Here is a 72,089-nt window from a genome sequence, read left to right as displayed (position 1 = left end):
AGTGAATTATTTTACCTTTTTTAACTAATAATGTAATGTTCATGTTAACGATTACTTAAATTTTTACTTCCCTGTGAAATAATGTTGGGTTTCAAGCAACTTTTGTATCACAGCTGAGTAAATCGATTTAAGTAACAATTAACCATAACTACTATCAATATGGAATACTTAATCATTAACGTCTTTCAATTTAGAGGTTTATCTTTCAAGAGAGGACAACTCCAGTGTTAGATAAAGTGACAACCGTTTTAGTCCTATTCGATGAATTTAAAATCATTTTTTTAGGTAGTTCACAGACATAACTCTAAAATACATATTGCTTTATCTGTGGATACCAAAAAGTGCTCACTTTCACAGTTAAATTTATTTATTCATTTTCTTTGGTCAATTTCTTTTGTGATGTTAAAGACGGTTCTTAATTGAATGAAAAGATTTGCTGAACAATATATTTCTAAAATCCATAAGGCTCCTTCTGCGAAGTTATTTAAAAAAAATCATCGCAAAAGTCTGTCGGGTTCCTTTATCGAGGAGATTGTTATCTGACTGCTTTCGCAAAGAACTCCAGCACAGATTATTCATTTTTTTAATCTGACTACCATCACAGAGGTCTGTCTGTCAGGCTCTAACACAGAGAAGACTTTTTTCTGACTACCATCGCAGAAGTCTGTCAGGATCCAACACAGAGGAGACTTTTTTTCTGACTACCATCGCAGAAGTCTGTCAGGCTCCAACACAGAGGAGACTTTTTTTTCTGACTACCATCGCAGAGGTCTGTCAGGCTCCAACACAGAGGAGACTTTTTTTCTGACTACCATCGCAGAGGTCTGTCAGGCTCCAACACAGAGGAGACTTTTTTTCTGACAACCATCGCAGAGGTCTGTCAGGCTCCAACACGGTGGAGACAATATCCTAACCATAAATTCCTTCAAAACGTATCTTGCTTACCTAAAAACAGCTGAAAGATTTTTTTTAATGTTTTATTTTTAAATATTTGGTTTTATTTTTCTCGTAATGTAAAATGGGTTCCAAGCAACTTTGATATATTACTTGAGTAGATTGTTCACAGAAACTTATTTTTTATAATCACGATCTTTACGATCCCTGTCAATGGTTTCTTTTCTTATTTAAAATTTTAACTTTTTCTTTGCTGATAAACTCCTGTTATGTAATTTGAAAAAGTTTGGTTTCAAATTAAGTACAATCGATTAAAGAACCCCAAAGTGTCTTTAATTTATTTTAAAATAATGTTTCTTTTAATTTAATTTTGATATATTTACTTTACTAAAATTCTGAAAGTGTTTTTTTAACTCAATAAAATGATACATTGTTAAAATATAATTTCTATCGAAATTATTGAATGATTTTGAACTATTTTGATACAAATCACAGATATTGCATTGAAAAATAAAAATTAATATAATAAATATAAATGTTTCCTAGTTTTTTTTTAATTATGTTTTTTTTTCGTTGCTCAAATTGTCACTCATACTTCTCAATTCTAGATTAAATTTTCAAAACAACCTATCCCTCATAGGTTTCCTATGCAGATAGGGCCTTTTGAAAATTTAATCGAGAATTCAAAATTAATATTTAAATATTTGTATTATTTTCTCTTGTGACGCAACGCTCTCACACTTTAAATTATATTTTAAGAATTTCTGATGATTGATCATTCCTTTATTTATTATTTAAAAATGCATCAAATTAATTATTAAGTGAATTATTTTACCTTTTTTAACTAATAATGTAATGTTCATGTTAACGATTACTTAAATTTTTACTTCCCTGTGAAATAATGTTGGGTTTCAAGCAACTTTTGTATCACAGCTGAGTAAATCGATTTAAGTAACAATTAACCATAACTACTATCAATATGGAATACTTAATCATTAACGTCTTTCAATTTAGAGGTTTATCTTTCAAGAGAGGACAACTCCAGTGTTAGATAAAGTGACAACCGTTTTAGTCCTATTCGATGAATTTAAAATCATTTTTTTAGGTAGTTCACAGACATAACTCTAAAATACATATTGCTTTATCTGTGGATACCAAAAAGTGCTCACTTTCACAGTTAAATTTATTTATTCATTTTCTTTGGTCAATTTCTTTTGTGATGTTAAAGACGGTTCTTAATTGAATGAAAAGATTTGCTGAACAATATATTTCTAAAATCCATAAGGCTCCTTCTGCGAAGTTATTTAAAAAAAATCATCGCAAAAGTCTGTCGGGTTCCTTTATCGAGGAGATTGTTATCTGACTGCTTTCGCAAAGAACTCCAGCACAGATTATTCATTTTTTTAATCTGACTACCATCACAGAGGTCTGTCTGTCAGGCTCTAACACAGAGAAGACTTTTTTCTGACTACCATCGCAGAAGTCTGTCAGGATCCAACACAGAGGGGACTTTTTTTTCTGACTACCATCGCAGAAGTCTGTCAGGCTCCAACACAGAGGAGACTTTTTTTTCTGACTACCATCGCTGAGGTCTGTCAGGCTCCAACACAGAGGAGACTTTTTTTCTGACAACCATCGCAGAGGTCTGTCAGGCTCCAACACAGAGGAGACTTTTTTTCTGACAACCATCGCAGAGGTCTGTCAGGCTCCAACACAGAGGAGACTTTTTTTTCTGACTACCATCGCTGAGGTCTGTCAGGCTCCAACACAGAGGAGACTTTTTTTCTGACAACCATCGCAGAGGTCTGTCAGGCTCCAACACAGAGGAGACTTTTTTTCTGACAACCATCGCAGAGGTCTGTCAGGCTCCAACACAGAGGAGACTTTTTTCTGACTACCATCGCAGAGGTCTGTCAGGCTCCAACACAGAGGAGACTTTTTTTTCTGACTACCATCGCAGAGGTCTGTCAGGCTCCAACACAGAGGAGACTTTTTTTTCTGACTACCATCGCAGAGGTCTGTCAGGCTCCAACACAGAGGAGACTTTTTTCTGACTACCATCGCAGAGGTCTGTCAGGCTCCAACACAGAGGAGACTTTTTTTTCTGACTACCATCGCAGAGGTCTGTCAGGCTCCAACACAGAGGAGACTTTTTTTTCTGACTACCATCGCAGAGGTCTGTCAGGCTCCAACACAGAGGAGACTTTTTTTTTCTGACTACCATCGCAGAGGTCTGTCAGGCTCCAACACAGAGGAGACTTTTTTTCTGACTACCATCGCAGAGGTCTGTCAGGCTCCAACACAGAGGAGACTTTTTTTTCTGACTACCATCGCAGAGGTCTGTCAGGCTCCAACACAGAGGAGACTTTTTTCTGACTACCATCGCAGAGGTCTGTCAGGCTCCAACACAGAGGAGACTTTTTTTTCTGACTACCATCGCAGAGGTCTGTCAGGCTCCAACACAGAGGAGACTTTTTTTTCTGACTACCATCGCAGAGGTCTGTCAGGCTCCAACACAGAGGAGACTTTTTTTTTCTGACTACCATCGCAGAGGTCTGTCAGGCTCCAACACAGAGGAGACTTTTTTTCTGACTACCATCGCAGAGGTCTGTCAGGCTCCAACACAGAGGAGACTTTTTTCTGACTACCATCGCAGAGGTCTGTCAGGCTCCAACACAGAGGAGACTTTTTTTTTCTGACTACCATCGCAGAGGTCTGTCAGGCTCCAACACAGAGGAGACTTTTTTTTCTGACTACCATCGCAGAGGTCTGTCAGGCTCCAACACAGAGGAGACTTTTTTTCTGACAACCATCGCAGAGGTCTGTCAGGCTCCAACACAGAGGAGACTTTTTTCTGACTACCATCGCAGAGGTCTGTCAGGCTCCAACACAGAGGAGACTTTTTTTTCTGACTACCATCGCAGAGGTCTGTCAGGCTCCAACACAGAGGAGACTTTTTTTTCTGACTACCATCGCAGAGGTCTGTCAGGCTCCAACACAGAGGAGACTTTTTTTTCTGACTACCATCGCAGAGGTCTGTCAGGCTCCAACACAGAGGAGACTTTTTTTCTGACTACCATCGCAGAGGTCTGTCAGGCTCCAACACAGAGGAGACTTTTTTTTCTGACTACCATCGCAGAGGTCTGTCAGGCTCCAACACAGAAGAGACTTCAAAATTAACTATGACTAATCAATTATAACGGCAAAAAACGTTGCTCAAATCAAATTTCAAAGCAAAACATTGATTGTCAATTTCTGCATAAATCTATAAAATTTTCATTAGATTTCTAAAACGATAGTTTTCAATTTCCACAGCATCAAGCAACAATCTAATATTGCATCAAATTCACATCAAAAAATTTATCGTCAATAATAACAACAATCAAATCTTCATTCAAATGAGAACTATACATTTTTTCATTAACCATAAAATTAATAATCAAATTTAGCATCAACTTCAAAACAAAACATTGGTCATCAATTACCATATGAACAATCAAATATTGCGTCAAATTTAAAACTCAAAATTGCCCATCATAAAACCACAATCAAATATTGCATGAAATTTAAAACCGAAAAAAATACCTTTCTATAATAACAAAACTCAAATTCTGAAAACAAATCTTGGCCTTCGATTGCCACAACAAAAAGCAAATCTATCATCATATTCAAAATAATAACTGGTTTTCGATTACCACAATATCAATCAAACCTCGTATCTTAATCGAAACAAAATATTGGTTTTCATTTATCGCAAAAATAAGCAAATTTGTCATCTTATCATAACAAAACATTGGTCTTTAATTCCCTCATCAACAATCAACTCTTTCAATCAAAATTAAACCTGTAAATTTTGTAATTTGTGATTTTATTGGACTTTGCATCAAGTTATTGCCACAACAAGCATATCTTTCATTAAATTTAAAACAAAACTAACAAGAAGCAAATATTTATCTTATTCAAAAATAAACATTGGTCTTCAATTACCAAAATAACCAGCATCCAATCCAAAATAAAAATAATGATCATCAATAATAACAACAATCCATAACAATCAAATTTTGCATCAAATTCAAAACAAAACATTGGTCGTCAATTATAATAACAACTATAAAATTCAAACAACAAATTTGATTTCAATTACCAAAACAACAACTAAATTAAAAACAAATTATCTACCTTCAATCGCAAACTAATCCTCCATCAAATTCAAAAAGAAATATTGATTTTCAATTTCCACAATCTTGTCAAATCTTTTGTCAAATTATAAACAAAATATTGATTTTCATCAATCACAAAAATAAGAAAAAAAATTGAAGTTTAATTCGTAACAAAACATTGGAGTTCAATTTCCACAACAACAATTAAACATTGCATCAAATTAAAACAAAACATTGGTCGTCAATCAAAACAACAACAATCAAATCTAAAGCAAAAATGTGATTGAACAAAAACAATCAAATTTCGAGCAAATTATTTGCCTTCAAATTCCACCATTAACTTAGAATAAAACATTGGTTTTCAATTATCACAACGAAAAGCCAAACTTACTACTTCAAAACAAAACATTCATTCCCAATATCACAACAACAAGCAAATCATTCATTAAATTCAAGACCGTCAATTATCGCAGATAGTTTTATGCCTTTTATCAATTTCAAATAACAAGTTCAAGCAAACATCTACCTGTTTCAAAACACAGGCAAAACAACAAAGCGAAACTTTGGACCTGCATCCTGGCAGGTAAACAAAACTGTTGGATTTCACAACACAACAATTCAAGCAAAACAAATGATCTTTCATGAATCAAATGGTTCGACTTACCGGACTGTGCCATTGTCGTGATCGGGGACTTTCTTTTATAATAAAAACACAGATATTTTGCAATTAACAAACAACACGTCTTATTCCACAGAAATTAACCACAAAACTGATTTGACAATCTTCATTCTCTCTTTCGCCAGCCGCGCGCATCTCGTTGTTTTCTCGCTTGTTGTTCTCTCTCGCAGCTCGCTAGCGCGCTCTCGCACTCCATCCGCAATCAGCTAACAAGGCAATATTCATGAAGGTGCGCACTTTTTGTTGCGCTCTTAACTATTATTTATGATTTATATCAATGTTATAATAAATACTCATTTAATAATTTATTACATATTCAATCCTGCAACCCATAATCCCTACACCTCGCACCTCAACAAGAAGCTAAGAGGTTCTGCTGGTGGTCGTCGGCCATAAGCCATAAAAATCCGTCCAATTTCGTGACACCAGATGCCACCGACGACCGTTGTTGTAAACAAATAACCTGACGGCGCGCAGACAACAGGTCTGGAGGGTAGACTTTTTTTTTTACTGCGGACTGAAAGGTGAGAGGGCACGTGGGTGTGGACACCTTTGAAGCAAAGAGGATGCTCGAAGATGTTTCAAGTCGAAGTTGTACGTGCCAAAAAGAATCATGTTAAACATCAGAGTTTTTCAAAACATGCGTAATTTTCTGTTTAAGTTTTTTTTTTTGATATTTTTTTGAATATTCATTCAAAGAAATTTAATAAGCTTGATCCAAACATAATTTTTATTAAATGTTGAGAATCGGCTTCAAAAAATGTGTTTCTACCACTATAGAGCTTAGATAGCGTTCAGCTCTTCCAAACAAATTTCGGATAACCAACATAAACAAAAAGAAGTTCATATTTTTTTTTCACTTTCAAAGTCAAGTTTGAGTTCTGTGACCCCATTTTAGTCAAATACTTTTTGTTGATTGCCTGTTACCTCACCGATTGCAATTTGTTAATATTTTTGCCACAATCAAGTACTTAAAATTTTCAAAACACTTTTGAGCGATACTGGAATCATATTTGAACTCAACGACCCAAATAAGGACAAGAATTATCTGACGTGAGCGATCTGTTGATTTAAGCCATATTTGTTTTTTGTAACTTCTGACTTGGCTCAAATTTTGTGGGAGCCTTCTCTATGACCAAATAAGCTATTTTGTGTCATTGGTTCACCCATACAAGCCTCCATACAATTTTGGCAGCTCTCCATACCAAAATGGTACGTTAATAGGTATTGAAAAATCTGTAACTTTTGAAGGAATATTCTGATCAATTCTCTTTGGCAAAGTTGTAAGTATTAAGTATTGAGGACTGTTAAAAAAAAAGTACACTTTTTTTTTGGAAAATGTGGGAATGTTGGGATGAGACTTGAAATACTTAAAAATTCTTGTTTCTTTTTTTCTTTTTCGCCTTATTTTAGCAACCGGAGGTCCAATCTTCTGTGTATCTTAGGTAATGTTATTGAAAATGTTCTGAACTTTTTGGAAAACATATTTTTAGGAATGGACAATTTTGAACACTACTTAAAAAAATTGAAAACGGGAATTTGTCAGTAAAAAATTGAACTGGTTAACGTTGCACTTAATAAAAAAATCAATGGGGCATTTTTCGATTGCAAATTTGATTTTACATTGAAAACTGTAGTAAATTTTTCAAAACTTATTTTGAGACCTGCTCATGAGAATTTTTTCCGAAGACTTCGAATATTTAATATGTTTTATTATTTTTTTATAGGGAATAAGGCCGATGCAAATATTTAAAAAAGTTTTTGTCCCTCGGCCCTGGCCGAGGTCAAGGGGGGGGGGCAAAATAAAAAAACATATAAAAATTTAAATAACAAGCCATAGTCTTCACATTTAAATGAAATAAGTGTTTTAAAATGCATTTTACACTAGTTCAGTTGTTTTGCAATCATTAGTTTTCAAAAAATCTAAGATCTGACAAAAACAAAAATTGTATCGAAAAAAAAAGATTTTGCATCGAAAATTTTCAAAAAATCTTAATATTTTTTAATAAACCCAAACATGCTAAAAATGATTTTAAACGCAGGAGAATGTATTTTAATTTGATTTCAGCTGGTTGCACTTAAATTTTCATTGAAATTTTGAAGTTTATTGTAAAAATATTTTTTTTTGCCCCCTGATTTTTCGGGCCAATTTTGAAGGGGGGGGTGACAAAAACTTTTAAAAATATTTGTACCAGCCTAAATCAATTAAATAAAAAAAGTTTTCGTTTCAAATATGACAAACAAACAATACCTTCCTTTAAACTTAAATATTGAGAAAATCTTAACACCTCTTTGTAGTTTGTAGTTTGTACGTCAAAACCTGATTTGATTATTTTTACCTTTTTTGAACGCATAAATTATTTTCTAAATTGATTTTAAATCTTAAATTGAAATTAAGAAAAAAAAACTTACAGGGGGAGTTTTTGACTGTAAAAACTACTTTTTTGCATGAAAAACTGTTATCGATTTTTTTCTAATGAGTGGAATTTTTCATTTTAAAATATTATGTTTTTTCAAAATTTTAAGATATAAAGTGTCTCTAATATTTAATTAAAACTTTGAAAAACCGAAAACGAACTGTTTTGAAATCGGAAAAGAAAACATGAAAAATCGTTGAGTTTTTCCCAAAAATCTTACTCTTAAGAGGATCATTTCAATAAAAAAAAACGTTACTTAATCCACCCTTAGGTGGAAGGTGCCTTCCTCACATTTAGAGGGTAATGCTATCCAAAATAGATACAAAAGGGTTCTATCAACTTGATTCATTATTCATACCATCAGATTGGGTAGTCATATCTCCATAATTCAGGGCTCTTATGTGCTTATAACTTTTTATAGGGTTGCCAGATCTGCAATCTATTGAACTCGTTGGAAAGGTCTTTCAATTATTTATCCAACGACCAGTCGCATGATAGATCCGGACAAAGTTTTCATCAATATATATGAGATCCGGCCTGAAAAAAGTTCATAAATAACACTTAAGTGCGTATAACTTTTGATAGGGTTGTCAGATCTGCAAACTTTTGAACTCGTTACAAAGGGCTTTTAATTACCTATCCAACGACCGGTCGCATGAGAGATCCGGACAACGTTTTCATCGAAATATATTAGATCCAGCCTCCAAAAAGTGCATAAATGACACTTGAGTGCTTATAACTTTTGAAAGGGTTGTTAGATCTTAAATGCTTTTAACGCGTTGGAAAGGTCTAACCTTTCTAAAAATGTATAGCATAACGGGTTTTCTTACAAAAACCACCCTTTTTACGATCTTCCGGACTTTTGTTAAAATTGTTTTTTAGCATAACTTTTGAAGTACTTAACTAAACTTTATAATTTTCAATAGCGACTTATGGGACCCCAAGACGGATCGAATGAGGTCAAAATGGACAAAATCCGTTAAGCCAGTCTCGAGATAATCGAGTGACGATTTTTTGATCAACATCCCACCACACACACAGACATTTGCTCAGAATTTGATTCTGAGTCGATTTGTATACATGAAGGTGGGTCTAGGAGGTAAAACTAAGAAGTTCGTTTTCTGAGTGATTTTATAGCCTTTCCTCAGTAAGGTGAGGAAGGCAAAACTCTTGAATTTCTACGGATTATTTTCAAATTATTTAATTTAAATTTATGGAGAAACTAATGTTTATAGATTACTAGTTATTTTGTCAATAATCTCCAAAAACTAGAAACTAATAAAAATGGCGCTAGCTGATTGCATTATTGTTATAGAGTGGTGTTAAAAGGACTTTTATGTAAAATTGGGTATCCATTTACATTTTTTTTCGAAAATAAAGAAAAAAACCAGATACTGCGCCTCATCATAAAAACCTTTTTTAAATATCCTTTTTTCTAGCAATTCACAGGCCACAACAAACTTCCAAAGGGTCACTCGTATGCAAAAATTGCTGAACTTTCCGAAAAATAAATTTCAAGCGCACACGATTGAGTTTTACGGGTAAAAAAAGGGCTAAAATAGCTAAACTCGTGAAGAATACATGCAAACTAATTACGTTTATACATCCAAATTTTTGTTTTTGATTGTTCTACAACTTTGTAGAACATTGATATACTCTTAAAAGTAACTCTTCAAAGTTACAAAAACCCAGTAATTTTAAAATGAAAAAAAAAAAATAGCAAGAAATGAAAAGTTACCTTTTGGTTATTGCAGATTCGAAAAGTCAATTAAATTTTCCAAAAAATGACATGTCTCTCGAAACCAACCGCTCCACCGTCACGAAATATCGAAAAATTGACCTCAGATTCGTGATCAGAAACCAAAATTACCAAATGTGGAATGAGGGAGATGTTTCCCGTTCCTTCTTCAAAACAAGTCAAGGTAAGCTGATTCCTTGGGGTCAACTCAATAATAGCCTACATCACCACATCAGCCAGTGTCGAGCCCTATTTTAAACCCAGGTCATTGACTATCCCGTGTCCGACCAGAAACCACCATAGTAATAGCTTAGGGATTGTTCAAATATTACGTCCAGAGATTTTCAGGATTTCAGACCCCCCCCCCTCCCCCCTGTCACGCACTTTTCGTATACCCTTAACATAGGCTGTCACAAACCTCAGACCCCCCCCCTCCCCCTATTCATGGACGTAATTTTTGAACGAACCCTTACCATCAAGTTTAGTAGTGGCCACAAAGCTTCTGCATAAGAAACTACGCCTCTTCATTTCCATACAGGAGGCCTGCTTCTGTTGCTGCCAGCTAGACTAATTGCGTTTCAAAACAGACCCCCTCCAGCTCCACCTCCTCCCATTCGTTGTCATGTGAGAAGGACTCGAAGAACTTTGCGCAACCAAAGGACTGACGATGACGTTGGGCGGCCACTGCCACCAGTACTCTTCCCACCAGCGACACGTGTGTGTGCACTACAGTGACGTCCAGCAACGGGGTGTCATCATGATGTTACTCACTATTGTTCACGACACTCACTTTGATCACGACTGTTCCAGATTCCTTCGTAGCAAGCTTTGCCTCCTGGATGTATGCAAAGCAGAGGGATGAGCACAAATCGATTTCCCATTAAACGGAGGGCATATGCGACGTAAGAGCCTCATCTTTAATGCACAACGGCGCGAGTGCACCGGAAGTGGGCACATCATCGAAGCATTCTGCTGCACAATTTTCCGAGTATTGATTACCGGCTCTGGATGAGTTGGATGAGCTGAAGACGACATGGATTATGCAAGGGAATTCTCGGATTCTTTTTTTTAAAGGTATGCATTTCTCGAAGAATCAAACGGCCTTTGAAGTAGAGTGACATTGTGTTACGCAACCTAGCACTTCAGGAAGATGGATTGTATCCATTGGATACATTTGTGACTGCTCCTCTGCCTATCGAGCTCTGTAATTGATAACGTCAGAAGCAGCTCTACGAAGCTTTTTTTCTACAAAGGAGCACTGACTGACAAACTACGACTTTCCAATCACGTAGCAACCACACCGGCATATCGCTGGAAATCGAACAGGTCAGCTTTCAATGCTTTTGAAAAGTAGAACAGTTTACAGCTTGGTGTTGTTTCTCTTGCTGTTGGCAACGAAGTCACGTTTTAGTGATCTCCTGTGATGGATGGAACGAATGTAATTTGCAAATAACTGCTATTGTTCATTGAGCGACTGTACTTTCAAGATTTTTTGTGGGAACAGGATGCCGTTTTGTGCAGTTTTCAAATTATAATATTTTAGACTTTAGGGAAAAAATGTTGGCGGCATCTCTATGACCAAAGAAGCCACTCTGCATCATTGGTTCGTTCGTACATTTAGTCATCCAATTCAATGCAAACATTTCTCTATCTTGGGATGAGCTTTCAAGGAATCCTTATTTTTAGAAATATATTATTGAATATATTCATACCTTGAAATGGATATTTCGTTGGATTCTGAGAAGAATTCAAAAAAAAATAGGGAGAGTAATCTGTGGAAAAATAGTTTTGACATTTGCAAAATATGTCATTAAATTCATTACATTTATCCAAATCATCCAAACCCTGCCAAAGAGGATTGTTTTTTTCTGAATTCTGAATCTGAAAGATTAGAAAATTATTATTTTTTTTTACCTTCTGTCATATTTCCTCAAAAAATCTGCTGGCAGAAAACACTTTTGCCGAAACATAAAATTTCATTCAACTTATAACGTTTATAACTCGGATTAGTTTTCAAAAGGACCCTCGAGCCACCCTAAACTTCGACACTTATTTGCATTTATTTAAGATAAAACAAAAATTATTTTGATTTCCTGAACGTGGTCCTTCAAACATGTTGATAAACTATCTCAAGAATTTTTCAACTTGGTTTTTCGTAAATGCACAGAAAAAAAAATCTAGGAATATTGATCAGGGAGTAGTGACAGATTATGTATCAAAAAATGTGTTATATTACATAACAAACTGGTGAATTTTCATCAGTTTCTGGTGAATTTATTGCAGGGCCACATTTTTACATATTGTTTAGGTAACATTTCCGAAAAAGGTAATTTTCAACCAACCAAATTTTCTATCTTCCAAAACTTATTTTCTGTGAATACCGATCAAACATGGCTTTGAGCACAAATGGCTCATACGTCATTTGAGAACTAATCTGAGATTAATACATTTTAATCAAATATAGAGTTTTATTTGAAAAGGTCTTAAAAACATAGGGAATCTCATAACTTATATGTAGGACCTTTTCAATAGCAACTCTAAAAATATGACCTTTAAAATAAACACAAAAACAGCATGGATTTTTCAAAGGGCGCTCAACAGCAACTAATCTTCTCTCGTTCGTAAACTACACATTGAATGAATTGGATAACAAAAACTCTGTACCAATGCTTGAAAAGGGATCAATCACTGAACGGGACTGCTCGACATTCGATACAACTTTCTGTCAGCGATCATTTCCCAAAACGATATTTGATCGCTGACACACAACGCCTATCATGATCGTCATTGCTTGGCGACGGTCAGTGAACGTAAACACGAAGACGAAACGAACGAAAAATGAGCACCACTCAAGCAGCCGCCCGAACGAGACAACGTGCTCTTTCTCTTTCTCTCGTTTTTGTCTCTCTCTTCCTAGTGTATGCTGCGTGGTGACAGAAATCATATGATTGCTATCATTGGAGAGATGATCGGAATCTCGGTAGAATGTCAAACGATCGCTCTCTAAGCGATTTTTCTCCTGGAGGGAAGTCAATGATTGTGTGAGTGACTTTGCGTAGCACTCATCCCTTTGTGTGTGAAACGAACGAAAGTAGAATGTAAAAATCAGGTTGTCGTGGTGAAGACGATTGGAGTGTTCTGTCAGCTATCATAAACAAAGTCGAAATTTCGCAAGCCCTGCTCTGTACAGACACTCTATACTGACTTCAGCAAAGCCTTCGACAGAGTGGACATTCCAATGCTTCTTTTCAAATTGGATAAAATCGGAATTGATTCTAATCTACTTTCATGGCTTAAATCTTGCTTAACACTGGAACGGAGTTGCTTTGGAGAATTTGAACGTTGCGCGTCGCGGTCAACACGCCGGATTTTCGTTGCCGTTTCCGTCTTTGTTTCCCCCCGATTGTGTGTGTATTTCGACCCGGACGATTTCGCGATGTTGACAGTTGCTTTGGAGAATTTGAACGTTGCGCGTCGCGGTCAACACGCCGGATTTTCGTTGCCGTTTCCGTCTTTGTTTCCCCCCGATTGTGTGTGTATTTCGACCCGGACGATTTCGCGATGTTGACAGTTGCTTTGGAGAATTTGAACGTTGCGCGTCGCGGGCAACACGCCGGATTTTCGTTGCCGTTTCCGTCTTTGTTTCCCCCCGATTGTGTGTGTATTTCGACCCGGACGATTTCGCGATGTTGACAGTTGCTTTGGAGAATTTGAACGTTGCGCGTCGCGGTCAACACGCCGGATTTTCGTTGCCGTTTCCGTCTTTGTTTCCCCCCGATTGTGTGTGTATTTCGGTCCGGACGATTTCGCGATGTTGACAGTTGCTTTGGAGAATTTGAACGTTGCGCGTCGCGGTCAACACGCCGGATTTTCGTTGCCGTTTCCGTCTTTGTTTCCCCCCGATTGTGTGTGTATTTCGGTCCGGACGATTTCGCGATGTTGACAGTTGCTTTGGAGAATTTGAACGTTGCGCGTCGCGGTCAACACGCCGGATTTTCGTTGCCGTTTCCGTCTTTGTTTCCCCCCGATTGTGTGTGTATTTCGACCCGGACGATTCCGCGATGTTGACAGTTGCTTTGGAGAATTTGAACGTTGCGCGTCGCGGGCAACACGCCGGATTTTCGTTGCCGTTTCCGTCTTTGTTTCCCCCCGATTGTGTGTGTATTTCGACCCGGACGATTCCGCGATGTTGACAGTTGCTTTGGAGAATTTGAACGTTGCGCGTCGCGGGCAACACGCCGGATTTTCGTTGCCGTTTCCGTCTTTGTTTTCCCCCCGATTGTGTGTGTATTTCGACCCGGACGATTCCGCGATGTTGACAGTTGCTTTGGAGAATTTGAACGTTGTGCGTCGCGGTCAACACGCCGGATTTTCGTTGCCGTTTCCGTCTTTGTTTTCCCCCCGATTGTGTGTGTATTTCGACCCGGACGATTCCGCGATGTTGACAGTTGCTTTGGAGAATTTGAACGTTGCGCGTCGCGGGCAACACGCCGGATTTTCGTTGCCGTTTCCGTCTTTGTTTTCCCCCCGATTGTGTGTGTATTTCGACCCGGACGATTCCGCGATGTTGACAGTTGCTTTGGAGAATTTGAACGTTGCGCGTCGCGGGCAACACGCCGGATTTTCGTTGCCGTTTCCGTCTTTGTTTTCCCCCCGATTGTGTGTGTATTTCGACCCGGACGATTTCGCGATGTTGACAGTTGCTTTGGAGAATTTGAACGTTGCGCGTCGCGGGCAACACGCCGGATTTTCGTTGCCGTTTCCGTCTTTGTTTCCCCCCGATTGTGTGTGTATTTCGACCCGGACGATTTCGCGATGTTGACAGTTGCTTTGGAGAATTTGAACGTTGCGCGTCGCGGTCAACACGCCGGATTTTCGTTGCCGTTTCCGTCTTTGTTTTCCCCCCGATTGTGTGTGTATTTCGACCCGGACGATTCCGCGATGTTGACAGTTGCTTTGGAGAATTTGAACGTTGCGCGTCGCGGGCAACACGCCGGATTTTCGTTGCCGTTTCCGTCTTTGTTTTCCCCCCGATTGTGTGTGTATTTCGACCCGGACGATTTCGCGATGTTGACAGTTGCTTTGGAGAATTTGAACGGTGCGCGTCGCGGTCATCTCGCAGGATTTTCGATGCCGTTGCCGTCTTTGTTGTCCCCCCGATTGTGTGTGTATTTCGGTCCGGGCGGTTTCGCGTTTTCGCATTTTAGTTGGTTTTATCTTTCCACAGCCGGCTGTCTAAGATTGAATCATTTATGCTAAACTCAACACCAAATAACCGGGAATAGTCTCATCCGCATACTCCGACTGTTTGCCTTGAGAATGCATAATACATCACACCATTAAACAAAATTTATTGATTATTGGGTCGCATCATCATCCTCTATGTTGAATCCTGGCCATTACCCTTACCCACTAACAAAATCCCAAGTAGAAGTAGTTTTCCGGCACACGTGGGGGTGTGGATATCGTATAGAACCCACCCTTTGTAGCAACCTGTGCTAACTAACATTCCCGTCCCAATCCCCCGAGATCTACAAACTGACATGGCGGGCGCCGTTGGTGGCCAACGACTGTTACCTATTTGCTCCAGATCTAGTTTTAATGATCTTGATGTTTTATCTTTTCAGCGCATTCATACATGCTGTTGATAAGGGAAACACCATTAGATCGTTCAAGCGTATGGTCGGTTGTATTGATAGGATATTACGGTCCTGTTCAGCAACGGAGAAGGACAACCATGGGTGGTCTCTCATGCTCATGCTCATGCTTAAATCTTGCTTAACACTGGAACGCCCAACGCATGTCCAAGTTATACGGACGCCCAAGCCTCCCAAAAAAGGTGGAACGGTAACTTCAACTCGCTGGTTCTCGGGCATTACTCAACCAATCGGGACGATTCTTGTTTCCAGTGATTTGTAAGAATGTCTAGATGATCCTTAAATTTTGCAGAACTTGATTTGAACAAATCTGTAATTTCTGCGACCGAAAATATCGTTCCACCTTTTTTAAAAAGACTTCCTCCGCGGAATTTTTAACGAATTTTTTTTTACACGCGAAAAAAAAAGTTGGAACGATGTTTTTTAACGCAAAAATTACAGATTTGATCAAATTAAGTTCTGCAAAGTTCTAGAATCATCTAGACATCCTAACAAATCACTGGAAAGAAGAATTATCTTGATTGGTTGAGTTTTGCCTGAGAACCATTGAGTTGAATTTGCCGTTCCAACTTTTTTGGAGCCTTGGGCGTTTGAATGTTAACAAAACGCACGCAATAAGTTAAATTTAGTGGCCTCTTATCTAGGCTCATCAATGTTACTTCCGGAGGTATCAAGGCTCTCATTTAGGCCTATTACTTTTTATTCTTTACGTAAATGATGTAAAGCATATCAACGTTTCAATTTACGCAGATGACATGAAATCTATATATACCGTAAAACGGGGTGACTTTGATAGCCGGGGTGACTTTGATAGGTTTGAGATTTTTCCGCAAAATGAAGAGTACAAATTAAATACGTACGGAATGGTTTGGAACCATACTGACCATGGTAGAGAAGTACTCAAAGTACCTCAAGAAGAACTTTTCATGACATTTTGAAAGGTTTAAAAAGTTAGTTTACTATTATTAAGAAAATGTTGTTGAAAGGCATTATTTCAATCTTCTCAAAGTGTTATGATTTTCTCAATGAACATGATTTTGAATCGGAAAATGGAATACATTTTCGGATTCTTTGCACAATTTTCCACTAGAAGAAGGTAAACTAATTTTATAAATATGAAATAATGTGTGTTTTTGAAACACAATTAAAAAAAATCTTCAAATTTATAGGCAATTTCAGTTGAACAAATTTCATATGAAATGTGAAAACATGTGATTCGTGCTTCGAATTCAGTTTAAAATGTAATATAAATCGATAATTTTATGAAAAATACTAGATTTAACGAATTTCAGGCAAAATTCCGACTTTTTAACAACTTTACCTAAAAATTTTAAGTATTTTGTTAAAAGGCCTTAGAACTTAGTTAACTTATATAAACATTGATTTTTTTTCTTGAAAACTATATTATCAACCTTAGTGATGGTTCATTTAACGTAAAAATGATGTTTGAACACCTATAATTTGATTTTAACAAGAAAAACTATGACTATCAAAGTCACCCCGGAATTCAAAATGAGAATTTTTAACGTAACTTTTTTTCTGAACATTATAGAAAAATAACTTTTTCCAGAAATAGTGCATGAACTTTGTGTGGCCTACCACAGTACATGTTTTAAAAATAAAAATCTTGAGAAAAACCTTTCCAGTTGGGAAATATTCCAAAAATAAATTGAAATCCTATCAAAGTCACCCCGGTTTACGGTATATATAAAATTTCGACGGTTTTGTTCGAACGCGAATCAATTCAACACGGAACGTCGGAGCGAGGTGCTCTTTGTTTTGTTGGGTTCGTATAAGTCCAAGGAAGGTTTATACGTTAACTAATTTACACTTTGGCCACTCTGGAACAAGGATGCCAGATACACAGATTTGTCTGTGTTACACAGACATTTGAGCTTGTGCCGGACATTTTTTGAGATGCTCAGACTTTTAAAAAACTTCATTAAATTATTGTTTTGTAAAAATATCAACCGAAACTTATTTCGCTTGTCTTCAAATGCTCAAAAACACAATATCTGATGGATTTCTATGACTGTAATTTGATATATTTGAATTTTAGACAATTACACAGACATACACAGACTTTTTCACAGACATTTTTAGAAAACCATCTGGCATCCCTGCTCTGGAACCGATTCCGGAGCATCGGAAAATTGTATGGAGAAAGTTACGCAAAATCAAATTTTGATCACAGGAGGTTGAAATAGCAAACAAGCAAGAAACGTCAGGAAACCAAAAAAGGACAGGACGAAGTTTGCCGGGTAAGGCTTGTTGTTTATGAAAATTAAAAACGAAACTGACGCTTCAAGATTCCAGAACGAAATCAACATATTTTTTGAATGGTGCTGTCGTAGCCTTTTACAACTTAACATTAAAAAGTGTACATCGATCTTGTTCAGCAGAAAAATAAATAAGCCAAATATAAACGTAAAACTAGACAACCAAACAGTTGAAACCTGTTCAAATGTTAGAGATTTAGGAGTCATACTTGATTCTAAAATGACTTTCATCGAACATTACAACACGATGGTATTCAAAGCAACTAATATGCTCAACTTCATAAAACGATTCAGTTATAACTTTAAGGACCCCTATACATTGAAAACATTGTTCATAGCTTATGTTCGCTCTATTCTTGAATATTGTAGCGTCATGTGGAGTCCACACATCAAAACACACGAAACCCGTATTGAATCAGTGCAAAAACAATTTTTACTCTTCGTAAACTAGGGTGGACAGTGTTTCCCCTCCCTTCGTATATTGCACGCAGTATGTTAATAAGCTTAGAAACACTTGCAAAGCGTCGTGAATTTGCCTCTCTCTCGTTCGTAAATGATCTTATTGCAAACCGAATTAATTCTCCAGAGTTGTTACAAACATTACATTTTTTATGAACCCACACGCGTATTGAGAGCACGTGAACCTTTCGCATTGCATTTTCACAGAACTGACTAATTTTTTTTTGGAATTTATCCTTGAAATCTCGTCATTTTTCCTCGACCTCAACCAGTGCTGACGTAGTTTCTAAATAAAATTTGTTAAAATTTTAATTTTTTTTTTAAGTTTTTGTCTGTCAGACCTTATCAAAGTCGGGGGGAGGGGGAATAAAGAAATAAACAGAAACTTAATTTCATATCTCAAGCATCTGTAAATCTGAATATCAACTAGGTAAATGCAAATGTATCATCAAGTTTTTCAGGGTGAGTCAGGGTGCAAAATAATAATTATTGAAAAAAATAGCTTTTTAAATTTTCTTGTAAAAGACTGCGATTTATTTCAAGCTGTTGATTAAATATGAACTTTGACAGCGCGTGACACTTTAAAAAAGAATAAGAATGTAAAGCATTTTGTGATACTTGGAAAACCATACTTGGAATTTAAAATTAGATTTTTGCCAGTCCCCCCTTTTTTAATTTGTACAAGACTTAATTTATCAAAATTTACACGCAATTGCTGAAGGAGATTGTTATAAAAAGCAAAGCAATCCACTTTAACGACCCCGGGTATTTTGTGGTTTCTGTTGCAAATTTCTGCTCATTTCTAGGCGTCCGAAGGTTATGTGTGATGAGTCACGCAAAACCTCTTTTACGCTAATGGACCGTCGTTTTACTTCCCCATCCGATAGAAGGCCACGCCAGGCGTCTCGAAAAATGCCACCGGGTCCGTCTGGGATTGAACCCAGGCCACACTGGGGCGAGAGGCTACCACGCTAACCACTGAGCCACCGGACCCGGAGATTGTTATGTCCATTTTAAATATCCGTGACAACGAAATAATGTTATCTAGAGATTTTTTATTCTATTCAAATTTTTAAGTTTTATCATATATTTTGATGGAGGCGCATGATCATTCACACACAAAGCATCATTTTAGGTGAAGATTCAAGAAGTATCGCGCGCCTCCTTTGATTTATATGGAAAAATTTTAAATTGAAGTAAATTAAAAATCTCTAGGTAAAATATTTTATTGGTAACGGATATTTGAAAAGGATCCCATCCCCCCAACATTCATTTGCAATAATAATCTTCTTCAGCCATGGCGTGATAGTTTTTTTCTAACCTAAAGTTCCAACAAAAAAAGGTTCCCCATTTGATTGAAAAAAAAAAAAAAAAATCAAACTACAACGTATTCTAAATTGTTGAAAATCTTAGATTTTTGGTAATTTCAGTAATTAAACTTTTAGGCCCCTTAGTTTTAAGAAAAGTCTTCAAAGAGGAAGAAAAAAAACCTTGTATAAAATTGAATTTACCTTTATGCACTTTTTTTTGGATTTGCTTCAAAATCATTTAACTGCTATTCAAAATACAATAGAAAAAAATATTAAATCTTGAAAAGTTTCTTATAATACTTTTCAGTCTAGATTTAAAAATAACTTAGAATCAAAACAAAACATTCATGGAATTATGAAATTGGATGTGATTTCCAGAATTTATTTAACAATTACTTTAATCTTTAAATTAGAACCATGCAAGATAAGCTAAGCTTTATTGTTTTTTCGAGTTGTGTTTATTTGTGTGACTGATTGGAATTTTAATAATTTTTTTTTACAATTTTATAGAGTTTTAAATGCTTTCCCTTTTTTTTCTAAGAAATCAATTGAAATCTCTTGCAAAAACTTTTTATACTTTTATATCCAAGACATATAAGTCGCGCAAATCAAATTCCATTACAGAACTCAAACTCAATTGTACCTAGCTTGTAAATTTTCTTCGTTGGTTCTCGATCAGCAAAACAGCTGAGCTGCTGATTGTCGTTTCGTGTTTTCCTCCTACCGGAAGATTTTCAGCCCACACTGCTGCTCTGCTCTATCAAAACGGGCATGCATTATAGCGTTGGCAGGTTGTCAAAAATCCATTACATCATACGGCGCTGTTGTGCACTTTTTTTGCTGATGCCTCTTGTTATGCTTTGATTTTTGTGTGTCTTTGTTGTAGATTTTGGTTACATTAAAAAAAATTACATATTTTTTACAGGATCATAGTTAAGAAATTAGAAGTAAAAGTAGATGATTAATTTCTAAACAAGTTTGCATTTTTTTTTGTAGAAAAACGAATATTTTTTTTTCACTGTGCAACATCCCCTTACACAATGGTCGGATTGCATCCGATGGTGATACTTTTGGCGAAAAGTCCCAAAAAGGGAGCGGAAGTTCATTTAAACAAGGAAATCCGGTATGCACTAGCTTCGTCTTTTTTTTTTTGGGAGGAGGAATCTGTTTGAAACGATATCTGGATTCAACTTAAGATTGACAAGCAGTTTGAGAGCTTGGAATTGTTGGTTTCTAAACTTTAAAATATTATTTTAATTTTATTGGTATTTTACGATATTTTTTCAATGAATTTAAAAAAAAACTTATGATTGATTTAATCCACTTTGGAAAGACATTGATGACCTGTCCGTAAATTTGCCATCATGATACTTTTTTTCAATTATGATCAAACACACTCAAAGCCCACCACGTGTCGATTCAATTGTTAGCATACCATTCATCTCAGCGGGGTCTTGTGTGCTATCGACTCTTGCGCCGCAATTATTTATTCATTTGTCATCAGATAATGGTAATTTATAGACCACACACACACACACCCACACTTTAGCATTCTTTGACAAGCATGTGTGTGAATTTGTTAGTGTGTGTTAGTGTACGTAATTTCTGTTTGAGGTCACAACTCGATGATTCATTTTGTAATTTGTGTGAATTAATTGTTATTGACCGATGATGCGTTTGTACTCATAAGTGTTTGTGTGTGTATTAGTAGGGGAGTGTATATTTTAAGGGTATTTCATGGTGAGTATTCGATTTATGCACCCACCCAGCCTGAAATGGGTGATTAATGCTAACGCAATTACACTAGATTGCACATATTATGGCCTGCAACTGCGCACATACCTCGCAAACCAATATGGCTGCATAATCATTTGTTTATCGTTGTGAGCAGCTCTCCGCAGCTTTGACGAGGAGGGTGTATTTGTTCATCTGGCTTAACTGTTGGCAAACATCATAATTTCAAATGTTTTATGCTTAATCACACTAATTAATTGGGGTTTTTTTTTGAAACATTAACCTCATTATAATTCAAGCGCACACTCCCCGATTTAAATATGGAAAGATATTAACAGAACTATAAAGTATGACAAAATGATATTAAACTGGTGATTGGATAATGACGTCATTAGAAAGGACAAAAAATCCAACCTCACCCTCAAAAAGTAACATGTTTTCATGGGAACCCACGCTAAAGATCCGTTTTTCGTATAATAAAGCCATCCAATGATGACAAACCGTTTTCGGCTGTCAATTGCTTTTGATTGGCTTGGCCAGATAGGACGATTCGGTTTTATGCTGCGTGTGATATCATTATCGAAACTTATGGTTTCCAGATGGAAAAATTTGGCCATTATTTTGAGGAAAATGGTGGCAATCTAGATGTTGTTTGTGAGTTCTTTGTTCTTGCGAAGAAACAGTTATTGTTCTGTGTTTAACAAAAATCTAGATAGTTCATTTTAGTTTGTTACTTTTATTCCAATAATCAATAAAATTATCGCTGAAATTATTGTGTTTAATTTAATCAATAAACGTCTCGCACACTTTGCCTGACATTTTATCGATCACTTATCAAACACTTATCGAATGCTTAACTTTTCCAACTCAGCTTCATCGTGATTCGCGAGACCGTGCACGTTCCGCCGGTTCGTGGGCCCATTTCCGGCATCGCTTTGATTGCCTCGTCGAACGTCATTTACTGGCCTCCGCCGCCTCTCTCATCATTCCTATCGCCCACTATGGCTTGTGCCGGAAAGGGAAATCCCGCTCTCCTCTGTCACTTCCTCTGCCTCCCGAGAATTCGGAGGGAAATCTTTATCTTCGCTAACAAGTGAATAAGAAGAAGTTTTTCTTGGGGAAATCGCATTCTAAGTTTTCAATTTTAATTTTTTTTTGTTTTAATATGTAAACAACACAATGTAAATTAATTTTGTAATGATTTCAACAAAAAAGTGATATTTATGTTTGGCTTGAGCTTACTAAAAGATGTACTGAATTGGAAGAAAGGCCTTAATCTTTGTTTCTACAAAAATTGTTTATTTTTGCTAAATATATTTTTTTTAAATGTGGAAAAAATTAGAATTATTCAAATTAAATATGTTTCACATTTCTTTGTAAATTTTTATAAGTGTTTATTTTTTCCATAATATTCCGAAACTGTCTTAATTCATGAATTAAAATTTATGGTCAACTTCTTTGAAAAAACAATGATATATAATATTTTAGATACATTTTGCTGAAAAGTTACAACGGTTTGACGTTTCTTTTTAAAGTTATTTTTGCTGTTACTCGGAAATTTTAACGAAAACAGCTAAATATTTTTACTGATTCTGAAAGTACGTTAAATTTTCCATAAGAATCAACTTTGGGTAAAGAACTCGACGTTTCGCCCCTCGTGACGGAGGGGCGGTACGACCCCTTCCATTTTTGAACATGCGAAAAAAGAGGTGTTTTTCAATAATTTGCAGCCTGAAACGGTGATGAGATAGAAATTTGGTGTCAAAGGGACTTTTATGTAAAATTAGACGCCCGATTTGATGGCGTACTCAGAATTCCGAAAAAACGTATTTTTCATCGAAAAAAACACTAAAAAAGTTTTAAAAATTCTCCCATTTTCCGTTACTCGACTGTAAAATTTTTTGGAACAAGTCATTTTATGGGAAATTTAATGTACTTTTCGAATCTACATTGACCCAGAAGGGTATTTTTTTCATGCAGAACAAAATATTTCATTTTAAAATTTCGTGTTTTTTCTAACTTCGCAGGGTTATTTTTTAGAGTGTAACAATGTTCTACAAAGTTGTAGAGCAGACAATTACAAAAAAATTGATATATAGACATAAGGGGTTTGCTTATAAACATCAAAGAATATCGCGATTTTACGAAAAAAAGTTTTAAAAAAGTTACTTTTTGCGTTTCTCTTTGTTTCGTCGTCCGTGTCTGTCGCGGGTGACCATGAACGGCTATGATCACGGTGGTTAAGAAGGGGATTATTATGCAACTTGCATGCACCTCGGAAATTCCTTCTGGAGGTTCTGGGGGACTATTCTGAGTCAGAAAAATCGATTCCCAAAATATTCTGTCGGTGAAAACTGATTTTTTTCTCGATTTGAAGTTAAAAACCTAATATATCACCTAAAAACCTCAAAATTATGTTTATGTCTCGGTCTAACTCTGAACAAATATTCACATTTTCGTCAAGATATCAATTCTTAGTTCCCAAAATATATTCCTGACACAGTACACCTCAAAACGATCCATTACTTGAGTTCCAGCGTCATCAGGAGGTGTAAATAGCGTTACTTAAAAAAAAATATTTTCAATTTGCTCTGGTAAATAAACTGTCATGTCTGAATTCAAAAACTAATGTTGTAGCATTGTTGCAAACAAAATAAAGAACAATTTTGCAGAAATAAGTATGACATTCTATCCATTTTCGGTAAAGTTATGTCTATTTTAGTGGGAAATTGGTGCCAATTTTCAACATTCTTCGATATTTAACTCATTCCTGTTATAAACAGCTACTATGAACATACTCAGTAGGATGTAACAAAAATTACATTTTGGCGGGCATTCAGGGGCTGGTTAAGGTGGGCGTACTGCGCTCAAATCCCAAATATGAGCTTGATTGAACTTAACAGGAGCTGGCGCTTTGCATTTGAATTTTTAATGGAAATAACTCGTAAACAACATTTTTTTGAAAAATGTAGATTTTTTGGTCACTGAAGCGTTTATTTTCAACATCATTGGCGTGTAGGCCAGATTCTTGCGCATGTTTTGGTATATATAACATTGAATTGAAGCACTCTGGAGCTCTGTACAGGCCTTCAAAGTTTTGAAATTTTTCAAAAAAACGTCTCAGCTGAAAAGATAGGCGTCGAGCCATTTCATTTTGTTCAAAACTTCAATGTTATGTATACCAAAACATGCACAAGGATCTGTCCTACATGCCAATGATGTTGAAAATAAACGCTTCAGTGACCAAAAAATCTACATTTTTCAAAAAATGTTGTTTACGAGTTATTTCCATTAAAAATTCAAATGCAAAGCGCCAGCTCCTGTTAAGTTCAATCAAGCTCATATTTGGGATTTGAGCTCAGTATGCCCACCGTAACCAGCCCCTGAATGACCACCAAAATGTAACTTTTGTTACATCCTGCTGAGTATGATCATAGTAGCTGTTTATAACAGGAATGAGTTAAATATCGAAGAATTTTGAAAATTGGCACCAATTTCCCACTAAAATAGACATAACTTTACCGAAAATGGATAGAATGTCATACTTTTTTCTGCAAAATTGTTCTTCATTTTGTTTGCAACAATGCTACAACATTAGTTTTTGAATTCAGACATGACAGTTTATTTACCAGAGCAAATTGAAAATATATTTTTTTAAGTAACGCTATTTACACCTCCTGATGACGCTGGAACTCAAGTAATGGATCGTTTTAAGGTGTACTGTGTCAGGAATATATTTTGGGAACTAAGAATTGATATCTTGACAAAAATGTACATCTTTGTTCAGAGTTAGACCGAGACATAGACATAATTTTGAGGTTTTTAGGTGATATATTAGGTTTTTAACTTCAAATCGAGAAAAAAATCAGTTTTCACCGACAGAATATTTTGGGAATCGATTTTTCTGACTCAGAATAGTCCCCCCAACAACCTCCAGAAGGAATTTCCGAGGTGCATGCAAGTTGCATAATAATCCCCTTCTTACCCACCGTGTATGATCGATGACGACCAACTTTTTCAAAACTTTTTTTCGTAAAATCGCGATAACTCGTGATGTTTATAAGCAAACCCCTTATGTCTTTATATCAATTTTTTTGTAATTGTCTGCTCTACAACTTTGTAGAACATTGTTACACTCTAAAAAATAACCCTGCAAAGTTAGAAAAAACACGAAATTTTAAAATGAAAAAAATTGTTTTACATGAAAAAATTACCCTTCTGGGTCAATGTAGATTCGAAAAGTACATTAAATTTCCCATTAAATAACATGTTCTAAAAAAATTTACAGTCGGATAACGGAAAATGGGAGAATTTTTAAAACTTTTTTAGTGTTTTGACATAGGACTATGTCTTTACTTACCATACTGGGGGGCCAGTTCAAAATTTCGATCCCAAGCGTCACATTTGGCGAACGTTATTTCAAACGGTAATATCTTCATCCAGACACATTGAAATTACATAATTTTTGGACCATTCGATTCGGAAAACTTTCAGCAATTTTCTATAAAATTCTCAGTATTGGCAGAATAGTATAACTATTCAAACAATTCAATGTTTTAAAACGCTTAGAAATAGCTAACAAAACGAACACTTTTGAAGGGAAAACCGCCGCAGCAGAACTGGTCGTCTACGATCGTGAAGGGAGGGGAGGTAATAGCGAAGTAGAAGTATAAAAATGCGTTCTACCCTTTCCACTCCACTTAGTTGCCACCGAGATGCTGAACAAGTCGGGTCGGCTCATAATATCTGAGCCGCAGACGGGTGAAGCAGCAGCAGCAGGGAGAGAGAGAGCCTTAGCAACGCAAATTCTCTCTTCTGGAGAAGGATTTCTTTTGCAAAATTACCTTTTTTTTTCTAGAGAGAGAGAGAATCGGAGAGCAGCACCGAAGTGGGCAAATTGTGTGCGAATGCCGTAGAATGACACACCAAATGCCGTAGGATGGCAGATTCAAGAAAATTGCCAAATGCGCGTTCACAAACACATACACACACACTCCCGTTTCATGGTACACGCTGATTGGGTTCGATGCGTCGAGTTTCCCTTCCACGTATGTTCGATTGATGTATCTAAATTCGTCACCTGAAAAGGCCATCAGAGACAGCGACCAACTACAGATACACCCGGGGACGAGCAAAACCGCAACTTTTAGGCAGTGGAGTAAAATCGCTTAACCTAGTAGACTGTGTGAAAATTGTTGTAGCCCTGTTGTATGGGTTAGTACAACGAATCTACTACGAGCTCGTGTAATTGGTCACGGCCTCGGGATGCACAGCCGGGTCAGTCAGGAAGCTTCCCCCAATTCGTTCGAAGATTTCGTTTACGCCAGTGGTGGCCAAAACCTGGAGTGGCCGATACCCTCAAAGAAATTTCCCCCGGGGCCTGGGGGGACATTCACAGAACCATACGAGTTTTGGCAATATGGGTATCAAAATTCATGGTTTTTGATACTGAACATGATAATGGCCATTTCGGCAGTGGTGGTCACAACCTGGAGTGGCCGGTGATCTCAAAGCAGGTTCCCCCGGGGCCTCGGGGGACTTTTACAGAACCATACGAGTTGTGGCAATATGGGTATCAAAATTCATGGTTATTGATACTGAACATGAAAATTGACATTTCGACAGTAGTGGCCACAACCTGGAGTGGCCGGTGCCCTCATGAAAGGTTCACCTTGGGGAAACATTTATGACAATTTTGACGACAAATCTATGAAACAAAATACAATAATCTTTTTCCAGATTTCACTAGCAATCCAAAAACTCATTCAAATTGTTTGGTCCTATGTCTTTCGGTTATGTCTCTGACATACCATCTTGAACTTTTTTTCGATGAAAAATACGTTTTTTTTCGGAATTCTGAGTACGCTATCAAATCGGGCGTCTAATTTTACATAAAAGTCCCTTTGACACCAAATTTCTATCTCATCACCGTTTCAGGCTGCAAATTATTGAAAACACCTCTTTTTTCGCATGTTCAAAAATGGAAGGGGACTTACCGCCCCTCCGTCACGAGATATCAAAAAACGGACCTCGGATTCGTGATCAGGGACAAAAGTTACCCCTTAGGACAAAGTTTCACGCAAATCGAAGAGGGGTCGGGGCAACTGCTGTGTGAGTTGGCGGAGAATTACCAATCTGCTATTGAATTTTCGAGGATTTGGTTTTTTAAAAGCATTTTCATGTTATTAGATTAGTTTTAATTTGTTTGTGCTCCAGTTTTGATCAAATTTGGCATGGGAGTTTCTTGGCCAACATAATTTTGGTTTGTTTGGTGATTAGGGTGATCCTGTCCAAAATAAGATTGTATCAAAAATTGTGTTTTTCACATTATTTTGTTGCTAAAAATCACATAAAAAAATCATATCTCCGGAACGGCTGAACTATTATCCGTTTACAGGATTCTAAGATATGATGTTTTACAAAAAAAAAAAATCGGATCTCAGTATATCAATCGAACTTAAAGTAACATGCTTTTCCATCGAAATGATTTTTAAGTACATCTTGCTGGAGACGCATGGTGCTTTATGTATGATTTAAGTACTGAATTCCGATTTTTGTTTAGATTGACATATAACTTTTTCATTTGATATGTAAGTGTATTCAGCTGATTTTTTAGACTTTGTATTTTTGTTTGAAGGTCCAACTCGTCACCTTTCTTTTGAAACGTGGAGAGATGAAATTGGTTTGTTATTAAAAATGAGGTTTTTGCGATAATCGTTACTTCATTTTTTTGGACCACCCTATTTCGAATAGGACCACCCTAATTGGAAAACAAAATAAATATGTATATCCAAGGATGTACACAAACGGGACCAACTTTTTTCGAAAGATCTCGCCGAGACATGAACAAAAGTCTTCTGGACCAACTCTCTAGACCCCGGAGTTCAAAAGTTACAAGCTGTTGAAGTTTAAGCATTTTGGGTAAAAATGTATAAAAATTGTATTTTTGCTATTTCTAATATCATTCATAAAATCTCTATTTTATTATGGATTTCGATAATCTTGACTTCATTCGACGCGTATCAGCAAAAACTATGAGTTCTGATATGTTTTAGCATGATTGAAACATGAATTCTCTTGTTTCTATCCGTTTGAACTGTTTGTGCAAGAGGCATACCATAGAAAAAAATCGAAACTTAAAGATTTTGAAACCGAATCCTACCCAGACTGCTTCAGTGAGTATAGAAGGCTACAGTGCAATGTTGTAACAACTAATTGGGATGTTCTGAGTGTTTTGACCGGTTTTTGGTTTTTACCAACACATTAACACTGGAGCTTTGCGGGTTTGTTCCGCGGTCAAACACCATCGACCTCTGGCTTGTTGCGGCGGAAGATCCACAGATCCTAACTCCAGGGAGTTCTAGGTGAACCCAGGACATTTCAAAACATTATTAAGGTATTCTATCATACTCACTAAAAATATGCGAGTATGTTCCGTTGTCAAAACCAGTCGACATTTTGCTTGTTATGTTAATAGACCCACAGATCTTAACTCCAGGGAGTCCTAGGATGACCCAGGATATTCCAACACATTAGCAAAGTAGTCTGCCATACTCACTGAAGCTATGCGGGTATGATCAGCGGTCAAAAACCGCCGTCCTCTTGCTCGTAACGGCGGTAGATGCACCGGTCTTAACTCCCAGGAGTTCTCGGATGACTCAGAACATCCCAATTAGTTGTTACAACATTGCACTGTAGCCTTCTATACTCACTGAAGCAGTCTGGGTAGGATTCGGTTTCAAAATCTTGAAGTTTCGATTTTTTTCTATGGTATGCCTCTTGCACAAACAGTTCAAACGGATAGAAACAAGAGAATTCATGTTTCAATCATGCTTAAACATATCAGAACTCATAGTTCTTGCTGAAACGCGTCGAATGAAGTCAAGATTATCGAATTATGATATTGATTTTAAGAATGATTTTAGAAATAGTAAAAATACAATTTTTTATACATTTTAACCCAAAATGCCCAAACTTCAACAGCTTGTAACTTTTGAACCCCGGGGTCTAGAGAGTTGGTCCAGAAGACTTTTGTTCATGTCTCGGCGAGATCTTTCGAAAAAAGTTGGTCCCGTTCGTGTACATCCTTGGACCAAATTCGCCCATTCTCCTTTGAGCCAAATCGGAGCATTATTTATCTGGATCTTTCTGGAACTTTCGCTGATACTTTTAAGTTTTTATTTGAATTTTATTTTCATTCTTATTAAATTTTGAAAATTTAGTAATATATGGTTTTATGTCGTTCTTGTTTAAGGTAAATGGTAAACCTTTTTTCCTTTTAAAACAAACATTATTTTTCTCGTTTTATGTTTATTAACTTTTGAAAACTAGTCCACGGCAATGGCAATTCTGCTTTTTTTTAAATAAAAGTTTTAAATTCCACATGTGCAACGTTATTTTCACATTTTAAAAGCTTGGGGCACGATAAAATTAATGCAACTGTTGAAAAATGCAATTTATTTATTTAATATTCCTCTAAAATAAGTTTTTCTGCAAAACGCTTGTTTTGTTTTTCAGATCTTTGGTCCCAAAATTCTAGAAGAATGAAGAATTTGAATAGCTTGAAAGTTTTCTATAACACGAAGAAAAAAAAATCCTTTTGAACTGTATTCTGAAAGGCCTAGTATTCAATGCACTGGATTTTTTAAAGAAAGTTATTGACTTTTTACGGTTAGTGTTATTTTGTTAAGACAGTTAAAGAAAAGTTAAAAATGTACTATTATTTATTGTTTTGTATGTAAGTTTTTATTTTATTTTTAATGTCAGTTATTTATATCATAATTTTGTTTTCATTCAAAATTATCATTTTCATCTACTGTGTACCTGTATTTACTAAGTGTTTTTGTTCGATTCAGGGCTTCGAGGAGAGTTGAAACTGGATTTCATGTCGCTGAAGCTTCAGAAGCCAATAAATGCTTCAATAAACATAAATATTAGGGTGGCTCGACATGATCAATTTTTCAGAACAGGCATTTTCCGGTTCCTTTTGGGTCCCCAAACCACCCCCTGAAATTTGGGAGCGATTGGGTTTGACCCGGCTTTCCGCAAAGCGATTCAAATTTGTATGGAAATTTGTATGGGAAAACCCTCTTTTTTACATTTTGATTTTAATAATTTTCATTTTTAACACAATTTAAAAACTAACACCGTAGAAGTATAGTCCTGAATGTCCTCTAAAACTTTCCTGAAGAAAGTATGGTCCTATCTTGCTTCTGAAAAAAGATACAAAGTTTTTAAAAGAGGCATTTCAAAAAAAGTGCTGAAAATTATATTTCTTGCCAACACTGCCAGTACTTCGGTAGATATTTCAAAATCCTAATTTTTAACGTAATAAGGAAGCAACCTAACAAAATGGTGTCTTAGAAAAAGTTTTTGCATATTAATGTGGCTTTAATTTAAAAATATTGACATGCAGGGTGACACACCTACAGGGTGTCAACCAAACCCTAACTTCTACTGGTGACCTGTTGAAGCGTTGGTGTCTTAGGAAAAGTTGTTAAGCTACTTATTTCAAGAAATTTTGACATAGTTGGAAGACAGGGTGACACATCAACAGGGTGTCAACCCCTTTTCTAGCTTCTATTTTAGACCTATAAGATCTTCGTGAAGTGGGCGAAAAGGGTAAAAATCGAAAATTATGCCTGCCACGCAAAAGGGGGCTGAACAAAAATGCGTCAAAAGTAAGTTTTCCATATACAATTTTGTTGGGGAATCGATTGCGCATGGTTTAAAAAACAGTAAAAAAAAGTAAAAATACTAGTTTTGCCAACATTTAAAAATCAAATGATTGCAAAACATCTGGACTGGTAAAAATTGCGTTTTCAAAACTAACCTCTTAACTTTGACCAGAGTTGAGGAACATAAATTTCGAATAATATTTGCAGCGGCCTAAATTGGCCTTGAGTGGCATTTGCAATGAATGTGGTTATTTTTACTATATCTTTAACGTTTTTTACAGATGAAAATTGCATTTTCAGCTTCTTTTCATTTTATAGAGCAATATAAATAAGAAAAAAATACAACGGATCGGTATGTTTTAAGGTCAAATAATTAAAATTTAGAATTTTTGCATTTTGGGTGTTTTTGAATACTCAAAACAAAATCAAAATTTTGTTTAAAGGACCCTAACAAAAACAACAGATATTAACTTTTTGTTACAGGTTTTTTTTAACCATGCGCAATCGATTCCCCAACAAAATTTTATGTGAAAAACTTACTTTTGACGCATTTTTGTTCAATCCCCTTTTGCGTGGCAGGCCTAGTTTCGTTTTGTACCCTTTTCGCCCACTTTACAAAGATCTTATAGGTCTAAAATAGAAGCTAGAAATGGGTTGACACCCTGTTGATGTGGCACCCTGTCTTCCAACTATGTCAAAATTTCTTGAAATAAGTAGCTTAACAACTTTTCCTAAGACACCAACGCTTCAACAGGTCACCAGCAGAAGTTAGGGTTTGGTTGACACCCTGTAGGTGTGTCACCCTGCATGTCAATATTTTTAAATTAAAGCCACATTAATATGCAAAAACTTTTTCTAAGACACCATTTTGTTAGGTTGCTTCCTTATTACGTTAAAAATTAGGATTTTGAAATATCTACCGAAGTACTGGCAGTGTTGGCAAGAAATATAATTTTCAGCACTTTTTTTGAAATGCCTCTTTTAAAAACTTTGTATCTTTTTTCAGAAGCAAGATAGGACCATACTTTCTTCAGGAAAGTTTTAGAGGACATTCAGGACTATACTTCTACGGTGTTAGTTTTTAAATTGTGTTAAAAATGAAAATTATAAAAATCAAAATGTAAAAAAGAGGGTTTTCCCATAAAAATGTCCATACAAATTTGAATCGCTTTGCGGAAAGCCGGGTCAAACCCAATCGCTCCCAAATTTCAGGGGGTTGTTTGGGGACCCAAAAGGAACCGGAAAATGCCTGTTCTGACTGAATTAGTCCATTTTGAAATTTTCCCATACAACTTCAAGCCACCCTAATAAATATATACATTAATTTGCATTTTTCCTGAGAACTTCCCAGAATCCAAGGGAGAAAAAACTCGGTTGTAATTGAATGCCACCCACTTTTCCCCCATCCCTTTTTCTCATTCTTCTTCTTCGGGGGAGGTTGGTCACGGATGTTGGCGATGTTCTGCGAAGAAAATCTCATAATTGAAAAAGCGAGAAACGCTCGGAAAACGATTTGCAATCGCGCGCTGAGGCTCGTCGCCGATGACTATCTCGACACCAGACTCGCTAGTCGGAGGACAAGTCCGGGGCGGAAACTAATCAGCGATAATTATCTTTTCGAGCCAAAGTTCGAATGTTGGCTCAAGTTTTCTGCGGGGAGGGAGGGCTGTGGTGTTGGGAGGTGGGATGTGTTTGTTCCGGCCGAAAGCGTGCCGAGAAAATGGACGAGATTTTTTTTTGCTCTCTGCGGAATGACCGTCGATGGTCCGAAATGAGCCGTGGTGCCGGATTCTGGGAAAGTTAGACGGCGTAACGCATTAGGGCTTTGTAATTGAGACCATCGTCTTGGATTTGGGCGAACAAAATTGTTGACTGTTTGTTCTGGCCATGGATATTGGGCAGCGTTTAGCTCGGACGGATGTAGCTGGGAGTCAATATCAATAAAGCAAAACAAGCGAATTTGTTTCTTGGGAACCAAAATGTCAGACTTTCATTGATAAATTGTGACTTTTTTGTTTAGGTAGAATCATGAAAATGTCAAAATCCGTTGCATTGGTAACGTTATTGATTTTTTTTTCTAATGATATTCAACTTTGTTTGCACACATTTCCACTATGCTTTTCCAGCTCGTAATCCCATCCATCCCAATCAGGAGCAGAAAACACACGTTTTGTCACCAACAGCTCCACCTCCACATTTCAAAGCTCAGCTCAGATTCTGGCACTTACACACACCCTCTGGTGCCAACGAAAGCTTAGTCAAGAAGAGAAGGCAAAGAAGGAGGTGTTGCCAACATGCTGAGACATCAAAATGCAATGCACATCCTGTGACCTGACTTTGCTGACGACTGCTGCACGGAGTTGGCCCCAAAAAAAAAACCCGGATGTCCTGGCCTGATTTTGGGGGTGGAAGCGGAAATGGGACGAGGTTATACGACACACTAGCTGGAATATAAATGATAGCGACAAGGTGGAATAAATTCAACCCCTCTTGACTGGAAGGGATTTACAAACAAGCGACCTCTTCACCTACACACACTCGAATGTTTAAGGGGAAGGCAACCTCACTTAGATAGTCTGGTTTTATTTGATGCTAACTGAGAAACAGCTTTTATAAGCCTGGGTAAGTGATTTAAACTGGATTTTAGTTGTAAATTTGTTTGAGCAAAATCTATCAAAAGAAAAATAGTGACAATTTCCATGAGTGCAACACATATAAATCTTGAAAGTTTCCTCACAAAGCCGTCTACCACTCTTGAAAAGCAGCTTTGAGAAAGATGTCAGGGCTTTGTCAAAGTGATGCCTCCATCTGTGCGAGGCAAATTGTGTTGGAAATATGTGTTACGTTGTTTTTATAGGGTTTCCGGAAAAACAATAAAATATTTCGAAAGAACTCATCTTCAAAACTTAGCACAACACTTAAAATGGTCACCCTATGCCTTCTCCCACTTCAACAAACGCAAAGAAGCAGCTCTCCTGCAATGACTGACAGACAGAATGCACTCATCATGAAAGCACAAGTGCACACGTGATGCGAAAAACAAACGAGGAAAAACGCAAAGTTAAAAGCAGTCAGTGTTTTGCCCTAATGAAGAGCTCCGATGGGGGGTGGATGGAATGGAGAATAGACCGATCCTCACTAATTAGAGCAACACAGGAAAAGGATAGCTTGTTGTGAGGGGAGAAAAGCTTGCTTTGTTTTTATCATTAGCGCATCATTATAAAACAGTGAAAAAATCAGAAAGAAACAAAAACAACAAGAATATCAAGAAATCATAAAAAAACATCACGAAAATAGCAAAAGAACAGCAAGAAAACATTTAGAAAACAGCAAAAAGTAAGGAAACAGCAAGACAACAGCAAGAAAACATCAAGTAATCAGAATAAAACAGCAAGAAAATATTAAGAAAACAGTTAAAAAACATCAAGAAAACAGGAAGAACATCAAGAAAATATCAAGAAAACACGACAAAAACAGAAAGAAAATATCAAGAAAACAGCAAGAACATCAAGAAAATATCAAGAAAACATGAAGAAACAAAAAGAAAACATGAAGTGAACAAAAACAAATCATCAAAAAAACATCAATAAAACATCAAGAAAACATCAAGAAAACATCAAAAAACAAGAAACAAGAAACAAGAAACAAGAAACAAGAAACAAGAAACAAGAAACAAGAAACAAGAAACAAGAAACAAGAAACAAGAAACAAGAAACAAGAAACAAGAAACAAGAAACAAGAAACAAGAAACAAGAAACAAGAAACAAGAAACAAGAAACAAGAAACAAGAAACAAGAAACAAGAAACAAGAAACAAGAAACAAGAAACAAGAAACAAGAAACAAGAAACAAGAAACAAGAAACAAGAAACAAGAAACAAGAAACAAGAAACAAGAAACAAGAAACAAGAAACAAGAAACAAGAAACAAGAAACAAGAAACAAGAAACAAGAAACAAGAAACAAGAAACAAGAAACAAGAAACAACAAACAAGAAACAAGAAACAAGAAACAAGAAACAAGAAACAAGAAACAACAAACAAGAAACAAGAAACAAGAAACAAGAAACAAGAAACAAGAAACAAGAAACAAGAAAAAAGAAACAAGAAACAAGAAACAAGAAACAAGAAACAAGAAACAACAAACAAGAAACAAGAAACAAGAAACAACAAACAAGAAACAAGAAACAAGAAACAAGAAACAAGAAACAAGAAACAAGAAACAAGAAACAAGAAACAACAAACAAGAAACAAGAAACAAGAAACAAGAAACAACAAACAAGAAACAAGAAACAAGAAACAAGAAACAAGAAACAAGAAACAAGAAACAAGAAACAAGAAACAAGAAACAAGAAACAAGAAACAAGAAACAAGAAACAAGAAACAAGAAACAAGAAACAAGAAACAAGAAACAAGAAACAAGAAACAAGAAACAACAAACAACAAACAAGAAACAAGAAACAAGAAACAAGAAACAAGAAACAAGAAACAAGAAACAAGAAACAAGAAACAAGAAACAAGAAACAAGAAACAACAAACAAGAAACAAGAAACAAGAAACAAGAAACAAGAAACAAGAAACAAGAAACAAGAAAAAAGAAACAAGAAACAAGAAACAAGAAACAAGAAACAAGAAACAAGAAACAAGAAACAAGAAACAAGAAACAAGAAACAAGAAACAAGAAACAAGAAACAAGAAACAAGAAACAAGAAACAAGAAACAAGAAACAAGAACGACAAGAACGACAAGAACGACAAGAACGACAAGAACGACAAGAACGACAAGAACGACAAGAACGACAAGAACGACAAGAACGACAAGAACGACAAGAACGACAAGAACGACAAGAACGACAAGAACGACAAGAACGACAAGAACGACAAGAACGACAAGAACGACAAGAACGACAAGAACGACAAGAACGACAAGAACGACAAGAACGACAAGAACGACAAGAACGACAAGAACGACAAGAACGACAAGAACGACAAGAACGACAAGAACGACAAGAACGCCAAGAACGACAAGAACGACAAGAACGACAAGAACGACAAGAACGACAAGAACGACAAGAACGACAAGAAGAAAATTACAAAAATTACAAAAAATACATAAATTACAAAAAATACAAAAATTACAAAAATTACAAAAATTACAAAAATTACAAAAATTACAAAAATTACAAAAATTACAAAAATTACAAAAATTACAAAAATTACAAAAATTACAAAAATTACAAAAATTACAAAAATTACAAAAATTACAAAAATTACAAAAATTACAAAAATTACAAAAATTACAAAAAATACATAAATTACAAAAATTACAAAAATTACAAAAATTACAAAAATTACAAAAATTACAAAAATTACAAAAATTACAAAAATTACAAAAATTACAAAAATTACAAAAATTACAAAAATTACAAAAATTACAAAAATTACAAAAATTACAAAAAATACAAAAATTACAAAAATTACAAAAATTACAAAAATTACAAAAATTACAAAAATTACAAAAATTACAAAAATTACAAAAATTACAAAAATTACAAAAATTACAAAAATTACAAAAATTACAAAAATTACAAAAATTACAAAAATTACAAAAATTACAAAAATTACAAAAATTATAAAAATTACAAAAATTACAAAAATTACAAAAATTACAAAAATTACAAAAATTACAAAAATTACAAAAATTACAAAAATTACAAAAATTACAAAAATTACAAAAATTACAAAAATTACAAAAATTACAAAAATTACAAAAATTACAAAAATTACAAAAATTACAAAAATTATAAAAATTACAAAAATTACAAAAATTACAAAAATTACAAAAATTACAAAAATTACAAAAATTACAAAAATTACAAAAATTACAAAAATTACAAAAATTACAAAAATTACAAAAATTACAAAAATTACAAAAATTACAAAAATTACAAAAATTACAAAAATTACAAAAATTACAAAAATTACAAAAATTACAAAAATTACAAAAATTACAAAAATTACAAAAATTACAAAAATTACAAAAATTACAAAAATTATAAAAATAACAAAAATTACAAAAATTATAAAAATTACAAAAATTACAAAAATTACAAAAAATACAAAAATTACAAAAATTACAAAAATTACAAAAATTACAAAAAATACAAAAATTACAAAAATTACAAAAATTACAAAAATTACAAAAATTACCAAAATTACAAAAAATACAAAAATTACAAAAATTACAAAAATTACAAAAATTACAAAAATTACAAAAATTACAAAAATTACAAAAATTACAAAAATTACAAAAATTACAAAAATTACAAAAATTACAAAAATTAAAAAATTACAAAAATTACAAAAATTACAAAAATTACAAAAATTACAAAAATTACAAAAATTACAAAAATTACAAAAATTACAAAAAAATACAAAAATTACAAAAATTACAAAAATTACAAAAATTACAAAAATTACAAAAATTACAAAAATTACAAAAATTACAAAAATTACAAAAATTACAAAAATTACAAAAATTACAAAAATTACAAAAATTACAAAAATTACAAAAATTACAAAAATTACAAAATTACAAAAATTACAAAAATTAACAAAATTACAAAAATTACAAAAATTACAAAAATTACAAAAATTACAAAAATTACAAAAATTACAAAAATTACAAAAATTACAAAAATTACAAAAATTACAAAAATTACAAAAATTACAAAAATTATAAAAATTACAAAAATTACAAAAATTACAAAAATTACAAAAATTACAAAAAATACAAAAATTACAAAAATTACAAAAATTACAAAAATTACAAAAATTACAAAAATTACAAAAATTACAAAAATTACAAAAAATACAAAAATTACAAAAATTACAAAAATTACAAAAATTACAAAAATTACAAAAATTACAAAAATTACAAAAATTACAAAAATTACAAAAATTACAAAAATTACAAAAATTACAAAAATTAAAAAAAATACAAAAATTACAAAAATTACAAAAATTACAAAAATTACAAAAATTACAAAAATTACAAAAATTACAAAAATTACAAAAATTACAAAAATTACAAAAATTACAAAAATTACAAAAATTACAAAAATTACAAAAATTACAAAAATTACAAAAATTACAAAAATTACAAAAATTACAAAAATTACAAAAATTACAAAAATTACAAAAATTACAAAAATTACAAAAATTACAAAAATTACAAAAATTACAAAAATTACAAAAATTACAAAAATTACAAAAATTACAAAAATTACAAAAATTACAAAAATTACAAAAATTACAAAAATTACAAAAATTACAAAAATTACAAAAATTACAAAAATTACAAAAATTACAAAAATTACAAAAATTACAAAAATTACAAAAATTACAAAAATTACAAAAATTACAAAAATTACAAAAATTACAAAAATTACAAAAATTACAAAAATTACAAAAATTACAAAAATTACAAAAATTACAAAAATTACAAAAATTACAAAAATTACAAAAATTACAAAAATTACAAAAATTACAAAAATTACAAAAATTACAAAAATTACAAAAATTACAAAAATTACAAAAATTACAAAAATTACAAAAATTACAAAAATTACAAAAATTACAAAAATTACAAAAATTACAAAAATTACAAAAATTACAAAAATTACAAAAATTACAAAAATTACAAAAATTACAAAAATTACAAAAATTACAAAAATTACAAAAATTACAAAAATTACAAAAATTACAAAAATTACAAAAATTACAAAAATTACAAAAATTACAAAAATTACAAAAATTACAAAAATTACAAAAATTACAAAAATTACAAAAATTACAAAAATTACAAAAATTACAAAAATTACAAAAATTACAAAAATTACAAAAATTACAAAAATTACAAAAATTACAAAAATTACAAAAATTACAAAAATTACAAAAATTACAAAAATTACAAAAATTACAAAAATTACAAAAATTACAAAAATTACAAAAATTACAAAAATTACAAAAATTACAAAAATTACAAAAGTTACAAAAATTACAAAAATTACAAAAATTACAAAAATTACAAAAATTACAAAAATTACAAAAATTACAAAAAACTACAAAAAACGAATAATGGTTGATTCATTTGAAATTATTTTCATGTTTGTTTTTTAATTGTTAGAAGATTTTTTTACAGAATTTTTCGATTATTAAAAACCAAACAGAACACTACAAATTTCACGTGTCTGCCCTCTATTCTGAGTAAAGGCTTATCTCTCTGCCGAGGACCTTTGCATCACCCAGCTTGACGTGTCACGGATATCACCGGAAGGATGTTGTTGTGCTACCTCCGGGAAACTTTCCTTGCTGGAGAGGGAAGAGCTCGTGTTAATTATGAAAGTTGGAGTCTTCTTGGAACGCGCACGTGAAGGATCCCCTTGCAACCCCTCTTGTTTGCGGGGGGTTTTCACACAGTCATTAGTTTGACGGCGTTTTTGGGGTCAAATTCTGGGAAGGAGGGCCAAACTGTTTCAATTGGAGTTGAACCGTTTGGAGATTTTCCTCAAGTGGGACACACAATGAGTTCGTAATTACAATCTCCAAGATCTACGCGAAGAGGTGCGCGACTTCGTGGAAAACCTCACGAAAGTCACAAACCGTCAAGAGGTTGCCCCTCCCCGTCGCAAAAAGCAAATAAATTAAATAAACATCACGTCCCAAATTCCGGTACCGAAACCTTTGAGTTAGTTGTTGCCGAAAGTTGACTTCTGCCTGGAGAGCCCTTCGTTAGGCCTCGCATTCCCAGGTGAACTCACTTTGATTGCGTGTGTCTTTGCCGCAAAAGTTTGTGGCCACACAAAATGTTCGCGAACGCGGCCGCTAATTGAAGGGGTTTGAGTTTCGAGGAAGAAGAGCTTTTCCCTCCCGGGTGAGCGAGTTTGGCAGGGGCATTTCTGTACAATGACTAAATAGGGAGTGAGTCGCGGCGAGCGTGTGTTTGTGGTTTTTGCGGATAGTTTGGCGTGGAGTTCGACGAAGAACTTTGCCCCGTGGAGAGTTCTAACCGGAAAAAGCCATTACAATCGGGGAGGGATTGGGCTGTACTAACCTTGCTGTGATGTACCGTCCCAAACACCAAGCCCACGGTATCCTATTCTTCACGCCCAAAACGAGCCGGTCGGTATCTCGGTTCCGCTGAATATTCCCTGGCAGATAGTCCCCCATCGAGGAAAAAGCTTAGAACTGCCCACGAGCTCGTAAGAAACATTATGGCCGCTTGGCACGCCATTGGGCAATATTTCTCCGCCCTCAGCGACAAGTTTGGCCAAAAGTTCAACAAGACTTACGGGTTCCAAACCTTCCCTGGAGTGAACCCAGGTCGGTCATTAGGCGCTTCCTTGTTTTAATTTTGAATGCATGAAATATTTGTACCTTCTCTCTCATGCGGCTACGACATGAAAGCCACGCTCGACGACGTGATTTTTCAACTCCATCTTTTTCGCTTGTGCACTTTCAGATTTAACCACGATTGCATGCGCGGACAGTGAACGACAAGAGGAAGGGCGTTTCCCAGGGGAAAAAGGTAAGCATTTTTCTTTTCGGTGGAGGGAACTACGCTGGGAATACAGTTGATTATGGTTTAGAAAAAATCTGATGAGGACAAAATCTCTGAGAAATAGATAACATTGATCTTTTTTTATATATAAGTGTATTTTTTTTTTAAATTTGGTACATTAATCGAACTTAAAGCACCATTAAGGTGACAAAAAAAATTGAAAAATTTGGAAAATCTGAAGAGATAGGGGAAATAAACCCATTTCCCCATTTCACTGTAAGCCGTTCGACCAATTTTCAACACTTTTGCAGTTTTCCGCTATTAAATCAACATTTTTAAATACGTCAACAGTGTAAAGTTGCTTGCTCACTTTTATTTGAGCTATTTGTTACTTTGGAACAGTCAAAAACACTTAATGAAAGCTGTAATTCATGATCAAAGTGCTGATAGGCCGATAATAGAAATAGGCTGAGAAAGGGTATATTTCCCCTACCCCCTGTTTCGATTCTTTTGGCAATAATAAGAAACTGTGCCAATTTTGAGCCAAATCGGATAAGATTAAGGTCGCTTTTTATCGTTTAAGTATAAGGGAAAAACGCGAAAATGTATGGGAAAAAACATCGCTTCAGGATTTTGGCAGCAGGTGGCGCAGGTCTCGCCCAAAATTGTCCAAGTGTGAGAATCTTCTAGGAAATTCAATTTCCTACCGCTTTGACCAAGGGTGCAAGAAGATCCGAGTTGATCCTGATGAGTTATTAGCAATGCGATGAAAAGAAATCGGCTTATATACTTGAAAGTATATAAGGGGAATATAGGAAGTATATAAGAAAATATAAGAAAATACTTTTTACTAAAAAAAATCATCAAAAATCAGGATCAACTCGGATCGTTTTGCACCCTTCGGTGAAGTTGTAAGGAATTGAATTTCCTACAAGAATCTCACACTTGGACAATTTTGGGTGAGACCCGCTGCGCAAAATCAAACTTTTTTCAGTAAAGTCACTTACATTTTAGTTTGAGGTCTACATTGATTTTTATGTAAAATTGTCCGGGGAACACGGTGGTGATAAAATAAAACAATTAAAATATAAGAATTTGGTAAAAACTGAATTTTAATACTTAAAACGTTAAAATAAAATATTAGTGGGCATTTTCGGGCTAAAACTTTATTTTTATCGAATTCCTTGAACAATTTTCTATAGAATGCAACCTGTAGAAAGTCTTTTGCTCAAAAAGTTGCAAAGTCATGATTAAAAGAAAAAAATGTTTTTTAGAAAATCGCCAAAAAAGAGGGCGGTGCCAAAAATAGAGGGATGGTCCAATCAGCACCAAACTTGGGATTTCTGTTAACTATAGATAGATGAACGTTCCCTCCAAGTTTGGTCCAAATCGGTGAAGGTCGAGTCCAAAAGTGTACTCAGTTGACCTGGAATGACCCATGTATTATTTTTGATTTTTGATTTGATTAAAACACATAATTAATTTTCAAAATATTAAAATGCAATTTGTTCATCGTTGTTTAATATCGTTGATTAGTTAAACTATTTTGAAATAAATAAAAAAGCTATTTCTTGCGTTTTCTTTCAGAGAAGTGTTGATTAATGTTTTTATGAAATCTGCTTGGAATTTTGTGGAATAAAGAACCTATTTGTATTTTTTGAATATTCTAATGAACAATATTTTCAAAAAAAAAAATAGTTGTAGATCTTATATGATTTTTTTTTATATGTAAACTGCAGGGCTGTGGAGTCGGAGTCGGAGTCGGAGCCGGAGTCGGTGGAGTCGGGTCTTTTTGGGAAGCCTGGAGTCGGAGTCGTCAAAACTCGAACAGCTGGAGTCGGAGTCGGAGCCGGAGTCGGCTAAATTTTATTAGCTGGAGTCGGAGTCGGAGTCGGAGCCGAAAATTTCTGATTACCCGGAGTTGGAGTCGGAGTCGAAGTTATCTTAAATTTAACAAAAATTATGTTTTTTTTTTAGAATTTGCTATAAAACAGCTTTTTTTACAAAACTTCTAATATTTTAATTGTTTTTCAATTTTTTTTTTCGAGATCACTAAATGATAACCTGTTAATCAGCTCTTACCCAAGTATGTAGTATCATCATAACTCAAAAAAATAAAATCAATAATGGTTTTGTAGTCAGAAATATTTAATTGATTTTTCAAAATCAAATCAAAAAATCAAACCATCCACATTAACGACCCCCGGGTCTTTTGTGGTCTCTATTGCAAGTTTCTGCTCGAACCTAGGAGTCCGATGGCTTGAATGGGGAGAGCATCCAAACCTCTTTCTACTCCAAGGAACTTTCCACCCCAGTGTTTGAACTGACGACCTTTGGATTGCGAGTCCAACCGCCGCCAGTGATTCCACCGGAGTAGGCTTGGTTTGGTGTGTTGTTTGTACTTATGGCATGGAGACGACTCATACACCTGGAATGACTTATCGGCCTAACAACAACTAAGGCCGGGACCGATTTTTGATGGTTTTTGACTGCATCCTTTTGCCGATATTTATGTACCCTTTAAATTCAAATTTGACCAAAATAAATCTAGTTCTTTCTGAAAAAAGTCACACACAGTCATCTTATACCCCGATAGCGAATGTCTCGGTGGTTTTAAGTGAATCAATGTTCAGGAAAAAAGTTACGAGGTACATCAAAAGATGTAAAATAATAATCACTTTTTATAGAAATCGAAAAAAAAATCACAACAGGATAACTCTTCCAACGATTATAACAATCTATTACTTGGAACTCATCATGCGCATTTTGTGTCACGCTTAAAATATTTCAAACTAACATCAAACATCAATAAAAAGTTGCAACTAAATTTGAAATCATCATTGAATATGTTAAATATATCGATTATCTTAATGTTTACTATTTCTTTACTAAAATCTGAGAATGTTTATCCTTAGGCAAACTATTTTGATATTGTTGCAAATTATCGTTGAACAAATCTCAAAATTTCAGGATAGGATAGGATTTCAAGATAAAAAAAATTCCGTGACCTAGAAAATATTTAACCTGTGGATTTTGTTTTTTTATCCAATTCTAAGTTTTTTCATATATTTTCATGGAGGCGCACGACCAGTCATGAAGCTTCGTTTTAGGTGAAGATGCAAGAAGTATCGCGCGCCTCCTTTTAAATATATAAAAAAATTATGATCCAAAAAAATCAAAAATTCCGAAGTAAAATATTTTCTAGGTCACGGATATTTGAAAAGGACCTCTTAAGCGTCCTTACCACGAAGATTTTTTTAGATACATTGATTTGTAATAATAAACTTCTTCAGCCATGGCGTTATGTCCATGTACGTCTTAAAAATATCAATGGAGCTTAAAAAAATAGTTTCGTTTTAAATTGTTATTTAAAAAAACAAGGTGACTATGATAGTCACTGTGCTTCTTATAAATGTCAACCTTAAAGTGAGCAAATTGAATTTATGTGTTAAATCGATCATTAAGGCCAGCTTTCTTTTAATGATCATTCAAAAAATAACAATTTAATATTTTAGCTTTTTATCAATTTAATGAAAATTTGAGGTTAAGTAAATAAATCCAAATTTACTTACCAAACTGTTCTTCTAAAAATGCCTTCAAAACTGGCGTTTTTTTATTTCTGTTTCAATAACGTCTGAAACTTGTAAAACTAGAAACTTTTTTCCGGTTTTTTCCACTTAGAGAGTTTTTTAATAATCCTATTTATCAATGTTTTCGAAATAATAGTTAACTAACTTTTGAAATAATTAAAAATATGTGGACTCGGAGTCGGAGCCAACACTTTTTTTGAAAGCTGGAGTCGGAGTCGGAGTCGGCTTGAGTTGGTGGGCCGGAGTTGGAGTCGGAGTCAGAGTCGGTTGGATCTGAAAGCCGGAGCCGGAGTCGGAGTCGGAGTTGGCTAATCTCAGAAAGCTGGAGTCGGAGTCGCTTGAAATATGACCCGACCCCGCAGCCCTGGTAAACTGCTTGTTAGAAATCTTGTTAAATGCTTGAATTAAAAAAATAAAGCTAAAATGCACTGAGTAGCGATTTATCAATTGATTATGTAAAATTTAGCGGCATTTCGCAGTATTTCCCAAATTGCACGGCCAGGGTCGAATTTCACGGATTACGCGGCTTCCGTGAAATCGCGAAAAATCACTAGCCCTACTGATGTCGATTTTTTATTGTCACCCTAAGCACCTTGCTTCTCCATTCAAACAAGTTCCCAGTACAATACAAATATTTTCAAAAATTATCAATCAGAGCTCACTTTCTGAATCTTTAGAAATAGTGATTAATTTTAACAAACACAAGTATTTCTTACAAATTACATTATAGAAATAGAATCAAGTTAAGGTGTTACGTCAAAGAAAAGTTTACTTACAGTTTCGATTACAAAATTTCATTATTACATGGCGTTTTATATCAGTCACCTAAAATTAAATATAAATTGAAAATCTTCACTGAGCTCGAGAAAAAAAAAATACTTACATTGAAATTAACTCTAGTATCTTTGTAGTAGGAGAAGTTAGGATATAAAAGCTATTGGTTTCAGTTATTTATCAGTATTAAAAAATACTATACAAATAAAAAAATATGTTGAGTCTTGTTTCACAGAGATATTAACCTCCCTCCAGCGTAGAAATTTCGTGACGAGCGATGCAAAAAAATACATCGTTGTTTTATTATTTTTTAAACCCTTACAACTAGTAGGCAGACCCAAAAGCTCCCACTTGTGTTCTCGTGTATGGCCGGATGTTTTATTGCACGTTTTTTTTCTGGTGGTTCGACATAAAAGGTCATTTTTCAGGCCGCCATCAAACCCTTTAGTTACTCAATGGTGGGAGAATTTTGCATCGAAAAACGCGAACATCCATGCTCGACATAGGTTAATCCAGAACCGCAAATGGATTACAAGCCAATGATGGCTACTAAATTGTTGGAAATTGTTGGTTGGGTTGTTCGTTTTAAAAGTCGGAACAATTTTTCAGTGTGCACGCGATTTCCCTGCTCTTCTGCCTGTTCCGCCAGCTGGTTCAGCGCGGTTAAAAAGCAGTCTGACAGGCTGGCCCTCGTCCATTCCGGCGACATGGCCGGCCCACCTGAGCTGATGTGAGCGTCTTCCGTAATCCGAAGTACGCACGATTCCCAGCAAAAATACGAGTCCGGATCTCTTTGCTGGTGTCGTTGTCGGCGGTTACCAGCGATCCCAAGTACACGAACTCGCTCACCTCTTCCAACTCATCGTCATCCACAGCGAGAGGGGTGAGATATGAGGGGCCGACGTCCTTCGAACCCGTCCCTCTCAAGTACTTCGTCTTCGTTGTATTCATGCCAAATCCTACGCGTGAAGAAAATTGATTGTGATTAATTTCGAGCAAATGATAATAATTTCAAAACAGAGTAATTGTGCAACAAGATCTCTGAAATTTATACTAGTTTTAAAATTAGAGTAAAGGACGTCACATGTTTTTGTTTAATCATAGAACTTCTGACAAAGAGTGCCTTCAGAGATTGGTTTTCGAAAAACGCTTTCCTCAAGCGTTTTTCTGCACGCAAATTACGGGGGGGTTGGACACTTTTGCCAGCGAGATTTTCTATGTTTTTTACCATTACAGTCCAGACTCGATTATCCGAAGCCTCGATTTTCCGAAGTACGATTACACAGAAAAAAAAATCATGGTAATATTACATCTGGGAAGGGGTACATCTTTTATGTCAGAAAAAAGGTGTAATTTTACCTCTGGAAATGTGTAATTTTACCACTTTTCTGGTGTAATGTCACTTTTTCAGTCTAAATTGAGGTAAAATTACATCATAAAAGAGGTAATATTAAACCTTCCAAAATTAAAGCTTCCAAATTTACATTATTTTTTTCTGTGTATCAGAAGGTTTGTATCGGACTTCGGATAATCGAATCACGAACAAAAAAAAAATCTTTTTTTTATTTTCTTTCCTTTAACATAAAATTCAGGTTTTGGGACCCCATTTTAGTCAAATATCAATGGTTGATTGCCTGTTAAAAAATGCATTTTTCAATATTTCATCACCGCCATTTTAGTCGTCATCATGGATTTAAAGTTCTTAATCACTTTAAGGTTGTTTAGGGGTCATCCAAAAGACAACGAAAAAAAAAAATTCTTGTGATTCAATCATTCGAAATAAAATTTTGCCAAGGCCTTCGGATAACCGAGTCTGGACTGTACATGAAAATGTTTGCTTGAAATTTAATATTGAACCTGGCACAAATGTTTATTTCCAACATTTCTGTACTGTGATTTGAGGCTTTATGTTTTCACTATTTTTTTTTTTCGGAGAATTCCATTTTTTATTACAGAGAATCAATTTCAAAAACCATTCAACTTTTTTAAAATATTCAACTTCTTTTCGAAATGTTCCTTGACAAACTTCATTTTGTCATAAAAGCTTTAAAAGAAACTTATCAATGATCTGTTATATCTATACCAAACGTTTTATACCAACTCAGAAAATAAAAACATTTAGTCAACTAATGTCTTAAGTTTGTTGAAAATGTTTAAATTCTAACCTAAAATATGACCCCTAAACATGGCTAATATTGTGATGAGTCATAATTATTGAAGATTTGATAACCCTGTCTTTGGTTATGACCAGTCAAGTAAAATTTATACAATACTTGATGTTTGGATTTTGGAATTTTGTACGAAGTCTCTAAAAAAAGTCTATCAGGTAATATCAATCCAAGGACTACAATCGAAATTAAAATTTATTTTTTGATCGCGTTTTCAATGGAGGCGCATGGTAGGGGAACAGCATTTAACTCCATCGTACCTCTAATATGGCCATATCAGCACTTTGACGATCAATTAATCGTTTTCAACTAAAGATAGTTGATCACGTGGTTTTTGGATGTCCTCTGAATGTAATCATACTTGTTTTTGATTATTTTATTATTTGAAATAAAATTCCATCTTAGATTTGAGCGAACACTTTTAAAAAGAACATTGCTTAGCCAGGCATACATGCTTATTTTTTTTTAAAACTTGAAAATAATTAGATTTTTACTTTGCATTTAGGCCGTTGCAAATATTTTTCAAAGTTTATGTCGCCCCCCCCCCCTCTAGAATTGGTTTGAAAAATCAGGGGGCAAAAAAAATATTTTTCCAAAAACTTCAAAATTTCCATGAAAATAAAAGTCTAATCAACTAAAAACAAACAAAAATGCATTTTTCTGCATTGATAACCAAATCATATTTAGCATGTTTGGGCTTGTTTGAAAATGTTTTGAATTTTTAGAAAATTCCGATGAACAGCACCGCAAAAATTTTATTTTTCTCAAAAAATAATTTTTTTGTCAATACTTGAATATTTTGGAAACTAATGATGGCAAAACAACTAAACAGGTGTAGAATGCATTCAAAAAAAAAAAAATTCATTAGAAAGTAGAGGGACATAAAGTTCAAAAAATATTTGCAACGGCCTTCTTACAAAAAAAAAAAATAAAAAAATATTAAATATCTAGTCAAAATAATGATTTTAAACAAATATTTTTAAAGCATTTCAATACCTATATTTTTAATTCATTCTTTGTTTTCAAAAATAAATGGCTTCCAAAAATTGAAACCATAGCATGCAAATAACATATTTCAATTTTAGTGCTCAAATTATTAAAAAAAAAATAACTTAACTTTGATTTGTTGAATGATTTTAAATGGATTTGGATGTTTTTTTTAACATTAATTATTTAATGTTGAAAGAAGCATTGAAAAAATAAACCACATCATTTACTCAATTTTCAAACCTTAGTCGCGAAAACTTGTGTTCGAAACTGGTTTATAATTTGACGCCATTCGCGTGAATGACAGCTGTGTACTGAGTAATCTAAAAACAACAAAAAAGGCGGGAAAACTAAGATGTCAATAAGATGCCGGCATTGCCGGGACAGTGAAATTGTTTACATTTTAATTGAGGTTGATGGCGGAACGTTGTGTAAAAGTGTTTACTTCCAGAGTTTTTTTTTTGAAAAGGACCAATAAACTGTTGTCTTTCATATGTTTATAGGACCTAATAAAAAAAACTCTAGACTTGTATTTAATTAAAAACTCAAAGCTGGCCCAAAATGCAAATGAAACATCTTAAAAACTAGAGTGTCGTTTTTTTATCATTAAATATTTTTAAAGGAAATAACCAGTTAAATAAAAAATTATATACAGTGTAAACAAACAGGATATCGTTTCAATAAAATTACAATTACAATTACAATAAGCGTCGTTTGATACATAATATTGAAGAGAAGAATGAAAACGGCTTATTTTGAGAAAAGGTTATGATGACTAATTGGCTTTTTTTGTTTGTTACACGCAATTTAGTGATGAAAAAGGAATTGAAAGAAATTGAATTTGACCATCGATTACGTCACACGATCGTTAACATTAAAACTTGTTTTAACTAGCATGACAAAGGTTCTGACTGCTGATAACGAAGATTTGCTAAAACTATTTTTTATTCTTGCCTAATTCAAAAGACTGCTTTGGAACAGAGATAGATGGCGGAGTAATAGACGATAAAAACTGATGAGTTTCTTTTTTGTTCGTACTTATTTACACAAAAAAACGCATGTTTTGTTTAGATTTTATTTTAATCTTTTTTCGTAAAAAACTGAGCTTCTCAATTTCCCAGAATCCGATTGAGCAATTTTCAACTTTAAAATGGCCAATCGATTAGGGAAACTCTTGGAAACTCCGAAAATGACACAGATTCCAAAATTACATCGAAAATTCTGAATTTGCACTGATTTGCACTGCACTAATTGATAACAATTTTAATATCACTTTCACTTCACTGCACTGCCCGCTGCTGCCTTGGAGAGTGGAGAAATTTTGCAACATTTCGGGAGATGGATTTGTTTTTCCTGCTTTGGGCTGCGTCCACCATCTTTCGGCTCCAAGTGACACCTAGATCTGAAGAAGAGAAAACAAAAACAAAACATGCTGATTTTAAAAATAGACATCACAGATTAGTCATGAATAGGAGTAGAACTGTGCTTTATCCAGCAAGCGGGCTTAGTACTGTTGGAAAAGGCGCTAGACAAGCATGATAAAATTTAGGGCCACGAATCTCGGCCCTCACGATTCCTTTTTGCATCATAATTTACCGACTTTGATGCAATCAGTGAAGCTGATGCAACTGCATTTGAGCGGAGTTGTTTTTTTTTGTAGAGCTTTCTCAGTCAATAAAACAGATCAAACGATTTGAAATTGCCACAAACAACTCGCAACAAGTGTACCAGTCGAAAAGAACCCATAAGAAAAGTTAAGATAAAATAAATCGGCACGTCTGTTATTTGGCACCATGAAAGCAGAGGAGGGGATGTGGGGCTGCGTGGGGTAGGTTCTAGTGCAACTTTTTGTTTTGAATTTTTTATTCGATTTTTGGGTAATCTTTTCTGAATAGTTGCTTAAAATTTAGATTTTTTACAACCTTGCTTCAGAAAAGTTGCAGAAAATCGATGGATTCATGTACAAATGCATAAAAAAATATTTAATTGAATCGAAAAGGAAGAGAGAGCTGCACTGCTACGGGTCGGTCGTGTGTGCTGTCACGGGCATAATTTTTTTACGATTTCTATGTGAAAAATATTAAGTTTAACAGTTAAAGTTATCCATCCGTCGCGGAAAATGTTTCTACGTACGAATAATGTGGAATTCAAGTGATTCTTGAGAAAAAAAGTGCAATTTTTTGTGATTTTTGTTTCAATTTGGAGCAGGAGGAAAATGGCGTCATGTTTTAGCACTTGTTGGGCTACGCCATCCGGAGAGAGGAAACTTAGTGGTGTTAGTGTATCTATAATTTTCTCTCGCGAAAATGGTTGTGAAAAAGCAGAGTACAGAGAGAAACAGTTTTTTTGCCGCGCTCTCCTGGCTCCTCGCTCTTCCCGGAAAAGAAGGCACTTGAGTGCCGAGAGAACATGCTGGCGTGTATGACAGTGTTGGTGTTGGTGTAACGGAGGCGACCAACAACAGCAGCTTGACTTGGCGGCGTGATTGCGGAGGATGCTGCAGCTTGAAACCCACATGGCGCTACTGCTCCGGACCCGGTGAGAGCGTTCTATTTATGTTTATGTTTTGTTTTGTTTCTCGTCATGAATGGTGTTAGTGTGAGCAAGCGAATGATCGTGATTACGATGTGAGAGAATGAGTGATTGGATGTATGTGTGTGTGCTTCTCTTCCCGAATACCACAGTTGACTCACAGTAGAGGTCACAAACTCACAGATCGAATCGGTGTCAAATTCAATTTTCGTATTTTGAAGTAGAACTACGCCGCGTCTTTTGTATTTTTATTTTTTATGCTTTTAACAGTTCACGTCGCGTTCGTCGCGGAAGGTTTCCGTTGTCGTCGTTCGTTTTACCTCGTGTTTGTTTGTTTTTTGCTTTTCTTCGGTTAATTGTTCGGCTAGAGACACCAATGTAGAAAATAATAAATGCACAGTATATTTTCCCGGCGATTCAGTCTTTCCACAGCCGGCTGTCTAAGAATGAATCGATTTTAATTTAACACCAAAATTTCTCTTACTATTTACTCGATACAGCCGGCTGTATGAGTTTAAAACCTACCTAAACGTAAAATTGAAAATATATAAATCATTATTTTCCTCAGTACAGCAGGCTGACTGAGTATAATAATCTATTATTATTAACTTATAAATCATAAATCTTTAAATCATCCACATTACTCATTACAGCCGACTGTATGAGTTTAATATCATAAAACATAAACCACTTTTTATCAACCCGCAATACCTTTCGAGGTATATCCTAGGGTCCTACCTTTCTACTAACATTGAGTCCAAAACCACCCTACAAACATCTATACCCCTAAGGTGACGCAGGGATCCTTGCGCACTTTAGATAGGTGTTTACTAACATTCCTTCCGCTCCCCAAAGGATAGCTTAGACCCGGCAAGGACCCCCTTATGCCCTGGGCTGTATTACACACTCATCAAAAGATGAAGACATGGTATCTCCCGTGTTGGATTATTGTTCCGGATGAGGGTCTAACACAACCAGACCAAACAGTGGGATAAGCGTTGTGGAGCCATCCGTGGATAGGGCGTCCTCAAATGCTAATGCTAATGCTAATGCTAAATGCATAAAAAAATATTTAATTACTCAAAATTGTACATTTGACCTCCAATTAAAAGTTTTCGATCATATTTACCGTATTTTTAACTTTCTTTGAAATTACCCCAAATCAAACAGGAAAATCCAAGACGATCGAACTTATCTTCATACAATTTGTCATAGAGTGGAGCAACAAACTGCCATTGCTAAACTCATTAAAAAACTATTTATTACCTAATAGGTTCCCAAAATTATATATTCAATTCTTTGCCATATTCCACCAAAAACCTTTTAAAACATTTTCAAACCAAACAGATACCAGAGAACAGCTTTAAGAATCTTTCTAAAAATGTATTTAAAAAACTATAAATGTGATAAATTTGATTTTGAAAAGTTCTGATTGGAGGTAAAATATTGGTAAAGTATTTAAGAATAATATGAATTATCATAAGACATTTAATGGGCAAGTAATTCATCGATTTTCAGCGACTTTCCTGAAGAAATGTCCTATAAAATCGATGTCAAAAAAGTTGCACCAGATCTCCCACGAAATATTTTGCTTCACTCCGAAAAATGGCGGAAAAAGCCCTGCTTTCATGGTTATATCGGCCTATTATTTTAAACTTTTTATTTAAAAAAAATGCAATTCCACCGGTGTAAGGATTTAGTACCGTTCAGTAAAAAGTCTCCAAAGAAAAGAAACAAATACTTTTATTTTACAAGATGGATATAACAAATTGGATATTTTTTTTTAAATGTTTAAGAGCGTGAATGTTTCCCACAACTTTGAAGTAATTGTTGGCCAAAGAAAATACAAAACATTGTTCAAATTCAAGTTTTGTTGACGTTTTGCTTTTGATGTTAATCAAAATATGGAATTTTAGAGTAAAACTGGCTTGCCTTGGAGGGAATTGATCTTCCAAGAACCGAAGTACGGAATGTTTTCTTGAATGTTGTCAAAATAATAACAAATACTGTTTGGATAACTGGGGTAGGGAAACTGGTGAGTTTACTTTAAGTTTACTTAAAGAAGAGAAAACGAATGTTCACCACCGAATCTTCTTCAATGCAATTTCCCGTTAGAATCGAATATTCAGGATGTTTGGTTTTTCGTTTCGGCTGCCAAAGCTAAACACTATTTTTTGTGTATTTCAAGTTTTAGAAGATGTATTGAAACATCCTCTACCATCTGGAGCTTAAACTTCGTTTTTGACTAAAGAAGATAATAGCCGTTAAATGATGGGCAGGTATCCCCGTTTAGAATCGCTGCTTTGGTTATGGTCATGTTAAGGGCTATGACGTCAATTTAATCATTTTTAAAGCACCATATCTACCCAGTTTCCAATAAAACATGTATGAACTTCACTTTTGAGTAAGCCAACATTTACCTTTTGTTATGAATTTTTGAGGACCCTTAGTTTTGTGGATTCAATAGTTAGATGAATGAAATAACTTAAAAAAACCAAATATATTCAATTTAAAATATTCTCAAAAAGTTCACATAAGATCAATACCCAAGTAACATTTTTTTCCAAGAGTTTTACAAGAGCTCTTCAAGATAGCTACAGCATAGCAGTTTGGACCGCGGTAGGATACAATTCTCTTCAAAACTTCTTCAGGAGTTTGGAAGAGTACTTGAAGAGAGTTTTATCCTACCGCGGTCCAAACTGCTATGCTGTAGCTATCTTGAAGAGCTCTTGTAGAACTCCTGGAAAAAATTGTTACTTGGGTATGCTTGTGTGGGTAGTTTAGTAGTTGTAACTTGGAATGTCGATACTCTAGACTACTTTTGGAAACGTAAACTCGTCAACAAAACTGGAAATAAACTTGTTCGTGAAATCAAAATTTCAGCAGCCCAAAGTTGTGGGACCCTAACACCCAACACTCTGTACTTATAAGGTACGGAACCTCCAAGCTCTGCCTTTCTAGGCAAAAAACTCCAGCGGAGGATGGAAATTATCCACTTTGCTCAAGGCTTTGGCTTTACTGACCAAGGCCTGAGTACTTTTGTTGGACCACACCAGATCAAGGGATTTGCCTTGGTGGTTTTGAACGCAATTGAGTTGCGTCCATCCCTTGAATCCTTCCAGCATAACCTTGGAGGGAGGTTTAAGCCGTTGGCCTCCAATCAATTGGGCTCCGACCTTGGGAGACTTTTCCCACTCAAGAGATTGATTGTAGTCACCAACTACAATTATTTTGTAGTTTGGATGACTGCGTTGAATGTTCGCCACCGTTTTAAGGTGGGCCCTCATAAATATTTGCCTCTTTGCCCACTGTGGAGGTAGATAGAGCAACCCGACAAGAAACCTCCTCCGCTGGTTGACGATGCTCACCCAAACTTGCTCCAATCCAGCTGATCCTCGGACTTTCAGGATTTTGCTTTTAAGGCTTTTCGCTACGGCGATAGCGACGCCACCTCCTCTGCGCATCGTGCCACCTCCTCGCTTCTTGGGGCTGTTGCGGACGTTCCGGTCCGTGCGGTAAACGATGTAATCGCTGCCGAATGCTTCCGCTGCATCGGTTTTGGAATGCCACCACGTTTCCGTGAGGCACACGACGGGGTACGGGCATTGCATCAGTTCAGCCAGGAAGGCCTTCTGCTTCGCTTTTGAAAGCAGACTCTGAACGTTCTGGTAGTATATGTGGGTTCTGAAATGGTGGACCGGTTAGAAGCTCAAAGGGGAAGTTGCCTTGAATGAAGAGGCTCAACTCAACACATTACAGGCAATTATACAAAAATCAAGTTTTGGTGCAATTTTTAGTTATTGGCTTTTTGGATAATTTGTGTCCGAACAGTTTAAGGTAGACGCAAGGTGGTTTTAAATCATTTCCTTGCATGCATCAATATACAGATTGTAACCCAACTAGAATTTGACAAAAAATTGCCATCGTTTAAATTAATACTGTTTGTGCAATGTTCTGAAGTATCTTTGTTTACCTGAAATGGCCCAAACCTTCTCAACACTACATCAGAGAAGTCTAACATACTCACTGAAGCTATGTGGGTATGATCTGTGATCAAATTCAAAATTTCTATACAACTAACAAAAACAATTTAAACTCCCAAATTTGGCGAAGGTTTGCAGTCGCCTACCTTTTATGCTTTTAGTTTGAAAATTTACCCAATCTCATTGATACAAATTTGAGAAATTGCACTAATCGTATAAAAAATACTTTGACCCAATCTCAACCCCAGACCTAGTGTCACTTGCGTACGCAGTAAAAAAAATCATGGTAATATTACATCTGGGAAGGGGAACATCATTTATGCCAGAAAAAAATGTGAAATTTTACTTCTGAAAATGTGTACTTTTACCAATTTAATGATGTAATGTCAGTTTTTCAGTCTAAATTGAGGTAAAATTACCTCATAAAAGAGGTAATTTTCAACCTTCCGAAATTAAAGCTTCGAAATTTACACAATTTTTTACTGTGTACGTTACTTTGCTCGAACTTACTGCTCGGACAACCTCCAGGTTATGAGCTACGTTTCCATCAAACTCACTTCTGGGCTGTTTCTCTTCAATTTCGACTCGGAACCCCGACACTTTCCAGATCGTCCTCCTCTTGGTTCAACTAGCTTGCACGTTGCGTCCCCCAACTTCACCAACTTGATAGTCTGGTTCGGTTGGCGCGCATCCGGTGCGTCCGTCATTCTTGTGACGTGTCCAGCCCAGTGGATTCGACCAGCCTTGGCGACCTTCCGAATACTTGGCTTGCCGAATAGTTACGCCAGCTCGTGGTTCATCCTTCTCCTCCAAACATTGTTCTCACGTACGTCGCCAAAGATCGTTCTGAGCACTCGCCGTACGAAAACCTTATGTGAAGCTGTTCTGTGCCCCAGATCTTGGCCACCAGCTTGTCCAACTTGATGAGTTCTGAACCGATACCATCCTTCCCAGCCGCCTTGTTGTTCTGCAGCTTCTCGATGACATCCTCATCTTCCCTCATCGTGAGTGCTGTTTGCTCGTCCCAAATAGCCTGACATTCCTTGTCAAACCAGCCGTTCCGGCGAACTCGGTCCACGTACCCGATGGCGCTCGATGCCGCTACGTTGATGGCTGCTTCCATATGACTCCAACAGGCCTACACAGGGGTCTCGGTGAGCCCACCTTCGTCAGTCAACGCAGCTTCGAGTTCCCGCGCGTACTGGGTCCTTGAGTCGCTCCAGGTATTAACGCTGCGGGCGACGGTACCGGATCTTGTTGAGTTCGGACAAGCGTTAGCGCAGTTTTGCCGTTAGGTGATCTGTAGTCTGTAGTGGACATCCGGCCTGATCAGTGCCTTGCACAGAGTCAGCTTCGTGAGGCTTCGAACTTTGTGGATACAAGTCTGGTTCTCTTTGGTGCTGGTGTTGTAGCGATCCCGAGTGCATGAACTCGCTCATCTACTCCAACTAATCACCATCCTCGGCTAACAGGGTGAGACTTGGTAGTCGCTCACGATGCAAGCGTTTATATCTCCAATGACGATCGCTGCGATCACCAGGTGTGCTTGTCTCGGAGGATATGTTGGTACTAGATTGTTTGAGCTGCATATTTCTGCTAGTGATAATACTTTTAAGTAGGGGAAAGTGGGGCAAGTGTAACAAGCTGAGGAAATGCTCGTTATAACCCATTAAAAACGTTATAAAATCTGTCGGATTTTTTATAATCATCTTATTCTAGGTCTTGACTAAGACTTTGATAGAACAAATTTTTAAAAAAATTCTGTTTTTAATGTAAAAAATTGATTTTAAAATTTTTGATTTTTCGTAAGTTCTACTTAACTAGTGGGGCAAGACGAACAACCCGTTGGGGCAAGAGGAACTATGCATGAAACAACATGTTAATTTGATAACAATTGAACTGCTATCACTTTGAAACATCAGATTAGAATGTATTTGAAACGTTTCTTTCCTTTTTAGATTAAATAGTAATATTTTACTAAAAATTTGATCGTTTTTACGAAAAAATATTAACTTAGGTGATTAATAGTAAATTTTCATAACATCACTTAATTTTGTATGGACATTTCTTTTTTACAACTGTTTATCAGTTTTTAAGAACTTTTATGTATTTATTTCCCAATAAAATATGTTGTTGCAGCAATTTGTAACTTTTTCCATACTAAGAATCCATATGGTACACTTGCCCCACCTGAACAAGTTTTTTTAAAAGCTCTCAACAAAAATAACCAAAAGTTAAATCATACTTTATAACAGGTGCAAATCATTGGTTGGGACACTACTGATCTAGGAAAAATAGAAGCTTGATAAAATGAGCCTTAAAACGAAACCTAAGCCTTATTTTGTACTTTCAAAATATTATAAGACAACAAAGGTTTTGAAAAAAACTTCATTAAATTTTATGCCCCGTGGCGTTTACGTCGTTTTGGCGGTTATGTGGTAGTAGAATCAGCTAATTGCATTGCTAGCAACAATTCCTCATACTGGAAATAATCATAATTGTAAAAATTACGGCCGTACGTGCGATTGTTCCTCTTGCCCCATAAGGTCGTCTTGCCCCACCTTCCCCTACGGAAATCTTCAAGATTAGGATTATTTTCTATAAAAGACGGGTTCATAGCACGACACAAACCGTTCGTAATTTGGCTTATTTTAAGACCAACAGAAAGGATCCTCCGAACAGACAATTTCCAGCTAACACAATATTCTGTGCTATACAAGCATCATCTTTCTCAGCAGTTTGTGGTCTACCCCGTCGTTTAAGTCGATAAACATTTAACCGGTACGGTTCCAGATGTATCTTGAACAGAGCGCGGCGTGCCATTGGAAAGCAATAATCCCAAGAGCAAGGTTGCGAAAATTGGCAAAATTAAGATTTTCATATCTAATTTTTTTTTTGACTAGATCTTTTTTAGCTTAATTTGATGCCATGTTCATGACAAATACTAATTAGTTCTAAAAAGTTTTTCTACAAGTACAATTGTCCACGAGGGGGGGGGGGGGGAGGGAAATGAGGGTTGAGATTTCCTAAAAAAATGTCCACGTGGTTTATGGATAGTCCCATGGAAATATTATGAAATTCAGAACGTATTTACCGCCGTAACAAGCAAGGATCGCTGTGTTTTGACCCCGGACTACACTCACATAACTTTAGTGAGTATGAAAACAACTTAGCTGGTATTTTGGGATGTCCTGGGCCTTCTGAATACCGAGAGATTCCGGTCCAAATTTACAAGATTTCTAGCTTTCTTTGAAATTAACTTGAAATCAAAGCTAGAAGATCCGAGACAACCGAATAAAACTTTTTTTTGTACATTTTTTTCATAAAAATACAGAAACATGCTGCCAACGTAAAAAATTGAGCATTAAACATTACTAAACTTAGAGTATTTCATTAAAAAACCTATTTATTACTAAATATGTTCTTAAAACAATTTTTTCAATCCTATGGCAGAGGATTACACCATTACTTTTTTATTCATTTTCGAATCAATCACAGTGCAGAACGAGTTTACTTAAAAAAGAATCAGTTTTTGTTTAATGTAAGCAGAAATATGTCCCACGGTTTTGAGGAAGCAAAATATTATTAATCGAGAACACCCATGGGAGATTCATACGTAAAAAGTTGTCTTTGACCTTCCTGATTAGGCGTTTAAAAAAATGTGTTTCCATATGAAGTACCATGGCAAGAGGCGTATGGTGGCTCAAGTAAATTCTAATAATTTATCAATAATGCCTTATTATAAGTTGTGTTTCAAAATGTTTCGATTTCTTTTACCTCTGATTAGCATAAACTTTCAAAAAAAGTTTTTTTTTTTAAATTTTGGTGGTACTAATCATGCGTCTCCATTAATATTTTTTTTCTGAAAAACGCAATTTTCACCGATATAATATTTTGAATCGAACATATTTTTAATCAGGAAGGTGAAACACAACTTGCTACGCATACATCTCTCATGGGTGTTCTCGATATATTATAACTTGCTTCCGCCACAATATGTGTGTCTTATTTAGTAAAATAAAAAGTGCCATTTTCCAAAAAAATCTGGATTTAATTCAATTTCACATGGTGAACACCATGCTCTGATTTTCTTTTAAATGATTCAACATTATTTTCTATGAGTTTCATCATATTTTTATTTATTTTCATGTTTAAAAAAAAATAAAATCATCATTACATCCAGATTTTTTTAAGAATTTGGGCATAAATCTGCTTATAAATATGGCTTTTTCAGCTGTGTGGATTGATTTTAGGTGGATTTTTGGCTTGCAGTAGATGAAAGCAGCTCAAACGTCGGATTAAGTATGCAAATAAGTGTTTGAGCTGGTTTCATCGACTGCAAGTCTCTGCTTATATTGATTCAAAACTGATACTTTTTGGGGGAACATGTTCTGTAAACTGCTCTCTAGAATACGATGTTGATCAATAATGTTTTAAAATATAATTGTGTAATATGGCAAAGGATTGAAAACAAGTTTTAAGATCCTATTGTACAGTGTATAAATTTTCAACGCAACTGTCAAACATCGCGAAATCGCCCGGACCGAAAAACACACACAATCGGGGGGGACAACAAAGACGGAAATGGCAACGAAAATCCTGCGTGATGACCGCGACGCGCACGGTTAAAATTCTCCAACGCAACTCAAATAGCTAATCACTTAAAGTTTCACCAAAACTTGAATTTTAAAGTGGCAATATACCCACGCCATCTTTTTTCCGGGACAAATTATCTTTTCTTAATGACATTTCCAGCATAAGTACATGTACTCTTACTAGCTTAGTATGCATTTTAAGCATGTGTTAATAAAGCCAGCCAGCTGTCCAAAATTCACTCATCTTTTTCGAGTTCAGCCCCACCTTTTGACAGATAAAACACTTACCTCGTTCACGCACCAAAGTAATGGGCACATGTTTTTGTTTTTCTCCTTTTTCCGCCTTGGATTCACCGTTGACGACTCGGCACATGAAAAAAATGAAAACAAAATTCATTATCAATTGCTACAGTTCATGAGGGTATGTTCGTTTATTATTGGCACAAACTTAATCTTGCAGTGTTGATTTCGACGTCACTTTGCAGTCGTTTCACCAAGCTTTTTTTTCTCAGCTGAGTTTGAATACAACTATTTTGTAACTCTCTCAAAGTTTTTTGTTTCGCCCAAATCACGAATAACGTCATCAGCTTAACTCTTGTTGATGCACAGTGTTTGGATATTGTTGATTGGTTTCAGCTGGAACAGACACAGATTAACAAAAAAAAACCTGAGATGACGGTATATGTTCTTCCACAAATTTTCTTCTTTTTGGTTTAACCATTATCACTATTAAATTTAAAAAGTGTCACGACGTCTTCAGGTAAATCTGCCGAGCTACTTCTTGATTGATCGTTGAACGGTAAGAGTTGGAGCAAAACTGATTCATGGGAAGCTGCGAAGTACGATCACCAATATTCAAGAGCTGATAAGGTTTGCCCTGAAAAAAAAAAAAAAAAACAAACTGAATTGCAAATATAATACGGATTAACGAAGTCCTTATCAATTGAATTTACCACGCTTGGTAAGTTTGTTGTCCTTATCGCATACCACTCGGCAAAACAAGCAAATCTGAGGGATTCAATTCTCAAGAGTGAATTTTAAGAACAGAAATTTCAAATTTCCGAACTGTGCCCATTCAAGATCATGCCTGCCTTAATTTATGGATCAATTTTCACTATTTAGCCGTCAAAAATCATTCTCAATCCAAAGTTATTTTCATTGAACATCGGAGAATCGGCTGAAATAATTGAATCCCTGGAAATAAGGATTTTTTCCTACACCGATCAATTATGTGAAAATCATTAATTTTCCGTTTCAAGCCGATAAATGTAACTATTCACTAATGAAAGGAAGTGAACCGCAAAGTTGCTACACGTCTCAAAATCAATCTTTTAAGCTTTTGTGTAATGGTCCAAAATGCGGCATCATATTTGTTTTTATTTCGAATGAGATAATTTTCCAAATAGTCAAATTTAATCCGCTTTAAATAAAATGTAATCGCCCCTAATCTGAGATCAACCATGCTTGTAAGTGTACGTGTGGAAGTACAACATAGTCGAGATTCATTCATTTGATTAACACATCTAAACAACGGAGCTTTTCTTCAATACAAACAAAGAGGACGCGGCACGGAAACAAAAATTTTTTTTTGTGAAATCTATCAACGCGCTCTGTGGCGCGGAAGGAAAACGTGGCGCGCAACAGAACTCTCTCAAAATCTAGTTTGCTTGAGTTTTTTGCCTTCCTCACTGAGGTAAGGCTATAATCCTGCTCTAAAAATGAACTTTGTATAAAAACGTCGTAGACCCACCTTCATGTATACATATCGACTCAGAATCGAAAACTGAACAAATGTCTGTGTGTATGTGTGTGTGTATGTGTGTGTGTGTGTATGTATGTGACCAACAAACTAGCTCATGTTTCTCGGCACTGGCTGAACCGATTTGACCCGAACCTGTTGCATTCGACTTGGTTTAGGGTCCCATAGATCGAGTTTTATACAGATTGAAGTTTCGATAAGTAGTTCAAAAGTTATGTATAAAAATGTGTTTTCACATATATCCGGATCTCACTTAAATGTATGTAAACTATGTCCGGGTCTATCATCCAACCCATCGTTGGTTAGGTTATCAAAAGACCTTTCCAACGAGCCTAAAACATTGAAGATCTGGCAACCCTGTCTCGAGATATGTCCACTTAAGTGACATTTATGTACTTTTTTGAAGCCGGATCTCATTTAAATGTATGTAAACTATGTCCGGATCCACCATCCGACCCATCGTTGGTTAGGTTATCAGAAGACCTTTCCAACGACTCCAAAACATTGAAGATCTGGCAACCCTGTCTCGAGATATGTCCACTTAAGTGATATTGATGTACTTTTTGGATGCCGGATCTCACTTAAATGTATGAAAACTATGTCCGGGTCCACCATCCGACCCATCGTTGGTTAGTTTATCAAAAAACCTTTCCAACGACTCCAAAACATTGAAGATCTGGCAACCCTGTCTCGAGATATGTACACTTAAGTGATATTAATGTACTTTTTGGATGCCGGATCTCACTTAAATGTATGTAAACTATGTCCGGATCCACCATCCAACCCATCGTTGGTTAGGTTATCAAAAAACCTTTCCAACTAGTTCAAAACATTGAATATCTGGCAACCCTGTCTCGAGATATGGTCACTTAAGTGACATTTATGTACTTTTTTGAAGCCGGATCTCACTTAAATGTATGTAAACTATGTCCGGATCCACCATCCAACCCATCGTTGGTTAGGTTATCAAAAAACCTTTCCAACGACTCCAAAACATTGAAGATCTGGCAACCCTGTCTCGAGATATGTACACTTAAGTGATATTAATGTACTTTTTGGATGCCGGATCTCACTTAAATGTATGTAAACTATGTCCGGATCCACCATCCAACCCATCGTTGGTTAGGTTATCAAAAAACCTTTCCAACGAGTTCAAAACATTGAAGATCTGGCAACCCTGTCTCGAGATATGGTCACTTAAGTGACATTTATGTACTTTTTTGAAGCCGGATCTCACTTAAATGTATGTAAACTATGTCCGGGTCCACCATCCGACCCATCGTTGGTTAGGTTATCAGAAGACCTTTTCAAAGACTCCAAAACATTGAAGATCTGGCAACCCTGTCTCGAGATATGTACACTTAAGTGATATTAATGTACTTTTTGGATGCTGGATCTCACTTAAATGTATGTAAACTATGTCCGGATCCACCATCTGACCCATCGTTGGTTAGGTTATCAAAAGACCTTTCCAACGAGTCCAAAACATTGATGATCTGGCAACCCTGTCTCGAGGTATGGCCACTTAAGTGATATTTATGTACTTTTTTATTCCGGATCTAAAAAATAGATGAAATTTTTGTACAATTCCATCATATCAGCCATTGTTGGTAATAAGTGAGGAAGGCTCCAACCACATGGGTGGATTAAGTTAGTTTTTTTTATTATTTTATTTATCTCATAATGCCATTGCTATTTTTTTCAAAATTAACATCACGTTCCCTCTTATAAATTGACCTAAAAATCAGGGGTCGCACAAACTTGTTTTTAAAAAACTTCAAAAATTGATTGGAAATAATTTTTTCATCACCTGACATTCTAAAATGCATTTTTCTACATCAGATATCATATTTAGCATTGGTGTCGTTTCAAAATGTTTTGATTTGCCTCTCTCGCCTTCCCCCTCTCGGTCAGAGTCGAGGACAAAAACTTCAATAATGATTTGCAACGATCTTAGAAAGTTTTATTGAGAGTACAGGGTTTTTTTTTTTAATTTAGTTATCATTTTGACTTTTGTTTATGGAAATTTGAAAGAAATGTTTGATGAAAAAAATATCAAATTTATAGCATTTGGTATCGAAAGCGTTTTCTTTTATATTTAAACAAGGATAAATAAAGTTGAAAATAATTATTGTTTTTGTAAACAGTGTTTCAAAAATCAAACTGAGAATCAATAAATTGTTCCTTGGAAAATAATAGTCCAAATGCGTAAATGCAGGTTTGGAAATAAAACACTAAATGTTCTATTGATAGTTAACTGAAAACATTAATGTGAAACTGTTAAAATTTCAAGTCTGCATTTGATTTTTTAATATTTTTTTTTATTTTGGGACCGAACTCGCAAGTTTTATGACAGCATTTGTTTTGCTTCGTTTTGTTTTGAGCCCGTCAAAAAAGAGAAAAAAATAAATGTTCTAGATAAAACACAAATTGTATTTCCCAAACTGCTTTCTATAAATATACAACTTTTAACGTGTATATATTTTTTAATTTGGAATCAGAAAATAAATTGGAGCAAGATTCAATCGTAAATTTTTGAAATAAATATATCATGATTCATGAATTTTTATATGTTTTGCATTTTTTGCCAGAAGCAAAACTGTAATAATGCCTTAAGCATTTTGTTATCATTATAATTTTTTAAATAATGTTTTATCGATAAATGTTAACTTGAATAATTACAGAAAAAAAGTTCGAATCCAGCATCGCTTAGCTTTTTGCCTTCCTCACTGAGGTAAGGCTATAATCCTGCTCTAAAAATGATTTTTTTATGAAAACGTCGTAGACCCAGCTTCATGTATACATATCGACTCAGAATCGAAAACTGAACAAATGTCTGTGTGTATGTGTGTGTGTATGTGTGTGTGTATGTGTGTGTGTATGTATGTATGTGACCAACAAACTAGCTCATGTTTCTCGGCACTGGCTGAACCGATTTGACCCGAACCTGTTGCATTCGACTTGGTTTAGGGTCCCATAGATCGAGTTTTATACAGATTGAAGTTTCGATAAGTAGTTCAAAAGTTATGTATAAAAATGTGTTTTCACATATATCCGGATCTCACTTAAATGTATGTAAACTATGTCCGGGTCCATCATCCGACCCATCGTTGGATAGGTTATCAAAAGACCTTTCCAACGAGCCTAAAACATTGAAGATCTGGCAACCCTGTATCGAGATATGGCCACTTAAGTGATATTAATGTACTTTTTGGAAGCCGGATCTCGCTTAAATGTATGTAAACTATGTCCGGATCCACCATCCGACCCATCGTTGGTTAGGTTATCGAAAGACCTTTCCAACGAGTCTGAAACATTGAAGATCTGGCAACCCTGTCTCGAGATATGGCCACTTAAGTGATATTGATGTACTTTTTGGAAGCCGGATCTCACTTAAATGTATGTAAATTATGTCCGGATCCACCATCCGACCCGTCGTTGGTTAGGTTATCAAAAGACCTTTCCAACGAGCCTAAAACATTGAAGATCTGGCAACCCTGTCTCGAGATATGGCCACTTAAGTGATATTGATGTACTTTTTGGAAGCCGGATCTCACTTAAATGTATGTAAACTCTGTCCGGATCCACCATCCGACCCATCGTTGGTTAGGTTATCAAAAGATCTTTCCAACGAGCCTAAAACATTGAAGATCTGGCAACCCTGACTCGAGATATGGCCACTTAAGTGATATTGATGTAGTTTTTGGAAGCCGGATCTCACTTAAATGTATGTAAACAATGTCCGGATCCACCATCCGACCCATCGTTGGTTAGGTTATCAAAAGACCTTTCCAACGAGTCCAAAACATTGAAGATCTGGCAACCCTGTCTCGAGATATGGCCACTTAAGTGATATTGATGTGGGTAATTCTCTACCAACTCACACGAAATCGGGAAAAGTTGCCCCGACCCCTCTTCGATTTGCGTGAAACTTTGTCCTAAGGGGTAACTTTTGTCCCTGATCACGAATCCGAGGTCCGTTTTTTGATATCTCGTGACGGAGGGGCGGTACGACCCCTTCCATTTTTGAACATGCGAAAAAAGAGGTGTTTTTCAATAATTTGCAGCCTGAAACGGTGATGAGATAGAAATTTGGTGTCAAAGGGACTTTTATGTAAAATTAGACGCCCGATTTGATGGCGTACTCAGAATTCCGAAAAAACGTATTTTTCATCGAAAAAAACACTAAAAAAGTTTTAAAAATTCTCCCATTTTCCGTTACTCGACTGTAAAAAATTTTGGAACATGTCATTTTATGGGAAATTTAATGTACTTTTCGAATCTACATTGTCCCAGAAGGGTCATTTTTTCATTTAGAACAAAATTTTTCATTTTAAAATTTCGTGTTTTTTCTAACTTTGCAGGGTTATTTTTTAGAGTGTAACAATGTTCTACAAAGTTGTAGAGCAGACAATTACAAAAATTTTGATATATAGACATATGGGGGTTGCTTATAAACATCACAAGTTATCGCGATTTTACGAAAAAAAGTTTTGAAAAAGTTACTTTTTGCGTTTCTCTTTGTTTCGTCGTCCGTGTCTGTCGCGGGTGACCATGAACGGCCATGATCGATGACGACCAACTTTTTCAAAACTTTTTTTCGTAAAATCGCGATAACTCGTGATGTTTATAAGCAAACCCCTTATGTTTATATATCAAAATTTTTGTTATTGTCTGCTCTACAATTTTGTAGAACATTGTTACACTCTAAAAAATAACCCTGCAAAGTTAGAAAAAACACGAAATTTTAAAATGAACAATTTTGTTCTAAATGAAAAAATGACCCTTCTGGGACAATATAGATTCGAAAAGTACATTAAATTTCCCATAAAATGACATGTTCCAAAATTTTTTACAGTCGAGTAACGGAAAATGGGAGAATTTTTAAAACTTTTTTAGTGTTTTTTTCGATGAAAAATACGTTTTTTCGGAATTCTGAGTACGCCATCAAATCGGGCGTCTAATTTTACATAAAAGTCCCTTTGACACCAAATTTCTATCTCATCACCGTTTCAGGCTGCAAATTATTGAAAAACACCTCTTTTTTCGCATGTTTAAAAATGGAAGGGGTCGTACCGCCCCTCCGTCACGAGATATCAAAAAACGGACCTCGGATTCGTGATCAGGGACAAAAGTTACCCCTTAGGACAAAGTTTCACGCAAATCGAAGAGGGGTCGGGGCAACTGCTGTGTGAGTTGGCGGAGAATTACCCATGTACTTTTTTATTCCGGATCTAAAAAATAGATGAAATTTGTGTACAGCCATTGTCGGTAATGAGTGAGGAAGGCTCCAACCACATAGGTGGATTAAGTTAGTTTTTTTATTATTTTTTAATAAAGTTAATTATATTTGTCTTCCAAATTAACTCAACATTCACCATTTTTTCACTCAGCTGGGAAAAATGAGGAAGTTCTCATCACTTTAATTTAACACAAACTATTGTAAATCAGCAACGAATCAATAAGACGTCAGCAATGGTTTTACGCATAAACTAATCGAACTATTCGCCGGATCAACAGAAGCAAAGTGCTCCAAGTTCAACGCGGTTCAAGACTGTCCCTGCAATAGACAAGTGGACGATTTCTTGATATGTCTTGTGGTGAAATTGTCACCCGTATTATCTGATTGATCTCGGCACTATATTTAAACCTAAAAATCACGCGCCTTTTGTTGTTGTCTGTTCGACCTATTTTTAGCGGGACCCCTCTTTGTTTCGACCATGCGCCTATACATTATTTGGATTAATTTTTTATCTGCTTCAACACCTCTTTCCGAGTTTCCTTTCTACTTCACTTGGTGTCTGATTGTTGAGCTCAAATTTAAATAAATAACCCGGGCTATACGAAGAAAAAGCGCATTTTCTTTTCTTCAGGTGGCAGTTGAGATTGGTAATTTGCCCTGGCTGGTTTTTCTTAGAATTTAAATTCGATTTTGAATTCGTTTGATTCGTAGTAGCAAAGAATTTGTTTTTGCTTGATATCGTTCTTCACTTTCCCTGCTAAATACTAAATTTAAGTAAACATTTGTAATCAACGGTCATAAGAAAATAGAATTATTATTTACGCCGTGTAACACTTTTGGCACAGGTCATGTGGAAGCAAAAAGTTTAGATTCCACGGAATCAACTCAGAGTAGGTATTTAAAAAATATTGGGTAGGAGCCAAACAACATAGTATAGAATTTTGTATGAAAAATTATCGTAGGTTTTAGAGCAGTTCTTATATAACTTTTGAGCAATTCTTCCCTAATTCCGAAAGTGCATTTTGTTTGTATTTGTTTATTTAGCTCAAACTTTGTGGGGCCCTCCCAGAGGCCATTTTGTGTCCCATACAGGTCTCTATACTCTTTTGGTAGCTGTCCATACAAAAATGAATGGAAATATTCGCATCGCAAATACCGCAAATTTTGTGCCAAAGAGAAGGTACAAAAAAAAATTGTCAGCGTGTTGTACTATTTTGTCTTTGCAAAGAGTCAAAATTGATAAAAATAGGGTTTTCTAATTCTAGAGTTTTTTTAAAGGTCCAATACGCTATTGTGTTTCATATGTTTATAGGACCCTTAAAAAAACTCAAGAATTGATTTAATTATTTTTCAATAGAAGACTGCTTGGCAAAAAACTCATTTGCCGCATTTTGATTACAAATATGAGGACTATTCACGGATTTTTTTGTGATTTTTTAATTAACTTTTTTTCAAACAAATAAATTTCTCTAAATCCGTATTTTTTAAATTTTGATTTTTTTTATGTTTTAGGGCAGCGGTTCACAACCTGGGGTACCATGAGGGGTCTCAGGGGGTACTAGGATGTATTAGACTATTTCATAGAAAATTTTCTGAACTTCAAATAAATATTTTCAGGAATGGGCAATCATGGGCACTTTATAAAAAAATATTAAAAAACGGACTTTTTCGGACAAAATTTAACATTGAATGACTATATTTTGAAAACGATGCACGTAATCAAAATTTTCTTTTCGATTGCCAATTCGATTTTACATAAAAAAATTAGGTCAACAAATTTTATGTACATGATTTCATGTTTTTGCCTTCCTCACCTTACTGAGGAAAGGCTATAAAATCACTCGGAAAATTAACTTCTTAATTCGACCTTGTAGACCCACCTTCACGTATACCTATCGACTCAGAATCATGTTCTGAGCAAATGTCTGTGTGGATGTGTGTAGGTGGGTGGACAAAAAAATTGTCACTCGATTATCTCCGGACTGGATGAACGGATTTTGACCGTAGTAGTCTCATTCGATCCGTCTTGGGGTCCCATAGGTCTCTATTTAAAATCAGCAAGTTTAGTTAAGTACTTCAAAAGTTATGCTAAAAAAACGATTTTGGCGTATGTCCGGAAGATTGTAAAAAGGGTGGTTTTTGCAAGAAACCCTATCATGTTATACATTTTCAGAAAGGTATTAAAATGACCTTTCCAATGAGCCCAAAAAATTGAAGATCTGACAACCCTATCAAAAGTTATTAGCACTTAACTGTTATTTATACACTTTTTAGAGGTCGGATCTCAGATATTTCAGTAAATATTATGTCCGGGTCCATCATGCGACCTGTCGTTAGTTAGATAATCAAAAGACCTTTCAAATGAGCCTAAAACATCAAGGATCTGACAACCCTATCAAAAGTTATTAGCACTTAACTGTTATTTATACACTTTTTGGAGGCCGGATCTCAGATATTTCAATGATAATGATGTCCGGGTCCATCATGCAACCCATAGTTAGTTAGATAATCGAAATACCTTTCAAATGAGCCTAAAACATCAAGGATCTGACAACCCTATCAAAAGTAATTGGCACTTAAGTGTTATTTATACACTTTTTGGAGGCCGGATCTCAGATATTTTAGTAAAGATGATGTCCGGGTCCATCATGCGACCTGTCGTTAGTTAGATAATCAAAAGACCTTTCAAATGAGCCTAAAACATCAAGGATCTGACAACCCTATCAAAAGTTATTAGCACTTAACTGTTATTTATACACTTTTTGGAGGCCGGATCTCAGATATTTCAGTAAATATGATGTCCGGGTCCATCATGCGACCTGTCGTTAGTTAGATAATCGAAAGACCTTTCAAATGAGCATAAAACATCAAGGATCTGACAACCCTATCAAACGTTATTGGCACTTAAGTGTTATTTATGCACTTTTTGGAGGCCGGATCTCAGATATTTCAGTAAATATGATGTCCGGGTCCATCATGCAACCTGTCGTTAGTTAGACAATCGAAAGACCTTTCAAATGAGCCTAATACATCGAGGATCTGACAACCCTTTCAAAAGTTATTAGCACTTAAGTGTTATTTATACACATTTTAGAGGTCGGATTTCAGATATTGTGATAAAAATATTGACTGAATCTTCCATGCAAACTATCGTTGGATAGGTTTTTTTTTGTCGATGAGCCAGAAAAATTAAAGGTCTGCGAACCCTATCAAAAGAAATAAGTAATACAGTTGATTTGTTAACACTGGAACGCCCAACGCATGTCCAACTTACACGGACGCCCAAGCTTCCCAAAAAAGGTGGAACGGTAACTTCAACTCGCTGGTTCTCGAGCATTATTCAACCAATCAAGATAATTCTTCTTTCCAGTGATTTGTTAAGATGTCTAGATGATACTAGAACTTTGCAGAACTTAATTTGATCAAGTCTGTAATTTTTGCGATCAAAAACACCGTTCCAACTTTTTCAAAAAGACTGCCTCCGCGGAATTTTTGGCGAATTTTTTTTTACACGCGAAAAAAAAAGTTGGAACGATGTTTTTGATCGCAAAAATTACAGACTTGATCAAATTAAGTTCTGCAAAGTTCTAGAATCATCTAGACATCCTAACAAATCACTGGAAAGAAGAATTATCTTGATTGGTTGAGTTGTGCCCGAGAACCAATGAGTTGAAGTTACCGTTCCAACTTTTTTGGAGCCTTGGGCGTTGGAATGTTAAACATGTTAAGTGAATGTTGCTATTTTTACTGAATGTATTGACTTTATGAATGTAAGGAAGGCACCATTCACCTAAAGGTGGATTAAGTAACGTTTTTTTTTACAAAAATCACTACTTTTGAAAAAAAAAATTATGACTTGTCGGCAAATTGTTGGTCCATACTTCTGAATGGCTGAAAAGATGCGGGGTTTTATGAATTTTTGTTGAAAAAAGTTAATAAAAAATAAAAAAAAATCGTTCCTATTTTTTTCTGAATAGTCCTCATCAGTACCTACAACTTTGTCAAAGACACCAAATCAATCAAAAAATCCTTGAAAAGTTACAGATGCTCGAATATTTCCGTACCATTTTTTATGAACAGCAGCCAAAATTGTATGGAGATTTGTATGGGTGAACCAATGACACAAAATAGCTTTTTTGGTGATAGGGAAGACCCTCAGAAAGTTTGTGCCTAATCACAAAATACAAAAATAATAATAGTTTAAATACGCCGATTTCGTAGAGAATTGCTCAGTTTTTTATTCGGTGCTCATCATTGTGATTACTTTTTAAACAACTAGCTATTAATTAAAAACAAAACAATACTTGATGTTACTCCTTATGCATTTAAAATTCAGAGGTGAAGCGCCAGCTCCTGGTGCTATACGCTCACCGGAACAAACCCCTGAATGCCCGCCAAAAAGTCATTTTTGTTCAACTCTAATGAATGAGCTTGTAGTTGTTTCAAATGAGCACATCATATGTTAGTACTGAGTGGTTTGATTAGTGTGCGGGCTGTCAAATACCAACCTTGCTTGTTCCCAATGGCTTGCAGAAAGACTTCACCCGTTGAATCAACCTCCGTCAGGGTGTCCATTTCTGCTCTGTGGCAAGTTTTCTCGTCCTCGGGCGACATGAAAAAAAAAAACAAACGTTAACTGTTGATTCTTGTGGATAGTGATGGTTGAAATTTCAATGCACTGTTGTGTTATTTTTTTGGTGAAATACTGGTTTTAAATTTTCCCTTTTTGAATTGCAAAAATCATGTTTTCTTTTTGGATTTTCCCGAATTGGGCCTTGGAGTATGGACGTGTGCGCGTCGGTGTCCGTGTTTTAATTCGCGTTTTGATCAAATTTTGCGTGGAAAATGTGTGAATTGTGCTCGATATTGGAACCAAAACAATTTTGTCGCGCGTGACATTGTTATTTTAACGGATTGTTGAGTTTTTTCGGCATCCATTTGCTTGCCATTGGATCGGGGCTGGCCGTCAGCCACCCGGCAAATTTCAGCAGTGCATTCAATGAGGAACGCGAGAGCGAGACAGCGATAGAGTCTGCTTGGAGTGAGCGAGATAGTAGAGGCGTTATGATTTGTTGTAGTGATGTGGTCGAAGGGCTGAGATTATTGCTGTAAATTTAGGCCGGAATAGCAAGGTGTTAGCGAAAAAAAATGGTGTTGTGATGTTAGTTGGAGGAAAATGTCGTCGTACTTTTGTGTCTAACGAAAAGATACGTCGTGAGCTCGTGACTGTATTGGTGTCATCGCGATTCCGTTGGTACACCGATGACAGGTTGAGCTGCAGCGGCATGAGTGACTGCTTTGAGTTCTCTCCCCGAAACGTCAGAAACGAGTGGGTTGTCAGTGGAGGCGAATTAGGAAGCCTGCAGATATTTTGGATGTTCTTGTACAAACATCTTGCCTCGAGTTGCAGAAATCGACGATTGTGCCAAGGATTTTAGAGATGCTGAAATTTGGGTGAGCTCGTTCCTTGTATTTGATTTCAGCGTTCTTTTCTTTTTTTTTGTCGTTTTTTTGTGAACAGACGCCGGTAAAAGTATATTCTAAAATAATCGGATAATTCGTGTCGCGTTATTTTCGTCTCGCGAATAAATTTGAATTGGATTTCTTTAAACTTGTCGCGGTTAATAAGGTTCAATAAGGATCAGTACACAAGATCCTCTGTAATTATTAAGTCAAATGTAATTACAAAAGCCGACTCGGTCCTAACCAGGTCCCAGTACCGAAAAGGACCTAATAAAAATAATTTTATGAAAAAAAAAAAATAAGGATCAGTACGTCTCACGTTGACGTGATTTTGACTGTTATTCTCCGATCTGAAACGTACAGCATTTAAAACAAAACAAAAAAAAAATAAGCGGGAGACTACTCAGAATTTGACAATCTGAGTTTAAAGTATAG

At 35.4% G+C, this 72,089-nt stretch overlaps 1 protein-coding gene across 1 annotated transcript; it reads left to right on the top strand.

Annotated features, from left to right (window-relative positions):
* Positions 1-34,848: 34,848 nt before the first annotated feature.
* LOC128092675 (trichohyalin-like) lies at positions 34,849-45,659 on the top strand (the record flags this gene model as incomplete). The annotated part of the gene is made up of 3 exons (XM_052707014.1): positions 34,849-36,013; positions 40,523-40,588; positions 45,535-45,659. Coding segments are annotated over 3 exons (1,356 nt in total), but the record flags the coding sequence as incomplete, so codon positions are not given.
* Between the last annotated feature and the right edge of the window lie 26,430 nt (positions 45,660-72,089).

Source organism: Culex pipiens, chromosome 2 (assembly GCF_016801865.2).
Source record: "Culex pipiens pallens isolate TS chromosome 2, TS_CPP_V2, whole genome shotgun sequence".
Lineage (NCBI taxonomy): Eukaryota > Metazoa > Arthropoda > Insecta > Diptera > Culicidae > Culex > Culex pipiens.
This window is presented reverse-complemented; position numbering and strand designations above follow the sequence as displayed.